At 37.4% G+C, this 72,089-nt stretch overlaps 1 protein-coding gene across 2 annotated transcripts; it reads left to right on the forward strand.

The window, feature by feature from the left end:
• Nucleotides 1-26,658: 26,658 nt before the first annotated feature.
• Nucleotides 26,659-51,135, forward strand: LOC110724163 (auxin transporter-like protein 4). Of its 2 annotated transcripts, none has more exons than XM_021903558.1 (10): nucleotides 26,659-26,912; nucleotides 27,140-27,231; nucleotides 27,344-27,572; nucleotides 27,660-27,845; nucleotides 28,120-28,232; nucleotides 28,404-28,587; nucleotides 29,189-29,286; nucleotides 43,164-43,371; nucleotides 48,347-48,604; nucleotides 50,446-51,135. In XM_021903558.1, exons 3-10 carry the CDS (start codon nucleotides 27,387-27,389, stop codon nucleotides 50,680-50,682), a joined length of 1,470 nt encoding a protein of 489 aa, XP_021759250.1. In that variant the 5' UTR covers nucleotides 26,659-26,912; nucleotides 27,140-27,231; nucleotides 27,344-27,386; the 3' UTR covers nucleotides 50,683-51,135. The 2 variants fall into 2 exon arrangements, with proteins under 2 accessions (XP_021759250.1, XP_021759251.1); XM_021903559.1 differs by having other exon boundaries at nucleotides 27,143-27,231.
• Nucleotides 51,136-72,089: the final 20,954 nt, after the last annotated feature.

Raw genomic sequence — 72,089 nt, forward strand, 5'->3', positions numbered from 1 at the left:
ACTTCTCTTGAAGATTCTTAATAAACATCCTCACAGACTCCTTTTCGGTGGGGACCTCAATCATCTTAGCGGAAGTTTTTATTAAAGAAAGAAGTAAAACCTTCATTCTCTTTTTGTCTTAGCATCTCAAGTTATATATGGTCGGTTTCAACTTGGATATTGCACTTGCACCTATCAACGAAAGCGTTTACTATCGATTCCCAGGTAGAGGTTTTCTCTCTGTCAAGGGAGAAGTACCATTGTTGGCAAACGGTTTCAAGAGATAGTGAGAACAGAGAGGGGAAAACCTTCTTATCGATACCCTTTATGTTCATTATAGTTTCGAAAGCTCTTAGATGAAAATAAGGGTTATCAGTTGCCTTGAATTTTGGGATGTCAGTGGCTTTGAACTTATGCGGAAGAAGTTCCTTGTCCAAAGAGACCCCTTGTGAACTCATGCCGTGAAATTTATAGTCACTAGATAGCTTGCTTAGACTCTCTTGCACGAGGTTCATCTGTTGTTGCTTCACGGGATCATCGATCTTGAGTGTGAGTAGCTTCAGTGTCTCAGTCACGGTAACCAATTGATTCCTAAGCTCATTGACTTCTTCTTGGGTTGCCATTATCTTCTTATCCTTCCTCTTTTGACGAATCGGTTTATCAAAAAGTGAGACTTGAATAAAGAGGTTGTCCTTAATTAATCGCCCTTCTCTCCTCGACCAAGTAATGTGGAAAAGGAATTTGGGGATATTCATTGTTAATTATGTAACTCAAGCTTTAGTCAACATGCAATGGATGGAGGAAGTGAAGAAAGATTGGAATGGAATGTGAAGGAAAATGATGTAGATGGAGGGATATGAAGAATTAGGAATAGAATGTACCCCCCAACTCAAATGACGGAAAAGACCAACTCATGCATGAACCGAAGACATAGTCACGGTGTGAAAAGAGTATGTACAAAGTGTGTGCTAAGACTAGTGAGTGTAGGTGACATGTTAAGAATCGTGTCACGACCATGTAGCTAGAGTATGTGACTAGACTCAAGCAAAGACTAAGTTAAGACTTCACGTATATGCATTAAACTTGACAAACTGTGGTATTTTAGTCATAACTTTTTATCTGTGACTCTGATTTGGATGAAACCAACTTCAAATTAAAGATAAAACTCGGGGCTACAGATCCATAAGTTGTAAGACTCGTAGTTTTTCCTAGAACTCCGGCTATGACCAAAACAAGTTGACGCTTGTGCAGTATGCGGGAATAAAAAATCCGGGTTGACTTAAAGGAACTATGCCTCGATTTTATGTTTATTTATTAGCTCAAATTAATTAATTAATTAATTAATTAAATTCCTTTAGTCATTAATCAGTTTATTTATTCTTAACACAAGTAAAACAAACGATTAAGAGAAACATAGAATATATATGCACAACAAATAATGCACAATTAGTCAAGTAGGCACAATATGATGCAACGCGTTTTCAACCTAACCATGGCTCTAGTTCTCTAAAGTTCGGGATATGGTTTAGTCAATAGAGGGTCCATGGTTAATTTTTCGAATGCACCGCGCGGAAGCCTAACCGTGAAGGGTTGACGCGAGTGGATGGGACACCGCGAGTTTTAGAAAAAACTCACTTCCATGGTTTGGTGAAATCAACAATCTCGGATGTACCCTTTGTTCCACGGAGCGTTCAATCAAGTAGATGGAGCATGAATTTCCATAGGGTTATGTCCATATGTAGAACACATATGGGTTTTAGAAAAGTGAGAAAAATTTCAATCAGTAAGTAGGATCGAGCGAACAATACGAAAAACCGGTCGAAATTAGAACGCATATTTCTGGCTCGGTATTGGGGGAAATTGGCGCCAGCAATCAGAGACTGGCGCCAGCTTTTAACTGTAGTGCCTGGCGCCAATATTGGCGTCTAGTGCTACGACTAAAATGTTGGCGCCAAGCTCTGGCCCCTGACGCTACTTCCCACATGTCTCAGCAGCTTTCTGTGCTTGATAAAATTTTCCAGTTTCGCGCGGTGTTATTTCAGTCCTAGTTGTGAAAGATATTTCTCAAATTTCCTACGTGTAAAAATCCTATGTTTTTAACTCATTACGAATGGTCATTCCAATGAGATCATTTTTATGCATATGACTGTAATGTTAATCACAATTACGCACATTAAATACTTAGAACTTTTCAAGTCTCATCCACTCATTCTAAATCATTGCCGAAACAAATTCAGGACTTAAAATAGAAATCCTCCCCAGTGAAGTCGCCAAAAACTATAGAGAATAAATTTCAAGCTTTAATCCCACTAGCTTGAACCCCACTGTGATCATACACTAAAATACGGTGGCGTCCAAAGGGAAAGAAGATAGAGCAAAAGAGCGCTAACAAGTTTTTTTTTTAGGAACTTGTAAACTGTTCACGAGGTGAAGGTTACACCCCTTAACGATCCAAGAGATCGTCAACTCCATAAGGTCTTGAACCAAATAAGGGTTTGGGGATGAAGGTACAAATCCAACCTAAAAGAGATTGAATCTACCCTAATAATAGGCCTCTACTTTATTCTGATCGTATTCATGTGCGCTTTTTAATTAACATGCAATCAATAGGATTAACCCTAAACCTTTTTATCTATGTTGGTTGAATATTAAATGCACAAATAAATCTATTATTGGCGATCACTTGAAATGATAATCAAATTAACCCTAACAAGATTATTAATATCTTATTAAGCGTGATTACAAGTACGAATTCCCTTTAAACATGCATAAAAGGTGTGATCAAGCAATAACAATAAATATCAAGCAACAAAATAAATAATCATAATAATAATCATCATCAAAAAAATAATAATATTAATATTCATAATCATTATAAATTATAGTCATTATAATCATAATCATGTTCATGTTAAAGCATAATAATAGCAAGATCCTAGGCATGATACTAACACGATTAATAACAAACCCTAGCATGTCACTAAGCAATAAAAATCAAATCTTTAACCCTATGATACTAACAATCATAAATATTAGGAAGAACATAGGAAGCATCGTAACAATCATATTTAATATTAAAATTACCCTAGACATGATACTAGGAATATCATAATAACAATGTAAACATGATTTCTACATCATAATATCAATTAAAACCATTAAAGTACTTACTTTGATGCCTCGTACCTCTTTCTTTCACGTCTAGGGCGAAGGCAACTTCGAATATGGCTAGGTGTTTCTAGATCTTGTGAATGCGGAATTTTGTATGTGAAAACAAAGTTTAGAGAAAGAAAGAAAGAAAAGAAACATTAAAGAATACTAATTAAAATTGATTGTAGGTGAATGTAGATGATTGATCGTGAGAATTGATGAATTAAAACGGAGTTTTTAATACGATATATATAGACAAAATCATCCAAAAAGATAAAATAAACAAAACAGAGTCTGACGCACAAAAAACAGAGTTGGCGCAAACCCTGGCTAACTGGCGCCAGGAACCAACACTAGCACCAGGCGCCAGGCCTGGTTTAAGGCGCCAAAGCCTGGGGTCAGGCGCCAAGCCTATTTTCAACGCGTTTTCGAAAATCAGATAAGTTTGTCGTACTGGAGGATAAAATCATATAATTTCCTCGAAAATGCTATTTGATTTTGATTAAAACTCTTAAAAGTCAACAAAAGTCAATTTATCAATGCTAATTGAATTAGGAGTGAAAAGAATCTTCTAGAAGATTCTAGAAGACTAAAACCATTCCTAATTGCATTAGGAATGATAAATCATATTAGGCCCTCCCCTAGATCATTGGGCCGCACATAAAGCTCAAACCGGGCCTGGTTTAGTAAATTGGCCATAATTTCCTCAATATTCATCGGAATTGGGCTTATAATATATCGTTGGAAAGGTCTTTGCAAGCCCCATCCAAATACACTACTATTAGACCCATATAATGGACCAACCTAACTGGATTGACTGTTTTCTTAAAATAAGTTTTCAACAACAGAGAGAAGAGAAAAGAAATTAAAACTATCCGCAACACTAGACTTTCCACACTTTCACTTCATTCGATTATGATTCGACGTGAAAGGTACTCATCACTGGGCTTGATTTTGGGGAGACACAAATGGGTGTCTACACATGGAAAATGACCTTAACCTGAAAAATAAAGGAAAACAAGAAAATAATAAAATAAACCAAGAAATGCATAAAGAAAGAAATCCAACTAAGAAAATGCAATCTAAAAGAAATAAAGAGTAAAATCAAGGAAAATCTAAGTAAAAGAGCTATAGAATAACATGAAATTCACCCTAAAAAGAACCAAATGAGTGTCATAAATGACACTCATCAAATTCCCCCAAGCTAAACTTTTTCTCGTCCTCGAGCAAAACAAAGCAAGAAAGAATAAGGATGAAAAACTTATTCAGAATGAAAGAAAAAGAAAGACATAAGACGGGAATATACACTAAGACTCACTATCGTAGGAATCACGGTTGGTTTTAGCTACAACAAGCCCTTTAAACCCCAAAGTTGCATATGAGGGTGAGTGAGGTCTCGTAAAGGTTTCCTAAGAGCTTAACCTATAACTCTCCACCAACATACATGAGGCAAAGCACAAAAAGAAAAGTAAAAGAAAGTAAAACAAATTTGAATCCTTTACGAATTGGACTTTACAAAGTGATCACATTTTTATTGAATAAACATCTTTCTTAAGCAAATAGGGGTATGCACAATTCAAGATATCCAAGGTTGATTGAAACATAGAGTACGCTAAGCATAGAGAACTAGCTTAGTTATCACAATTCACCTTCATCCCGTTCAATCTTACCGCGTTCTCCCTATAGTCTCAAATCTCCCTCTAATGAGCATCTCAATAGCTCCTCAAAGGAGCCGGAAAAGAAACACTTTTGGTATACACGACGTCTTGACTATGTATCCCTTCTCTTTAGGCTTTAACTCATAATGCCCTCCCTCGAAATTTGACTCAACCTCTAGGTCGAAAGGTCTTTCCCATGGTTGTAACGTAAGGCAAAAAAGGGTTAGGGGTAGGAAAAATTTTTAAAAATGTGGTGGTATCCCTAATACTGAAGCAAAGAACGAGCCCTTTCTTTGAATCACAATCAAGTAGTCACCAAACAAAAACAAACTAACTCCCCCAAGCTTATTCAAAGCCATAATCACAATCATATTTACAAAAAGCGTAAACGCTTCTCCCCCAATCTTAAAGGAAGCATTGTCCTCAATGCTTGAAAAGGGGAAAAGAATAACATCAAAATATTTTTGAATTTTCTCATTTTCAACTTTTTTTTTATTTTTTCTTTTTTTAATTTTTTTTTATGCATAAATTCAAAGCGATTGTCCTTGCCTCTCATAACTTTGGACGGTTTTTACAACTTTGCATTTATTATGTCCTTGCCTTTTTAACTTTGGACGGCTTTTTCTAACATACATTTTCCATTATTCACAAAATATATACAAAACACAAGCTTGCTTACAAAAGGAGCCAATGTCCATACTTATAAACCACAAACTCCAAAAACATGACCATTTGCTTCACAAAAACCAAAAATGGAACAAAAAGAAACAAAAGGGCTTAAAATTCTAAAGATGTGGCTTGAAAATAAGGGAAAAGGCTCAAATGGTTAGCAAGAGGGCAAATGTAAACCTAAAAAACTAAAATAAAGAAAATTAAACCTAGAAAAATAAAAATTACCACCCCGAAAAGATGCCTTTGTCCTTCCTAGATGGTTTAGTCTCGTGTTTGAGAATTATGAGTCAAGATACAAGATAAGGTTCGCAATAGTCAAGGATCCATGCCACTCATGCACGATATGTAGAAGGCTTGAAAATTGAACAACTTCACATGGATGTAGCAAAAACTCAATATAGGTGTCAAATTGACCATAGAAAGCAACTACCAACATGCCACAAACAAGTAGAATCCGGTTTCATGATCCTCCTAGTTCTAGAACATGCTACCTTCGCATACACCTATCCTAGAGTCAACCAATCATACTCTCAAACCGTGCATACCCATATCATTTAGGAAGATATTCATTCAAAAGAAAAGATCGGTTGTATATAGTCCAATGCAAAAAAAAAAAAAGGTGACAAATATAGCCTCAAAATATACCAAAAACCAAAAACAAAAAGAAAGAAAAATAAAAGAAAAGAAAAGAAAACCATAGATAAAGGAAAAGAAGGAAAATAGGAACGAATATGCAAGTAGAACATGTAATTCCCAATCGACAAACAAGTGATCAAATGACAACATCGTCAATGATCCCAAACACTCTAGGTGTTAAAAGCATCTATCCTCGAACCATTCAACTTTTCCTAAAACTAATCCTAAACTATGCATCCAAGAAAATAAAAGAGGATAAAGAAAAATAAGAAAGATCTCACCGGCTTCCAAGGAATGCTAAAATAGTAAGGTGAAGAATCAACCACCTCATGAAGCTCTAAAAATCAAAGCATCATCATCAAAGCCATGTGAGAACAAAAATGGAAAAGAGAACTATGGACAAAGAAAACGGTTAGTAACTTAAAAACAAAAGAAAAGAAAAGAAAACGAAAAGGAAAGAAAATAAAAAGCAAAAATAAGCAAAACTAAACTATCAAGAAAACAAAAATAAGAAAATAAGAACTAAAGAACTAACTAATCATCTAACTAAACAACAAAAAACTAAACTACAAAATTTGGATTCAAGGGGTTTGGATTCATGGGATTTGGATTTTAGGGGTTTGGATACAAGGGAGCAAACATACATCATCATCACAACAACAACAAGATAAAAAATGGGCAAACATCATCAAAGTAGGATCAAGAATGAGATCATCATGCAAAAAATCAAGAGAAGCAAGGTTAGTTTCAACAACAAATTGGCCACCAAGACAAAATCCCTAAGAAAAGGAAAAGTTCCCCCAAGCTAAACAAAGATACATCTCAACATCCCAACAATACAAAGCAAGCACACATAAGACAAGGGATGGATTCACATAGCACAAAAATGAGGGAACTAGCAACCACTACCACTCGGCCCGGAGCCATCATTGTTATCCCCATCATAGAAAAACCCGGATGGGGGACCATGAGGATCCCATCCCCCGATGTAACCAAGTAACCAACCATAATGCCCACTATAGTTATCTTGTTGCCAAGGAGCAAGGGGAGTGAATTTCTGGGGCAAGGCGAGCGGTAGTGGATGATCGGGGTGTACATAGGGGTAGTTAGGATCACCCCTATAGCCGCTCCCATCGGGAACACGATAATCGTAGTTATCGTGCTCATCGGGAAATAAGAGAGTCTCGGTGTTGGACCCCGGGGGTCCTTGCCAATATGGGTACGTAGGTACCCATCACCCCCAAAAGATGGTAGAGGACCATATTGGGGTGGAAAGTAAAGGTAGTTAACCGGGGGAGTGATTTCTCCCTGGTTAACACCCGCATCATACAAGTGTTGTTGTTGGAGAAACAAACTTTGTTGCATCTCCAAAATCCCTCTCATATGGGTACAGAGGGCCTCAAAATCTTGATCGTACATTCCCTCCAACCATATTTGCATGCCCTTCATTTGAGCACTAAGGGAATCCAAGTCGGAGCTAGCATATTGGTGGTGTTGCTCTTGATGTTGTTGTTGTTGTTGTTGTTGTTTTTGTTGTTGTTGTTGTTGTTGTTGTTGTTGTTTTTGTTGTTGTTATTGTTTTTGTTTTTGTTGTTGCGGCTCCTCTTCTTCTTCTTCTTCACCCACTTCTTCATCATCATCATGGTAGGGCGGGCGGTGAATAATGGGGATATGCCAAGTGTTTGCTACATTCTCTCGGTGGAGAGAAGTCAAGGAAGGGTTAGGGAGATAACATCAATGCTCATTTTCCCTTAGCCAATCAAATACCTCGGCGTCGTCATTCTTTTCCAGGAAATGGATTTGCTTTAATTACTTGACGTCGAGGTAGAGAGAATCAACATCCCCCACCGGAGTGCAAGATGGCAAATAATGCCCTAGCTCAAGGTTGGTCACTAGCCTAGTGACCCTGCTCCCACAAGGGATCTCGCCGAAATCCCGACCTTGCAACCCTTTGCAATATCTTGCAAAAGTGAACCCCAAGTTTAGGCGACCCCGGTGCTCCGCACGAGTAGCCACCCAAAAAATCCAAAGTTCCAATTGGGGACTTTCCCAATTCTTGCTTCGGGAACACCGAATATCCCAATAGCCTATGGAGAACCAAGAGACATGGTTGGTATACCTTACTAATCTTGGCATGCCGGGTCACAAAGTCACCACAACTAGAAATATCGTCCCACCACGAGTTCTGATCATACTCACCGTTGAAGAAGTGCTCGGGATCCAAAATATCAGAATTTTGATCAAAGTCTAGAGCCGCATTAAACTCTACCAAAAATTGATCTAATTGAATGTTGAAGAGTTGAAATCGGACACGGTAGGTATCGCCCTCGACCACCACAAGATCAAACGTTGCCAAGAACTCCAAATTTGGTTGAACATATGTAAGGAAGTTCAGGCTCACAAGGGGCTGAGTAATTCCCTCAAATCCACATCAATCCCCAATTTAATCATGTCCGCTTGATAGTAGTGACGGGAAGGCTTGAGGTAACGGTTTGCTTTGATCTTGGAGTGTCTAGCTTTTTGGATTGGGTCGGTAATTTTAAGTTTGGGTATAGGGGTAGGTTGATGTTGTTGTGAGGTAGAGGGAGAAGGAGCGGGTTCATCATTGGTTTTTCGTTTCATGAAAAGGCTTTTGATGTGTTTAGACATGATGATTTTCAAATGTAGCAACTCAATACACACAATCACCACAAGAAGCTCCAACCAACAATCTTGAATGCTTCAATCGAACTCCTTAACCAAAACCGACAAGCAACAACTCACTCCCAAAGATGAGCAATCCCAAATGCATCGCCAGCAGCTGCCTCATGTCTTCTCCTTGGTGCGTTCATGCGTGGGTACATCGATAACTATCATTCTGGGATTTTTGACCCCATCATAATGATCAGTTTCTAAATGTGAAAAATGTGGGTTCAACACCACAAATAATGGTAGCACCACGATGGACTCACCAAGTTCCAATTTCTTCAAACTTAAGCACAAATTTCCTAATTTACCTTTCTAACAATTCTTACCCCTTTTACCTCTAAATTTCAACAAAATTGAACATAAACACATTAAAAACAGCAAAACAGCATTCCATAGCTCGTTCCACTTGATGGAAACCAACTCCAAGAATTCAACCTATAAATCCAAAGTAAAAACAAGTGAAATAAAAGAAAAGAAACTAAAAGAAAGAAAATTAAGAAAAATTGAAATCAAAAGAAAAAGTTAGAAATCTCCGGGTTGCCTCCCGGGAAGCACTTGCTTAAGGTCATTAGCTTGACCCTTCCTCCAAATCACGGAGGGTCAAAGAACACCACCTTCTTCAAAGTGGAGGAAGAGAAAATTTCTCTTCAATTTCTAACAACTTCTCGTTGTTGCTTGATGAGACTTCATTCGATGATTCCTCAAAAGCAAGCTTCTCTTTCCATAATCTCATTCTCTTTCTCTTTTTCCTAGAATATCTTGCTTTCTTCTTGATTTTGTTTCTCTTTGTATATGGTTCCACGCCATCAACACTCTTAGGATCATCGTCCTCCTCTTGAGGGTAGAGCTCAAACCAATGAGGAATGTCAATCTCCTCCTCGTCCATGAGCTTAGGTAACTCCTTTTTCTCTTCACTAACCTTCTTGCAATCAAAACTCAAAAGCACATCATCACAATTCTCAAGAATATCGTTAGTTGAAGAATCAATCATGCATACATTATCAACAGAGCGAGGGGAATTAACACACATGATTCGTTTCACAAAGGACAAAGACTCATGCATCGGTTTTAGCTCAAAACTTTCCTCATTGTTACCAACTCTCAAAGTAATATGAAAGGTCTCTAACATCAATCAAAGAACTCGAGGTAGCTAAGAAAGGTCTCCCTAAAATGATAGGAATATGGTCATCTTCCGCGATCTCTAACACAATGAAATCAACGGGAATTGTTAATTCTCCTATCTTAAGGGGAACATCCTCAAATCTTCCCTTTGGGAACTTGATGGATCTATCGGCTAATTGAAGGGTCATATTGGATGGAAGGAGCTCACCTATCTAAAGTCTCTTGAAGACGGAATAAGGCATGATACTAACGCTAGCACCGAGATCACAAATGACATTTTGGAACAATTTTCCTTTGATTTTGCAAGCGGTGGAGAAATTCCAGGGGTCTTTCAACTTTTGGGGTAAGTCATTATGGATAAAGGCACTACAACACTCACCCAAATTCACCGGTTCCACCATATTGCAATCTCTTTTACCGCTCAAAATTGCCTTAAGAAACCTAGCATAGTTTGGCATTTGTTCCAAGACTTCGATGAAAGGAATAGAAAGATGAATTTTCTTAAGCATCTCAATGAATTGTCCAAATTTCTCATCCAATTTGTGCCTATTGAACTTTTGGGGGTACGGAAGTTTGGGCTTGTAAATCTCATCTTTCTTCTTCTCTTTCTCCTTTGGCTCTTCATTATATTTCTCACTCATCTTGCTGGACTCTTCATGCTTATTCTCTTTGCTTGAATCACTCTCCTCTTCGCCCTCCTTACTCTTCATAGGGACACTCTCTTCATGGACCTTACTACTCCTAGTGGTGATAGAACAAACCGGTTCCTTAGGATCAATTTCTTACGAGGGTAAAGAAGATGGGCGAGCATAATCTTTCAAAGGGTTAGCTAGTTGAATGATTTGGTTCTCAAGCATCTTTCCATGAGTTAATAGTCCATGAAACATTTTATCACTAGAGGATACGCAACCATCCAACTTCTTGGCTTGATCTACCATGAAATTCGATAGCCTACTCATAAATTGAATTTGTTGATCATAGGAATCATCACTTTGACATTGAGTTATTGGAGTAAATTGGGTGAAGAACCCCTTTGAGCATCATTTTGAAAATTTCCTCTACTTTGGTTACTCCAATTACCCTTATCAAGATTTTGGACGGAAATTTAACTATAATTACCATAACCTTGGTTATGATCCCCATATTCTTGGTCGTAGCTTTGATCATTACAACCAAAGTTGTTATGGTTACCACGAAACCCTTGGGTTACTTGGTTCCTATAACCACTATATTGGTTATAATTATCGTAGCTCCAATGGTTGTGATAGTTCCTATTTCCAACACTCTTTTGAGCATTAACTCTAGATCCTAAATCACTATTACCAACATAATTCACATGCAGATTTTCATTTTCATCGTATTCATCCCATCCATCACAAGGAACATTTGGACAATTAGAAGCAACATGATCATTTCTTCTTCATAAATCTTTAACCAAAAATTCTCTAATCATGAAACAAGAAGCAAAAAATGGGTTAGAGTAAGAGGATGTACCTCTCCCCTTAAATTGGGAGGGAAGATCTTGTGCTTGTGAAGATGAATTTTCAAGCTTAGCTTTGATAGAAGCCACCTCCTTCCCTATGTCCGAAAGTAGAGTAGACAATTTGTTGATGGCATTGACTTGATCAACCGACGCACACTCGTTTGTTGACTCTTCCTCAACCTCTTGCCAACTCATGTAGTTCCTCTCTACGTCATCTATCACATTAACAACCTCTTCCACCATCTTGTTCATTATTGGCCTCCGGCTCTGGCATCTAAACTCGACCTACCTTGAGGACTCAAACCACCATAAAAAATTTGAATTATTTGGTAAGTTGGAATTCTGTGGTAATGGCACTCTCTTTGATACTCTTTGTACCTCTCACATGCTTCATAGAGATTTTCATAAGGCCTTTGCTTGAAATTTTGGATCAAAATTCTAGCTTCCGCCGTTTTCATTTGAGGGTAGAAACGGGATAAGATTCCTTTGGTAACATCGTCCCATGTTCTTACAGAATTCGGCTTGACCTCCTTGTCCAACCATTCCAAAGCTCGCCCTATGAGGGAAAAAGGGAACAATTTGAGCCTTATAAACTCTTGTGCAACCCCACTCACCCTAATAGTGTTGCAATATTTCTCAAATTCCTTAAGGTGGTTGAGAGGACTTTCATTCGATGCACCATTATATTTTCGCCTCTCGATCAAAGTAATCATTGCCGGCTTGATTTCAAAATCACTATCCGGAATCAACAATGGAGCAATCCCGCTCTCATACTTATATGCACCCGGAGTACCCAATTCCTTCAATGTAAACCCTTTGAGCTTCTCCCATGTTCACTTGCACAAACAATCTCAAACAAAATTATTAGTAGCACGGCTACCAATGTAGCCTAAAGAAGAAAATATTTTTGTATTTTTTTTATATTGAGTGAAATAGACTCAACAACAATAGCAATCATCTACGCCACTCCCTGGCAACGGCGCCATTTTTTATCTAGGGCGAGACTAGGTCGTTGAAAACTAATCTACCCTTGGTCAAAACAAAATTTATAATCTCTCAACACACCCCTACATAAAGCATCGAGTAAGTCGAGGGTCGAACCACTAGGAATGGGAGGTGAATGCTAAAGTCAAAGCTAAACTATTTCGAACCAATGAAGTCAGGTGTGTCTATTCTACCAACCAAACAATCGAAATGAAAATCAAACTTATCAAGTACTAGGGTATGGATCCACATAAACTCGTAATTAATTCAACTAATTGGGATTGGAGATGACTAAGTCAAGCTTTGCTAGGGAAAATAGATTAAGCAATCAAGAGAATATGGTAGGCTAATCTCGTAGAGGTCAAACTAACGCCAACTACGAGAGACTCTAGCTAGGAAACTTGCAAACCTACTCAATCAACAAATGCAAGTCACAAATCAATTTTCCGTATCAATGTGAACCTACAATGAAATCTAGTATATGAAACTTAGGTTGATCACTCCTAAATTAAACACACACATGCACATAATCAATCAACCAATTTAATCACGACATCAACTCCATCAATTTCCCCCCAATTAGCATAAATCAATTACTCATATATGCTTCACCATTTCCCTAGCAAGAAAACTACTTACTATTCATGGAAATCATCATCAAAACTAAACTAAGCAACAAATTCATCATCATCATAATAATAAAAAATATACCAATTCAAAAATCAATCAACTTGAACAATTAACAAAGAAATTGAGATCAAAACAAAGATTGCATTAAAGTAAAGAAATCCTTACAAACTTTATTAAATTCAAATGGAGAAAAACACTTGGAATCATTAATCTACAATCATCAATCAAGAACTTCTCTCTCTACAAACTAGAGTTTCTCTCTCTAAAAATCTAACCTAATACTATTCTAATTACTGAAAAGTTGAACTCGAAAAAACTTCTTCTTTAAAAATAGAAAGAAAATCTATATATATTAAAACTAACTAAGAGAAGTTAGTTAGACCGTCCCCAAATAAACCCATACAAGCGCGGCCAACCATCAGGGGGAGTGCGGCCACGCAAAACTGGGTACGGAACAGGGATCCAAACAGGCGCGCCCATGCCACCAGGCTGCGCGGCCGCGCCATGATTGCGCGCGCCCGCGCCTAGGAGAAGGGAAGCCCTCTTCCCTATCATTCCGATGCTCCACGTGCATTCCACTTAATGCTCTTGATAAATACGGGACCTTGCAGTTTCTAAACTCCATGTTAGCGGGTTCAAGACTAGAAATCATGCCCCCATGGCTTGAATGCACAACTCAAGGACCTTAGGAACTTGCACTTCTCCATGCTTGAGCTTCAAATGGAGAACACTAGACATCCTAATCAATGTCAAACATGGTAAAAGGCCTCGGGAAACTTGGAAAACGACCTTAACCTGAAAAATAAAGGAAAACAAACAAATAAAAGAGAAAATAATAAAATAAACCAAGAAATGCATAAAGAAAGAAATCCAACTAAGAAAATGGAAACTAAAAGAAATAAAGAGTAAAATCAAGGAAAATCTAATTAAAAGAGCTATAGAATAACATGAAATTCACCCTAAAAAGAACCAATTGAGTGCCATAAATGACACTCATCAGAAGCATCGATTGTGATAGGGATTCCTCCAACTATGGCTTTTACCTCTTGGTGAAGGGATGAAGGGACGGCCTTGAGGTCATGAAGCCAAGGGCGTCCCAACAATAAATTGAATGAAGCCTTAATATCTACCACTTGGAAGGTAGTGGCATGTCTCATTAATCCCGTCGTTACATTCATAGTGATTTTTCCAAGAGCTTGGCATCAAGTATTGTCGTAGGCTCTTATTCCTTGTGTTAACGAGGTTAAGTCTTCATCCCTAATGCCTAACATTCTCGCAGTTCTGAGTGGAAAGACATTAATTGTCGATCCATTGTCTACAAGAGTCATTGGGACATTCATCCTCGTGCAGACTATTATGAGATTTAGTGCCTTGTAATGCTTGTCACCTTCTGGAGGTAAATCTTTGTCAGAAAAAGTGATCAAGTTGATAGGACTAGGGAGATCACTCGTAAGGAATTTATCCAACCCCTCAAGAGTGGTGTCGGAATTTATCCCTATCTTATCCAAGGCATTCATTACCGCCAACCTATGTTCTCGAGACGTAGCTAGAAATTTTCATACGTTCATTTCGACCTTGGTCTTCTTGAATTGTTTGACAATGTCATTATCTTCTATAATAGGTATGGGAACTTGTTGCACGGTAGGAATAGGTTGTTTAGAGATGGGAGGTTGCATTCTCCCGGATCTCGTGAGGACGTCTATGGGTGAATCCTCTTCATCCCAAAAATTCCCTATTGAATATGACATTGAAAGTGGAGGTTCTTCCATGTCTTTTAGGTAGAAGTCTTCATCATCGATGTCCCAAACCCTATTAATGCTTATGTCTTGTTCTTGTGGGATTTGAACTAGTTTCTTATCATCAATCATCTTCTAAATTAAATCCTTGAATTTAAAACAGTTTTCAATGGTATGTCCCCCAGATTGATGGTATGGACAGTAGAACCTGTCTGTCCTCTTTAGTGATTCAAATGGTCTCAGTTCGAGAGGTTTGACCATTCTCGGAGAGCATTTTGAAAATTTTAGCATAGGAAGTCCCAATTGGAGTATAGAGTTTATTACTCTTCTTGGGTGTGCCAATTACTTGGAGAGGAAATGCTTTCTTCGTCATGGGTGGAATCTTAGCATGCTTGCTCTGAAGTTCCTCTCCTTGTTTCTTTGCTAATTCAATAGCTTCATGTAGTTAATCTATTCCCTCCCACATTTACCATATAAGAATTCGCACTTCTTCCTTGGTTGCTAGTTCTGGAAAGTCATCCATGGCATCGAAAAAGGTTTCCTCCTCTTCTTCGATAGCATGAATTTCTTTGACAGGTTTGATGAGGGATGAGAGATCAACATGGTTTTCCTCATCAGAGATGGCGAAGGAATTGGAGAGAGGTGCATTATTGATGCTTGGCTTCTTACTTACAGGGGGCAATGGTAGTTTGTTGTTATCAATAAAATCTTGGATAGCTTCCTTAAGCTTCTAACAATTCTCAGTGAGATGTCCCCTACCTTGTTGATATTTGTAGTGTGCATTGGGGTTCCAATTAGCTGTCCTCTTTTCAACTGGTGGGTCCCCAAATGGTCCAATAGGAGTTATAAGACCTTTTGCATTCAGTCGATCAAATGTGGTGTCATAACTCATACCGATAGGAGTAAAGTTCCTCCTAAATGGTTTCTTTTGTCCTTGGTTGTTCATAGCAAGGACTCCACTTCAATTAAAGGTGCTAACATTATTTGAGTGGGTGGTTTTAGAAGAAGAAGGATTTTCGTTCTTCTTGCCTTTCCAGCCACTGTTGGAGTTATTTTTAGCAGCTTTTTGTTTAGCAAGGTCGTCTTCAATGTCAATCCCAATATCATAGACGGTCTTGAAGGTGTGTAAATTGTTTTGATATTTTAGATGCTTGGAGTATTTTTCCTGGAGGTTCTTGATAAACTATCTCACATATTCCTTTTCACTTGGTACTTCAATCATCCTAGCAGAGGTGTCTCTCCATTTATAAAAGAAAGAAGTGAAACCTTCAATCTCTTTCTGTTTAAGTATTTCAAGTTCCCTATGATCAGTTTCAACTTGAATATTGCATTTATACCTATCAATGAAAGCGTTTACAATTGATTCCTAAGTAGAGGTTTTCTCTTTTTCAAGAGAGAAGAACCATTGCTGGCAAACGGTTTCAAGAGATAAGGAAAATAAAGAATGAAATACTTTTCTATCAACGCCCTTTATATTCATTATTGTTTCAAAAGCTCTTAAATGAAAATAAGGGTTATCAGTTGCCTTGAATTTTGGGATCTCGTTGGCATTGAACTTCTATGGAAGAAGCTCCTTGTCCACCGAGACCCCTTGTGAACTAATGCCCTGGAACCTGTAATCATTAGATATCTTGCTCAAGCTTTCTTGCATGAGCTCCATTTATTTTTGCTTCACAGGGTCATTAATTTGGAGGGTTAAGGTCTTTAGCAGTTCGGTAACACCAGTCATTTGCTTCTTGAGCTCATTAACTTCTTCTTGACTCGCCATTATCTTCTTAGCTTTCCTTTTTCAAGTGATTGGTTTGTCAAAAATCTGTACTTGAACAAAAAGGTTGTCTCTGATTAAACGCCCTTCCTTTCTTGACCACGCACTGTAAATTAAACCATTTTTATTTTAATGACTTGACTCAAATTGACTTTGACTTTACGGGTTTATAAAGAAAAAGAAAAAAGAAAAAATAGGGTGTATATTTTTGGGAATCAAGTATATGGGTTCAAACAAGTGGTTTAATTGGAGGATTAATATTTGACTTACCCCCCTAAAAAAATGACAGAAAACACGCGCATACAAGACTCTCTAAACATGGTCAAAGTGTACATACATATTAGTGTGTGCTTTATTTGTGAGTGCAAGTGACATGCTTTGACTCTTGTGTAAGACCATGGGACTTAGTGTCTAGACTCAATTAAGGACTTTACAAAGATATTGTTAATAACAAAATAATCAAACTATTTAGCAAACTGTTTAATTAGACTCGTCGTGATGACTCGAGAAAAATGTTGAACTGTCCCCAAAGCAACAAGACTGTCGCCGCACACTACAGTGCAGCGCCATGTGACAGAGTTATCGATTGGCGTTGCACAGCAGCGTGTGGCGCTGTAGCCCAAATTTTTGCGCCATTACAGGACCATTAATCTGGGACTGCTTTCAGTATTTTTACTCTACGAGACTTGCCTAAAATCGTACTACGTCAATTCTGATTAAATTATTAGACTTTAATTGCTCAAATTAATTAATTAATTAATTAGGCAAAGTCCTTTTAGTCATTATTTAGTTTACTTAAGGCTTAAACACAAGTCAAACAAACGGTTAGGAAAAACATAGAGTATGCACAACAAATAATTCACAATTAGTCAAGTAGGCATAATATGATGCAATGAGTTTGCAACCTAACCATGGCTCTAGTTCTCTAAAGTTTGGGAAATGGGTTAGTCAAAGAAGGTCCATGTTTATGAGTCCGTATGCAACTCGCGGAAGCCTTACCTTTGGAAGGGTTGGCGCGAGTGGAAGGGACCACGCGAGTTAAAACTCGCTTCCATAGTTTGGTGAATTCAACACTCTCGGATGTACCCTTTGTTGCACAGAGCGTTCAATCAGGTAGATGGAGCATGAATTCCCATAGGGTTTGTCCATATGTAGAACACATATGGGTTTTAGAAAAGTGAGAAAAACTCAATCAGGAAGTAGAATCAAGCCAACAGTGCTAGAACTGGTCAAAATTAGAACTCATATTTTTGGCTCGGTATTGGAAGAACGCAGCGCTGGCCAACAGAGACCGTCGCCGCAATATAGCCCTGTCGCCTGGCGACAGAATTGTCGCTCTGCGATAGAGCCATATCATCGGCGACAGGCTTTGTTTACTAGACGCCAGTTCCTACATGCCTCAACAGCTTTCTGTGTTCGATAAAATTTTCCAGTTTTTCGCAGCATTATTTCAATTCTAGTTGTGAAAGATATTCCTCAAATTTCCTACGTATAAAAAATCCTATGTTTTTAACTCATTATGGATGGTCTTTCCAATGAGATCTTTTTTATGCATATGACAATAATGTTAATCAAAATTACGCACATGAAATACTTAGAAATTTTCGAGTCTCATCCACTCATTCTAAATTATTGCCGAAATAAATTCCAGGAATTAAAATAGAAATCCTCCCCAGTGGAGTTGCCAAAAACTGTAGGGAATATTTCAAGCATTACCCCAAACTTGAACCCCACTGTGATCATACATTTAAGCATGGTGGTGTCCAAAGGGAAGGAAGCTAGAACAAAAGATTCGCAAACAAGTTTTAGGAACTTGTAAACCGTTCATAGGGTGAAGGTTACACCCCGTAACGATTCATGAGATCCTCAACTCCAATAGGTCTGGAACCATGACTGGAAGTTCGGGGATGAAGGTACAGATTCAACCTAAAAGAGATTGAACCTGCCCTAATATTAGGCTTCTACTTTATTCTTCTCGTATTCATGTGTGCTTTCTGACTAACATACAATCAATAGGTTAACCCTAAACCTGTTTAATCTATGTTGGTTGAATATTAATGCACAAACAAAACTATTATTGGCGATCACTTGAATTATAATTATATTAACCCTAAACAAGATTATTTATTATCTTATTAAGCGTGATTACAAGTACAAATTCCCTTTAAACATGCATAAAAGGTGTGATTAAGCAATAACAATAAATATAATCAAGTAACATAATGAATAATAATCAAAATAATAACAATCATAATAATAATTAAAATAGTAATAATAATCATGTTATAAATAAAGCATGATAACATCAAGATCCTAGGCATGATACTAACAAGATTAATAACAAACCCTAGCATGTCACTGAACAATAAAAATCAAAGCTTTAACCCTAACATGATACTAACATGAATATTAGATATAAGGCATCATAGAAATCATTAATGACATTATATTCTTTACCCTAAACATGATACTAGGAACTTATTGTTGTCATCCTAAACATCAAACTAAGAAAAGCATCCCAACATGATACTAGGAATCAAACATCCTAACATGATACTAGGAATCAAAATAATAACTTAAACATGATTTCTATATAATATTAATAAAATAATTAAGCACTTAATTGGATGCCTCGTACCTCTTTTTAATAACAAAATACACACATTAGTAACTTCAAGGAAAATATAAAATTAAACAATTAAATTAAATAATTGAAACAGAGATTTGGGACCAAACCCTTAGAAATCAAACCTTTCACGTCTAGGGTGAAGGCAACTTCGAACTATGCTAGGTGTGTCTAGATCTTGTGAATGCTGAATTTTGTATTTGAGAAAAGGCTAGTTTAGAAAAGAGAGAGAATATCAAGAATTTCTGGATAAGAGTTGGTGATTGAAAATGGAGGTTTTAGGAGGCTTTTTATAACGAAAATCAGTCGGATTATGATAAAAAAGAATGAGAGTTTCGAAAAGAATAAAACACTACGCTGTCGCCAAACACGACCCTATTGCCAAACGACAGACATGTTGCCGCAACGCCAGGCAACAGCCTGTAGTGCGGCGCTGCAGTTAGTTTTTCCACGCGTTTTCATATTTTGATAAAATTTAAGCATACAAAGGGTAAAACTATAATTTCCTTAAAAACACTTCTTTTATTCTAAATAAAACTCTTAAAAACACTTTTGTAATTTCCTGCTCAAGATCATTTGGTTAATTCTGATGATGGGTGGAGATTGGTGGGGAAAAAGACTAAAGCTCAGACTGCCAGATAGACTCATCATGTTGTTACTAGGGGTGAATGCTTAAAATGCTTTAATGGCTGATGAGGAGGCTGCTAATCCTATCGGGGGTGATGGTAATCCCCCTCTGGTGCCATGATTATTACAACTTGGAATAGTAGGGGTCTGAATGATCCCAATAAAGTGACTGTTGTTAAGAAGTTACTCAGAGATCACTCTATTGATATTATAGCTATTTTAGAAACTAAAGTTAAACTGCATAAATCTGATTCTGTAAAAAAGAAGTTTGGCAAGGCTTGGGAGTGGATTTGCAATTATTCTTTCTCTCCCAAGGGTAGAATCTGATGCTGCTCCATTGGATGTTATAGCTGTTAATGAGCACTTTGTTCATATTGTTATCTCTACTAAGGATTTGCAGCATCAAATTACATGTACCTTTGTTTATGTGTTGCACTCTATTCAACATAAAGCTTCTATGTGGACTGATATCAAAGGTTTAGGTAATATTTAATTACCTTGGCTATGTATTGGTGATTTCAATTCTGTCTTGTCTTCTCAGGATAGGCTTAATGGGAATCCAGTTACTGACTATGAGGTTAAGGATTTCCAGCATTTTGTTCATGACTTGGACGTTGTTGAAATTAAGCGTAAAGGTTCCTTTTACTCTTGGAATAATAAGGGTCATGGAATGGATAGGATTGCTACCAGAATTGATAGAGGTTTGGTAAATGAAGCTTGGATAATGGCTTATGGTCAAACTGAGGTTGTCTTTCTCTCTCCTTCTTTGTCTGATCACTATCCTGTTTTGGTGGATTTGGTTCACTCTATTGCTGGGAAGGGCAAACCCTTTAGATTTCTGAATTGCCTTGCTTCTCACAAGGATTTTCAGGAGGTTGTGTCTTCTCATTGGAATGTCAATGTTACTGGTAACTCTATGTTGCAAGTCTGGAAGAAACTGAAATCTGTCAAGTCTTGTCTTCAAGATTTGAATACTAATCATTTTACTAAGATTACTGACAGATTGGAAGCTGTAGGGAATATTTATAGCATTATCCCCAAGCTTGAACCCCACTGTGATCATACACTTAAGTACGGTGGCGTCCAAAGGAAAAGAAGATAGAACAAAAGAGTCGCCAACAAGTTTTAGGAACTTGTAAACCGTTCACGAGGTGAAGGTTAAACCCCCTTAATGATCCAGGAGATCGTCAACTCCAATAGGTCTGGAACCATGACTGGTAGTTCGGGGATGAAGGTACAAATCCAACCTAAAAGAGATTGAACTTGCCCTAAAAATAGGCCTCTACTTTATTCTGATCATATTCATGTGCGCTTTCTAACTAACATGCAATCAATAGGTTTACCCTAAACCTGTTTATCTATGTTGGTTGAATATTAATGCACAAACAAAACTATTATTGGCGATCACTTGAATTATAATCAAGATTAACCCTAAACAAGATTATTAATTATCTTATTAAGCGTGATTACAAGTACCAATTCCCTTTAAACATGCATAAAAGGCGTGATTAATTAATAAATATATAATCAAGCAACATAATAATAATAATAAAAAATAATCATCATAATAATAATAATCATCATAAAATAATCATATTAAAGCATAATAATAGCAAGATCCTAGGCATGATACTAACAAGATTAATAACAAACCCTAGCCACTAAGCAATAAAAATCAAATCTTTAGCCCTACCATGATACTAACATGAATATTAGGAAAAGAATAGGAAGCATCACAGGAAACACAATTGTCATATTTGATATTATAAATTACCTTAAACATGATACTAGGAAGATCAAAACACCCTAACATGACACTAAGAATCATAACAACCTAGACATGATTTCTATATCATAATATCAATAAATCAATTACAGCACTTACTTGGATGTCTCGTATCTTTTTTTAATAACAAAATACACATGTTAGTAAATTCAAGGAAAATAATAAACAAATAATTAAATTAAATAATTGAAAGAAAGATTTGGGACTAAACCCTCAGAAATTAAAACCTTTCACGTCTAGGGTGAAGGCAACTTCAAACTTGGCTAGGTGTGTCTAGTGCTAATGTATGAGGAATTGTGTATGCAAAAGGCTAGTTTAGAAGAGAGAGAGAGAGAGAGAGAGAGTAATCAAGAGATTCTTGATGAGAGCTGGTGATGATTGAAAAAGGGGAGATATGGCCTCTATTTATAGAGAAAAAAGAGAGTCGAAGAATAAGAAGAGAATCCGAATTCGAATCGAAATAAAACTCGATGGACAACAGTTTTTGCGAATTTTGTTTTTATCATATCTTATGATCCAGAAGTCCAAATAAGGAAAATAATATGTCGTTGGAAACCTATTGAAGTCTACGTTTTAACTCAATTAGAAAAAAATTAAAACTTTTTTTAGATAAAAAGATATGGCTGAAATAGTGGAACGGTGTCAGTTTTGGATAGAGTTTTGTATCGCATTCATATCTTTTTCGTTATAGCTCAGATTTAGTATTATAATATATCATTGGAAAGATAATTTCAAGATCTATCCAACCATATAAAATTTGGATAAAGATTATGAGGCACAAAAATAAATTCTGACTGTCTTTGAACATCTTTAAATTCGAATAGAATTAGGATTTAAGAAAAAGGAAAGTTTTATTTAACTCAAATTCTTTAATCTTATCTTTTCAAAAAGGATAATTAAGATCATTTAGAAACTTATAGAAGCTTCTAATTAATCCTAATTAGTTTAGGAATAGGATTAGAACTTTGGACCCTCCACATGATCATTGGGTCGTATGTAAAATCCGGTTTGGGCCCAGTTTAGTATTTTGGCCATAACTTCCTCATTATTCATCGGAATTGGGCTTATAATATATTGTTGGAAAGGTCTTTCCAAGCCCCATCCAACTAAACCATTATTGGACTCATAACATGGAACAAACTAAACTGGAATGAACATTTTTCAAAAATAGGGTAAGAAAAGAAACATTTTCAAAAAACAGAAAGAAAAAATATTTTAATAAAAACATCCTCATCACTAGTCTTTTCACACTTTTGCTTTATTCGATAATCAAATGACATGAAAGGTATTCATCACTGGGTTTGGTTTTGGGGAGACACAAATGGGTGTCTACAAAAGCTGCTAAGTCTCATCTTGCTGATGTTCAATCTCAATTGGCTGAGGACTTTACTAATGTTTCTCTTCAGAATCAGGAGGCTGCTGGGATAGAAAAAGTGAAGTATTGGATGGATACTTATGAGAGTATCTTAAAGCAAAAGTCAAGAGTTAACTAGATCAAGCTTGGGGATTCTAACACTCATTATTTCTTTTCTGTTCTTAAACAAAGGCATAATAGGAATAGAATTGATTCCATTTATAATAGTGATGATGTTCTGCTGAAGGATCCAGATTTAGTTCAAGCTAAAATTATTAACTTCTATCAGTATCTTTTAGGTTCTGTTGCTAGTACTTTTCCAGCTGTTGATGTTGCTATTGTTAGGGCTGGGAAGCAGCTTTCCTCTGATGACATTGATATTCTTTCTGCTTCTATTTCTCATGCTGAAATTGACCAAGCTTTGGCTAATATTGTAGATGACAAAGCTCCTGGCATAGATGGGTTCAATGTTGTGTTCTTTGAACAAGCTTGACCCTTGTGAAAATTGATGTTTACAAGGCTATTCTGGGTTTCTTTGACACTGGTGTTTTTGAGAAATCCCGGAGTTGTACTACTCTGACTCTGGTTCCAAAGGTTCAGAATCCTTCATATGTTAAGGAATATAGACCTATTGCTTGTTGCACTCTAGTTTATAAGTTGATCTCTAAGGTCATAACTGCTAGATTATCAAGGGTGGTAGGTTCTGTTCTTAATGATGCTCAGGCTGGGTTCATCCCTGGGAAGCAAACTGGGGATAACATTCTGCTTGCTACAGATTTGATCAAAGGCTTTTCTCACAAATTTGTTACTCCTAGGTGAATGTTGAAAATTGATCTTAAGAAAGCCTATGACTCGTTTGAATGAGGTTTCCTTGAGACTATGCTTGGTGAATTGGGTTTTCCTAACAAGGTTATAACATGGACTATGAGCTGTATAACTTTTGTTTCTTACTCAGTTATGATCAATGGTTATCCTTCTGCTCCTTTTCAAGCAAAGAAAGGTTTGAGACAAGGTGATCCTATATCCCCTTTCCTTTTTTCTTTGTGTATGGAGTATTTATCTAGGTGTTTGCAGAATATGACTAAGGATCCAGATTTTGACTTTCATCCGAGGTGTGAGAGACTTGGGATTACTCATTTAATGTTTGCAAATGATCTATTGTTGTTCTCTAGGGCTAATTTGGGTTCTGTTAAGCTTCTCTTTAAGGCTTTTCAGAAGTTTCTGATGCTTCTGGCTTATCTGCAAACTTAGATAAAAGTGAAGCCTACTTTGGGGGTATCTTGGATCATGATAGATGTGAGCTTCAGCAGGTTCTGGGAATGGCTAATGGTACTCTCCCTTTTAAGTACTTAGGTGTTCCCCTGTCCTCTAAGAAACTCACTATTTATGAGTGCAGGCCTTTAATTGAAAGGATTACAGGAAGAGTTGACACTTGGGCTACTAAGCACTTATCCTATGCTGGCAGGTTACAATTAATTAAAAGTGTTCTTTTTGGTGTTCAAGCTTATTGGGCTCAGATTTTCATTTTACCAAAGAAAATCATTAGAGAAATGGAATCTAGATTCAGGTGTCTCTTATGGACTGGGAAAGGTAACCCTACAAAGAAAGCTCTTGTTGCCTGGAAGTATATGTGCCTTCCCAAGTCTTGTGGTGGTTGGAATTTGATTTCCTTGGAAGACTGGAACAAAGCAGCTATTACTAAAGTGCTTTGAGACCTTGCTAGCAAATCTGATACCCTTTGGGTTAAATGGGTTCACATTTACTATTTTGCAGGCAAGACTTTTTGTTTTATTCCTAACAAGGCTTCATGGATTTTGAAAAAGATCCTTGCTTGTAGAGTTTGTAAATGACATTGGTGGATGGGGTAATGCTACTGTCAATGGCAAGATGCAGATCAAGAAACTATACATTATCATTAAGCCTCAGGGCCCTAAAGTTCCTTGGAAGAGAATAACTTGCAACAAACAAGCTTCACCAAAGAGTATTTTTGTCACTTGGCTTTCTATTCTGGGAAGATTGGTCACTAAGGACAGACTGTTAGTCTGGCAGATCCTCTGTGATCCTTTTTGTTTCTTTTGTGCTGGTGCTAATGAAAATGTGAACCATTTGTTCTTTGATTGCAGCTATTCAAATGTGACCTGGTCTTCAATGTTACAAATTCTGGGTTTCACTAGGCATGTATTAAGCTTTGCTGATGAACTACACTGGATTGAAAAGTGCTACAAGAAAACTGATGCTAGGAGCAGACTCATTGTGATGTGCTTTTCTGAAATTGTCTACATTGTGTGGCTTCAACGAAATGCTTTAATGTTTACAGGAAACTGTAAATCAACTTCTGAGTTAATTAGGGAGATAATTTTTCTGGTTGCTTGCAGATGTAATAGCATTGATAGATATTTACTGTATTCTGCTTAGGTTTGTTGTTCAGGTCCTGGTTCTTAGTACCCTTCCTAGAAGGTGCCTAAGTTCCTGAGTCCAGTAGTTGGTTCTTGTTCTTCCTAGAACCCTTCCTAGAATCTGTTTTGGTATTTGGTTGGCCTGTTTGGTCTTTGGTGTTTGGGGTGTTACAGACTTACAGCTTAGCTTTACTGTAAGTTGTAACCTTTTTCTTTTGTAATAAAATCTCTATTTACCACAAAAAAAAACAAAAAAAAACCTCTTAAAACTCAATCATCAATGTTAATCACATTAGGAATCAAAAGAACCTTCTAGAAGATTCTAGAAAACCATAATCAATCCTAATTGCATTAGGAATGATAAATCATAATAGGTCCTCCTCTAGATCATTGGGCCGCATATAAAAATCAAACCGGGCCCATTTTAGTATTTTGGCTATAACTTCCTCATTATTCATCAGAATTGGGCTTATAATATATCGTTGGAAAACTCTTTTCGAATCCGATCCAACTACACCATTATTGAACCCTTTCCATGGACCAAACTAAACAGGATTGGCTATTTCATAAAATAGGTTTTCGAAAACAGAGAGAAAGAAAAGAATTAAAAACTAACCGCAACACTAGACTTTCAACACTTTCACTTATCACCGGGTTTGGTTTTGGGGAGACACAAACGGGTGTCTACAATATGTCCACCCAAAATTGGTACAAAAGAGGCCAATAGTAGCATGACACGTGTAATCCACAGTTAAGAGTAGGAATAGCGGTCTTCAAAGGCCCAATTCCCAAAAAGCCGCCAAAGCGGGGGCAGCCCACCAAATCCTGGTCAAATGACCTACGTAAGGGCACACTTTTCCCAATGACCCTATAAATAGGGAGATTTCCCCCATTTGTGGGACAAATACATTTATTACAATAGTCCTGACATTCTCTTACATTAGAGAAATCTCCTGATCATGGAATCCGAGAATATCTCACTTTTACCTTTTCCGCACTTTTTACTTTCTCCAGCACGTTCTAACTTGATCGTTGGAGGCGGAGCTCCAACCACACGGAGTTTCCGTTGTTTTGCAGGTACAGGCGCTACCCGATCAGTCTTCGAGTCGTAACTCTACCGAGAGACAAAAAACCCCAAAACAAGTATGAGAGTAACCCATGGCTGACCGAAACTAAGTAACCCTTGACCAACTGAGTAACTAACCTTGACAGACCGAGTAATGGTATTGAATGATATATCACTTTGAAAAAAAAAAACTAAGGGAGTAACGGTTGGTGTGAAGGGATGAATAACATATCCTTTAACGGTTGAATAAGATATACTATCCCTTTATGTAAGAAGTACTCCATCCAGGCAGTCCATGTTAAATAGAGTAGATTACATTTATTACTCCGTAGAAGCGTTATACAGCGAGTTGCTGTTAAAAGAAAGCATAAAGGCCCTTTTTATTTTCTCTCCACTCACTACTCGAGATCAATACACTACTGCATTCTCCAAGTGCACTGCAAAAACAAATTCAAGCGTAAACACGCAAATTAAATAATCCAAGCAAAACTGGTGAAGCGGCAGTGCGATTGATTGTGCTTCTCTTAAGGGTCGCTCCTCCAGCCGTATTCGTGGTTAACTTTCTGCAAAAATTTGTGGCGCATTTAATTTTTTTTTTTTGTGCTTGAAAAAGCAAGTTAGAATTCTTTGGTCTTCCGTAAACCCCGTTATATTTTTAATTCTTTTTTGTCAAACCATTTGGCCTTTTATTAAAGCTCTTTCGTTTTCTCCACTGCAATTTCAGCTGCTGTAATTATTGTCTATTAATTGTTCATCATCTTCTGTTCTCTTTTCAAATCAGAAGTTGCTTATATAAGGAGTTACAATACAAGATTTGATCTTAATTCTCCTGCATCAAATATTTAGCGTGAGATAGTGACATTTCACAACAAGGTAATGTATAATTCTTATTTCTCTATGTATATATTCTCTCATTTTGTCTTATTTCGTTCATTTAGATCTGTTTGGTTTGATTGATTATAATTCTGATTGTTGTATGATACAGATCTAGCCTAGGCATCAGCCCGTGAAAGACAAGGAAAATAAAAATGTTAACCGAAAAACAGGGTGAGGAATCAATCGTGTCGAACTTTAACGATAATGAGAGTAACATAAACAATAAGGAAGGTGGTGATGGCGGCAAAGAGGATGATCAGTCCATGTTTGGCATTAAGAGTTTCCTCTGGCACGGTGGTTCGGTTTGGGATGCCTGGTTTAGTTGTGCTTCGAATCAAGTAATCCTCCTATGATTTTTTAAATACAAGTACCTTTCAGTAATGGATTAGAGTTTGCTTAATTGATTGAACTAACTGTTTATGCAGGTGGCACAAGTGCTACTTACTCTTCCATACTCTTTTTCGCAATTAGGAATGCTTTCGGGAATACTACTTCAGATATTCTACGGCTTTTTGGGCAGCTGGACAGCGTATCTCATCAGTGTTCTATATGTTGAGTACCGGAGTCGGAAGGAGAAGGAAGGTGTCAACTTCAAAAACCATGTCATTCAGGTGTGTATGTCTGCATTTTTGCATCATTATTGCTTCTATGTTATACCCTACTGGCCTGGTCTCTTCGTCTTATTTTCACTTCAGTTTGGCTTTGATTAATTCAGTTCAATTTCTAATTTCATTCTATCATAAAATATTCAGTTTATTTAAGTTCATGACAATTTCAATCAGTTCAGTTCTATCCGGCTCAATTCATTAAATTAGAACATGCCTGTACATTTGATCAATTTTTTTCATTTACAAAAATAAAATGTGTTTGTATTTATTTTAATAGTGGTTTGAAGTTCTGGATGGATTATTGGGACCCTATTGGAAAGCTGTCGGTCTAGCCTTCAATGTAATTTTCCTTTGCTTCGGATCTGTTATTCAGCTCATTGCTTGTGCAAGGTTAGATCATATATACTCAAACTTATTTTAGTTAAACTTCAATAGTCAATAATTTGAACTTATTTTTTCCGATTTTTTTATTAAATTGGAAAAAAACATTGCCTTAAGTGATCATGATTACAAGGAACAAAATTTTTGGTTGATTCTTGAATTTTGGAAACATTGTAACAGTAACATATACTACATCAATGATCATTTGGACAAACGCACATGGACTTACATATTCGGAGCATGCTGTGCTACAACTGTGTTCATCCCCTCTTTCCATAACTACCGCCTTTGGTCTTTTCTTGGCCTTGGCATGACTACGTACACGGCTTGGTACATGGCCATTGCATCTCTCGTCCATGGACAGGTACAGTTAAATCAAAATTCGAGTATGAAAGACTAAACTAAATCGGTATTGTATTAATTGGTACCGTAAAATTTTTTCAATTTAATTGAGGTAGACAAATTTCGATTATTTAGTAATTTCAAAATCGATTCTTGTTTTGAAACTATTGACTAAATGATTTGACAAATAACTATTATTACACTCCTATTTTCAATGCAGTTAGAAATTAGATCTTATTACTTATTAGAATGATATTTTATCAACTGAAAGTAATGAAATTGAACAATTGTAATTTGTAAAATGAATATATCATTGGAGTATTCTTTTATAGTATAATATCATAGTCAAAATCATAACCTCAATAAGCACGATTATAGGTGAAACAAATTAATTTACACTTATTTTTAGGACAGTAACCACTTTGAAAAGTTGACGGATACTATAAATAGTATGAACATATAAGTCAAAATAAAATAGGCGAAAAAGATAATGTTAAATGGGAAAACATTTTTATTTTTTTCAAGCCTAAAAAATATAATAAAGGGGCTTTTACTATAGTTTAAGATTTTAAGTTAATATTAAAATATTTACATGTGTTGCATTTGTGCATTCGTGCGTGCAGGTTGAAGGGGTAACACATTCCGGGCCATCGAAGCTAGTGCTGTATTTTACGGGCGCCACTAACATATTGTATACGTTTGGTGGACATGCCGTCACTGTGTAAGACTTCTATCTTTTATTCGGCAAATTTTTTTACTCAAACAATTAATTACGGAGTAACAAAGACAAAATTTTTTTTTTTTTTTTTTTTTTTTTTTTTTTAACCAGTAACAAAGTAAAAAGTTAACTTAGGCCTTGTTCTATTCACCTTAAAAAAATAATATTAAGTAAAAATAATTTCAGTAAAAATAAGTTTATGTCAATAAAATTAATTTCAGTTCAGTAAAATTCTGTTTTCTTAAAGAAGAATTATAATAGATCTCAAAAAAAAAAAAAGAAATATAATAGAAAATCAGTAAAAATAATTTCAGTTCAGCAAAAATAATTTCAATTCAGTAAAATTAATTTAAGTTTAGTAAAAATAATTTAAGTTCAGTCAAAATAATTTCAGTTCAGTTAAAAAAATTTCAGTTCAGCAAAATTAAGGTGAAGAGAACAGGACCTTACTTGTTAGATTTTTTTTTTTTTTTTTTTTTTTTTTTTTTTTTTTTTTTGTAATATAGTGTAATTTGAAACATGTAGGGTGTCTTTTTTACAATATATAAATTGGTGTTTGTTAATTGAATAAATAAAGTTGTTTAGAAGATTATGCAGATTTAAAAAAATTAAACATTAAAATTTGAATTCTCTTGTCTAATACATAAGATATTACATTGTACTCCCTCCTTTTTTAAATACTTGTTCTGTTTCGGGGTTTTCTGATGTCCTGCGGGAGAGTTACAATTCCGAGACTGGAACCGGACGTCTGTACCTGCAAAATAACGGAGACTCCTGAGAGCTCCGCCTCCAACGGTCAAGTTAGTACCTGATTAAGGAGTAATCAATACAGAAAGTAAAGTAATGAGATCTCTCTAGGTGAGAGTGCTTAGTGTTGGTAATCTGCGTTGTTAGCGTGATTAGCCGGTTGTTAATAAGTCTGTTCTTCTCTGCTTGATCTCTTAATTATTCGGTTGTTTTTTTGTTCTCCTGATTAATGAGGATTAATCGAGTATTTATAGCCTTGGGAAGCGTGCAACTCTCTAGGCTTAAGGTAAACCTAGGGCTGATCGGGCCTCTAGACTGAAATGGGCCTTGATGGCCGGTTGTCCCACTTGGCATGGGTGGACACGTGGCGTGTCTTAAGTGGTCCGTGGAGGACGTATCTGTGACTGACACGTGGCAAGCTCCTGTTGGCCTTCGTGAAGGACACGTGGCGGAACCTGGTTGGTCCACTTGTCAGACGGTGATTGGTGGATAAAAATCCCCTAATCATTTGCCCCTCACAGGTGGCACGCGACTGGTCACGTGTCGCCTGTGACAGGTGTCGCACGGTGACAGGCGACGGCCCGTTACAGGTGTCACCTTGCAGACGGCCGAGAGATTTTCCCGCCCAAATTTGAATTTGGAAGCGACCCTTCGCCTTCTCATTTTGCCTATAAAAGGAAGTGCTGACTTCGGTCATTTTCACATTTGAGAAATTTTGCGAGAACATTCGGACCCCTGAACTTGCTCTGACATTTTCGGACTTTTTCTGCCTACCGCCTGTTCTGACAAGCCGACTGACCCGAACTTCCAGGACTTCATCAACCGTCACCCGTTCAGGTAACTCAGTTCTCTTACTCTTAATTTTCTTTTTATTTTTTGAAATGGCACCATGGAAGCACACGACACGCCCTAAGTTAGTGATCAGCCGGTCACCGGGGACGGCTGAATCTAGGACTAGGAGTGCCGCCTGCCCTTTTCTGGACCCATCTTTGCCCTTTATACAAAGTCCGACTGAATCTGTGTCTATGCAGAACGTGATGGCCAGAACAAAAAAGACTGCTATGATATCAAACTCAGACGGCTCCTCCCAAAGGGTGCTCCTTAGCGAAACATCTGACCAGGCGCCAGATGTAGAACGAGGCGACTGTCAAGCTGACAGTGCTGAGAGAGGGACCAAGGTGTTCCCTTCTCATCTAACCGTGGACATGTCTAATTTTCCTTCTGCTCCTTCTAAGGGAGAGGAGGCGGGCCCCTCTAGGAGAGGGGAGGAGTCGTCCTCTTCGGACTCGTCAGGGGACGAGTCCGAATCCAGCTCTTCTGACCATAGTTCTTCTGGCTCAGAAGAAAAACATAGCCGCCTACAAGAGGCGAGAAGTTCTCATGCAGTGGAGAAGGGGGATAATTGGGCAGAGCCGTCCGCCTCTTACAGAGAGGAAAACGCCCCCTACTACTGCAGGGTGCCCCGGGGCCGGATTGCAACCATGCGAGACAACGTGGCGAGCTTTATTGCTAACCACAAAATGGGCCCGGAGTATTTACTGTTTGTGCCGGATCCAGAAGATACTGTCGTCTGGCCGGCTGGTACCAGCTATGGTGACGGCTGCTTTGGCTGCTATGTGGCGGCCATCAAAGCTGGACTGCGCTTCCCATTACATCCGGCTGTTCAGCGGATTTTAGATGGGTATGATCTGGGGTTATGGCAGTTAGCCCCCAACTCTTGGGTAAACGTACTCGGCTATGTGGCCGGGTGCGAACTGAACGGGGTGGAGCCAAGTTTTGAGGCTTTCGCCCACATGAACTATCTCAGCCGGACCCCCAAGTCGGGAGGTACCGGCTGGTATCAATTGACAAGCCATAGGGGTTACCTCATGACGAGAGGTAAGGCAAACAAATGGAAGGATTGGCGGAATACCTTCCTTATTATCGAGAGTTCAGACACGGAGCTGAACAAACGTTTTAATAAGTGGAACAGGGATCCACCTCTTCTCGCAGGCGGCCGCAGCATGCCGCCTGTTCCCCCAAAGGCTAAAAAAGAGATCCTAGACAAAGGACTCTTCAAAGTAGAGACTAGGGTGAACTCTACTTCAGGGGTACGAGAGCAAGTACCCCTAAATTGCGTCCCGAGCTTCAAGTGGCTCTATGACGAGTACTTCTTGGCCGCCTGTGGCCTCGGCAGTCGGTGCTCTAGAGGTAGCCGGCCTGACGAATACTCTGTTTTTTCACGCCTTGTTTACTTGGAATTTTTACTAACTTTGCTGTTTATTTCTTTCAGCCGACGCCATGAGTAAAATAACAGCATCTAAGACTGCGGCGGCCATGCTGCGGGTCTCACTAATGAAGCAGTCGTATGTCGACTCCCCCAGCAAGGAGGCACCCTTGGTAGGCTTTGAAAACTCTTCTCCTTTTAGTTGTATTATGCATATACTAACTCTTTTTGTTTTCAGTCTGGCACTCCAAGGGCTTCTTCCTCGCAACAGCCGGACCCCAAGGCCCGGAGGACGACTGTTGCCAGCTCTCCTGGGTCTTCCAGGAAAACAGTGGCGGCTGAGAAGCAGCCGGCCACTTCTTCAAAAACCCAGGCGGGGCCGCCTAGATGTATGGACCCTCACTTGTAAAAAACTCACCCTTGCTTCTTTCTTGATTAAGTCTAACTTGTTTTATCCTTTTACTTAATGCAGCCGGCCCCCAGGGACTTGACTTGGTTGAGGTAGCCAAGTCAATGGTTAAAGTAGTTCCTCCCTCTGACAGGGAGGCGGTCAAGGGTGCCGGCACCCTAGACCTCGATGGAATTTCAGGGATCCTAGCTGAGGTATACTTAGCACCTTTTTGAGCTTTTGAGTTCCAGGACGCCTGTTAACTCTTTTGATTGGAAACTGACGCCTGTTTTTCTTTGTACTTAGGCCCTGCTCCGAGTCAACAGCCTTCGCAAGCCGATTGATCGGAAAAACAAAGAGGTAAAGGCCGCAAAGGCTATGGCCGCCTCCAGCTGTGATAAGGCAATGTTTCAAATTGCCCAAAATGAAGTACTGACCATTGATCTTCTTTATTATCAGGCGCAGGCGACCGCCGCTGTTCGGGCTCAGCTAGAGGCGGCCCAAAAGAAGGTTGACGAGCTGGAGGGGACCGTCACCAAACTTAAAGCCGAGCTGAAACCCCTTCGCCAAAAAATGCACTCTTACGAGGCCATGGAGAAATCTTTGGCTAACGTAAAAGAACGCCTGGTGACCCAGGAGAAGAGTCTTACCCAAGAGCTCTCGGACAAGGCCGAGCAAGAGAAACAAGAGCTCGTCCGGGAGATGGTGGAAGACTCCGCCCAAATCCAACGCATGACCTGGGAACGACTGTTCCCCAGTGCCGACTTTGCCTCATGGGAAAGAACGTACCGCCAGTGTTCGGAAATATATAATCAACAGATCCTGGCGGCTGCTGAAGAAGAGGCGATGGACGTTGCGTTGGAGGAGGAAGAGCCGGTTGTGGCGCTTGTGCCACTTGGGGGTAAGGCATCAAAAAATGATGCAGCTAAGGCCGAGTCCAGCAAGAAGAGTGCTGACCAGGCGGCTGCTGCTGATACTGAACTGCCCCCTTCTTAAGCTTTAAGTATATTTTTTTCTTTTCACGGCCTGCGTGCCGTTTGCTTTGTAATTACCCGGCCAGGGGGCCGGGGTTTTGAATATTCTGCTGGTCTTTTATGGCCGGCTCATTTTAATCAAATATTTTGTTTTTGTTCAAATTTGTCTAAGTATTTGAAGTTTGCTCACTTGACCGACTGTTGTGTATGGCCAAACGTTTAGACAGGTAAGTATGCCGCCTATGCCCCTGGACGACTGGTTGTCTGTTTCCAGGATAGATGATCAGTCGGCCATTTAATCAATCGGTATTCGAACTCTTTATTCAATTTGACCAAGTAAATAGAATTACCTAGTAGCCAAGGATTTTAAGTAGGAAAACAAGCGGCGGGTACCGGTTGTTTCCCTTTATTGCCAATGTTGGCTTTAAACTCGTTATTTTTTAACCTAGCAAGAGTATTGGTTGAGAGCCTTTGTTTATTAAAAACAAGTGGACGACTCATACCTTTTAGGCTTCATACTAAGTTTGAGTGACTATTAAGGTAACATAGGAGTTACTTAGTCTTTGTCACAATCTTGATTGAGTAGTAGAGGTATCAGGCGGCGTAGGCCGGCTAGACCCCTTGATTCACCAATGTAAGCTATTAACTTAATAGGTTATCCAGTAGGAATAGGGGTTCGAGTGCCCTTGTTTGTTTAAAACAGGCGGACGACTCAAACCTTTTAGGTTCCATACCAAATTTGAAGGAGTGACTATGAGTTAACTTTGGAGTTACTCAGTCGCCGTCACTTTGTTTGAGAAGTAGAGGTACCAGGCGGCGTAGGCCGGCTAGATCCCTTGATTCGCCAATGTTTGTTGGCTATTAACTCAATAGGTACCCCCTGCATTTATCCCAAGTAATACAGGCGGTCATCTGACTCAGATGTCAACTGCTACCACTGGTTTGGTTAGTGATAGAGTTATCCTTGTCTCAAAAACGGCTACGTGGTTGCCCTTTGGGACAGTCGTATAGGTGCCGTGTAATTAGTTTATAGAACAATGTTCCACCCAAAAGGGAGCTGCTCTCTGCGACGAATTTCATCCGGAGGGATGCCGTCGGACGCCTGCTATGATGTTGGGACAGGTCGAATTAGTTTTTTAGTTTTGATCAGGTGGATTGGCGCCTGGTCTGATCATTCGGCCGATGGCCTTGGTAAGTTCTTGGTGAACGTAGGTGCTAAGTAAAAGAAGGGTAGCCGCCTGTAAGGTACAGGATCGGCCAGGCCCTTATCTTTTTAGCTAAGTATTGTGAGTAAAATACTCGATGGAGAGTAGCCGACTGTAAAGGAACAGACGGCATGCCCCTCTAAAGATAGTGAAACTCAATGGAGAGTAGCCGACTGTAAAGGTACAGACGGCATGCCCCTCGTAATACAATATTGAATAGTAAGTGCAAACTTTATTAAGTAGCTCTTTACTTTACATCATTCAGAAGAAATATTTTTTAAGGTTATCTACATTCCAGGTTCGAGGCAACGGTTGTCCGTCTGGTGTTTCCAGACGGTAGGTACCGTCCCTGACTTCCGCATAGATTCGGTAGGGTCCTTCCCAGTTGGGAGTTAGTTTTCCAGACTCATTGGCCCTACCAACTGCTTCCATTTTTCTAAGTACAAAGTCCCCTACTTTGAGTGGACGCCTGTGTACTTTCTTGTTGTATGATCTAGTCATTCTTAGGCGATAGATCTCATGGCGCAAAACAGCATTGCCCCTTTTTTCAGGAAGTGAGTCTAATGCCAGGCGCATAGCTTCCCAGTTTGCCTCTTCATCATATAGCATTACTCGAAGAGTCGGCTCGTAGTGTTCTATTGGAAGAACAGCTTCTGCACCATAAGTTAGGAGGAAGGGAGTTTCTCCAGTCGCCCCTTTTTCAGTCGTCCTAATGGCCCAAAGAACATGTGGTAGTTCATCTGCCCATAGGCCGCCTGCTCGTTCAATCTTTTTCTTGAGACCGTCTGAGATGATTTTATTAAAGGCTTCTACCTGGCCGTTTGCTTGTGGACGGCCGACAGATGCAAAGTAATGTGCAATTCCTTGGTCTCCCAACCAGCTTTTGAGAACAGGCGTCTCAAATTGGGGGCCATTATCAAAAACCATAGACATGGGAACCCCGAACCGAGTGATGACGTTTTTCCAAATGAATGAAATTACATCTTTCGTCTTGATTCCCTTTACAGCCTCCGCCTCTACCCATTTAGTGAAGTAGTCAACGGCAACAAGTATGTACCTTCTGCCGCCTGTAGCAGGCGTATATGGCCCCAGAATGTCCATGCCCCACTTAGCAAACGGTAGTGGGCTGTGAATGGTAGTGAGGTCAGTAGCCGGACGGTGAATTAATTTGCCAAACCTTTGGCACTTGTCACATTTTTTCACCATCTCCATTGCATCTGCTTCCAAAGTAGGCCAAAAGTAACCCTGCCGCCTTGTCCTTTGAGCAAGCATCCTACCACCTATGTGGGAAGCACAGAAACCAGAGTGAAGATCATCTAGTATCTCTCGTCCCTTTTCAGGAGTAACACACTTTAAGAAGGGTTGAAGGTGCCCCCTCTTGTGAAGTTCTCCCTGTATAATTTCAAAACAGGAGGCTCGTTTTTTCAGTGCTGCCGCCTGTTGAGGATCATCCGGCAGTGTACCGTTTGTCAGATATGCCCTGATTGAATCCATCCAGGTTGAGCTTCTGTCTAGAATTCCAATAGGATTTTCCTCGATGCTTCTCTTCTCCATTACTTCCCAAAACACAGTCCGAGGAGTATCGGAGGAGGCGGATGATGCTAATTTCGAAAGTGCATCTGCCTGGTTGTTTTCTGATCTCGGCACTTGGATCAGATGGAAATCCTCAAGGGAGCCGACTGCTTGTCGGACCGCCTGTAAATACTTGATCATGGCCGGATGTGTTGCTTCGTATTCGCCATTGTACTGACTCACTATCAGTTGTGAATCAGAACAGGCGTCTATTTTCCTTGCCCCTGCCGCCTTACACATGCGGATCCCGGCTAGTAAAGCTTCATATTCTGCCTCATTGTTTGAAGCCTGGAAACTGAAGCGTAGAGCATACTCGAACCTGTCGCCCTCTGGAGATTGACATACGACGCCTGCTCCACAACCGTTTGAAGTAGAGCTTCCGTCCACATATACCTTCCAGACTTGGTCTGGAACTTGAGAGTCAGGAGGACGAGTCATCTCTACGATAAAGTCAGCAAAGGCTTGCCCCTTCACTGCTTTTCTAGGCTCGAAAGTAACTTCGAGACTCTGCATTTCTATGGCCCATTTGATCATTCGTCCGGAGGACTCCATGGTGGTAAGGGGCCGCTTGATCGGTTGGTCGGTATACACGACGACTGCATGTGCCAGAAAGTAGGGCTTCAATTTTTTAACAGCCATGAAGAGTGCAAGACCAAATTTCTCCACTAGGGGATACCTCAACTCGGCATTTTTCAGTACGTGACTGACAAAGTAGACCGGGAGTTGACAGCCGTCCCTTTCAGCAAGGAGCACTGCGCTTAACGCATGATCAGAGACGGCCAGGTACATGTAGAGATTTTCTTTGGGCAAAGGGCTAACCAGCCTCGGCAAGGAATGCAAGTGAACCTTTAATTTCTGGAAGGCGGCCTCAGCATCCGGCCCCCATTCAAACCTTGCCTTCTTCTTAATTGCCTGGAAAAAGTATAGGCATTTGTCGCCTGATCGGCTTAGGAATCTTCCCAAGGCCGCCAGACAACCTGTTAACTTCTGAACCTCTCGAACGGTACGAGGCGACTGCATGTCAATGACCGCCTGTACCTTCTCGGGGTTCGCCTCTATTCCTCTCTGGTTGATAAGGAATCCGAGAAATTTCCCAGACTCAACTCCAAATACACATTTCTTGGGATTGAGCATGACATGGTGCCGCCTGAGTGTGGCGAAAGTCTCTCGGAGGTCCGTCAGATGATCTTTCTGAAGTTTAGTCTTGACAATCATATCATCAATGTATGCCTCGACGTTTCTCCCAATCTGATCAAAGAACACTGTGTTTATCATTCGTTGGAAGGTAGCCGGAGCATTCTTAAGACCAAACGGCATGACCGTGTAACAGTATAATCCCTGATCAGTGACGAAGGCCGTCTTCTCCTGATCTTTCTTCCACAAAGGAATTTGATGAAAACCAGAATAGGCGTCCATAAAACTCATCAAGGCATGGCCGGCTGTTGAGTCGACCAGGTTATCAATTTTAGGCAGAGGGTAACTGTCTTTGGGGCACGCCTTGTTCAAGTCTGTGTAGTCTACACACATTCGCCAGGTGCCATTCGGCTTTTTAACAAGTACCACATTTGCAACCCAATCTGGGAAGTAACATTGCCGAATGAACCCTGCATCAAGTAATTTTTTGACTTCGGCGGCTGCCGCCTGACCTCTCTCTTCACCATGGTTCCGCTTCTTTTGCCGTACCGGCTTCTTTTTCGGATCCACAGCGAGCTTATGTACTGCCAGATCAGGACTAATGCCTGGCATTTCATGGACTTCAAATGCAAAGATGTCCTTGTATTCTTTCAACAAGTTGTGAAAGTCGGCACCAAGGTTTCTTAGAGCAGCCGTCCCTACTTTGACTGTTCGGTCAGGATGGGAGTCGTCTAATATCAGGTCCGCATGCTCACCAGCCGGCTGAGGGCGGAACTCATCCGGCCGGTCCTCTGCCAATGATTGCTATTTTCTTGCTTTTCTTGCGGACTCAGTCTGGAGTGCCTTTCTCTTTTTGTCGCCTGTTTCTTGAACAGGCGCACTTTCCTTGACATTGTCAAGGTCTGTTTTTTCTCCACTTGACCCAGTGGCCATAACAGTGGGCTTGACATCCGAGAGATAGCACTCTCGGGCCATCCTCTGATCTCCCCTAAGGGAGCCGACTGTTCCATTGTCCCTTTCAAACTTAAGCAGCATAAGTGACGGGATTATAACAGCCTTGGAATTATTCAGGGTTGGTCGACCCAGAATCATGTTGTAGGCAGAGAGTTCCTCTACCACTAGGAACCGGACTACCATGTGTCGTCCTTCCCCTTTTTCGCCCAGGCGGATGGGTAGATCTACTCGTCCCAGTGGGTGGACGACTCCTCCCCCAAACCCTATTAAAGGGTGGGAGGCTGGATGTATGCAGTCCGTCTGATATTTCAGTTTTGATAGACATTTGCTGCTGATGAGATCTGAAGAGCTCCCGGTATCTATGAGGATTCGACCAACTCTCAGGTTGGCCACTTTACATTCAATAACGAGAGGGTCGTCATGCGGCCCCCTTATTCCTCCTAGATCCTCTTCAGTGATGACAATCTCAGGAAATGTATATTTGGACGGTCGTTCTTGGTGAACGGAATTTACATCTAACCGCCTTATATTATCTTTGTTGCCCCTAATAGAGGGGCCGCCTCCTGAGAAGCCGCCTGCAATGGTGTAGACGACTGCATCATCTGTATCAGAACTGTCGGCCTGCTGATTCTTTTTGGCCGACTGCTTTTTTGAGGAAGTGTTTCCCGCAGATTTCTTGACATAAGTGTCAAGATCCCCTTGATCAGCCAATCGGTCTAGGTACCGCATGAGACTGATGCAGTCATTGGTGTGATGACCAATGTCATCATGATAAGCACAGATTTTGTCTTGGTTCCGGTTGCTCGCAGAACCCTTCATGGGGAGCGGCTTCTCAATTGAGAGCCGTCCCTTTATTTCTTTTAGGATAAACTGGTTATCCTTGTTAAACACATATTTTGGGGAGTATGGTTTGAATTCTTTTTTCTTTTTCTGGGCCGGCTGTTTAGAGGAATCAGCCGCCCAGACCCCTTTTCTTTTTTCATCCTTGTTGGACGACTGTTTCTGTCGTCCCTCTCTATTGTCGAACCTCTTCCCGTCCGACTGTTTCATCGTACACAGATCAGTCGCCTGTATATAGGCTTCTGCTTCAATCAAGGCCTCTTGAAGAGTCGCCACCCTTTTTCGAACTAAATCAAATTTGAAGGTAGACCCGTCTTTGAGACCTCTAAAAAAGTCAGTATAAGCTACCTCATCCGGTAACCCTTGAATCTGTATTCTCATCAGGTTGAACCGCCTGATGTAGGAACGAAGCCCCTCCTTTTCACCCTGCTGAATTGTTCCCAAATCAAGGGTCGTTTTCTTCGCAGGGATGTTCATTGCGAAGTTGGAGGCAAATAAGTAAGCAAGCGTCCTGAAGCTGTTTACACAACCAGTCGGCAGGTTGCCGAACCATTGCTGTGCAATTCCCTTGAGAGTCGCTGGGAAACACTTGCACCAAGTGGGATCATCCAACCCTTGAAGGTACATCAGGTTGGTGAATGCCATCAGATGGTCTTCCGGGTTAGTAGTGCCATCATAGGCGCCTACTAAAACATTTTTTACTTTGGCCGGCTGAGCGGCTTCAGTAATTTCCTTGGAGAAGGCCGACGGCTGTTCACCAAGTCTAAGCAGCCGTAGCTGCCAGTCCATAGGTTGGACGTTTTTTGCTGCAGGTCCACCAAATGGAGGTGGCTGCATAAAATACTGTTGTTGCGGCACAAATGGTAAGTTTGGTACCGCCTGGGCACTATGAAAGTCGGACTGACGGGAGGTGCCGCCTGACTGACTCTCATGGTACGACTGAGTTGGCCTCATCGAGGCGTTTCGCAAACTGTCCTGAAAATTTGAAGTAGAAGCCGACTCTGATAATCGGTCACTCTTCTTCTGCTCTAGCAGGTGCCGAGCATCTGTGAACGTTTGCTTTGACCCGTCCGCCTGAATATGACGAACCGGTTTCCTATTTCCCGTAGGGTAACGGAATTTTGTGAAATCAAGAGCAGACGGTTCCCGCTTCTTGGATTTAGGATGGGGAGTCGCCTCTCGCCCTTGAACTGGCTTCCTCCTCAGTGAAGTGGAAGGTTTCTTGGCCGACTGCTCTTTGACTGAAGCAGGCGGTTTTTTGTTGATCAACTCTTGGATCTCTCCCTTGAAGTCCCTCATGAAGGTCATGAGTTCGTTCCTTGTGATGGGAGCAGACCCATCAGTCGGCTGTTGCCGAGCAAGCGGTGCGCCTGCTGGCTCGCTTCCTGTTTGAAGATACTCCCGTTCCCTTATTTCAGTATGACGGGTACGGCGGGCCCTTAGGGTCCCGTCTGGAGCTGTATGAGTTTCAACTTCAAATTCACTTTCGGTATCATGGTCCGACTGAACTTGAGGGTCGTCTAGGGGACGCCTCTCTTCTGGAGTCGGTACAGACTTGGATGCCATCTCTGAAGTACTCTCCCCACAGACGGCGCCAAATGTTTCGGGGTTTTCTGATGTCCTGCGGGAGAGTTACAATTCCGAGACTGGAACCGGACGTCTGTACCTGCAAAATAACGGAGACTCCTGAGAGCTCCGCCTCCAACGGTCAAGTTAGTACCTGATTAAGGAGTAATCAATACAGAAAGTAAAGTAATGAGATCTCTCTAGGTGAGAGTGCTTAGTGTTGGTAATCTGCGTTGTTAGCGTGATTAGCCGGTTGTTAATAAGTCTGTTCTTCTCTGCTTGATCTCTTAATTATTCGGTTGTTTTTTTGTTCTCCTGATTAATGAGGATTAATCGAGTATTTATAGCCTTGGGAAGCGTGCAACTCTCTAGGCTTAAGGTAAACCTAGGGCTGATCGGGCCTCTAGACTGAAATGGGCCTTGATGGCCGGTTGTCCCACTTGGCATGGGTGGACACGTGGCGTGTCTTAAGTGGTCCGTGGAGGACGTATCTGTGACTGACACGTGGCAAGCTCCTGTTGGCCTTCGTGAAGGACACGTGGCGGAACCTGGTTGGTCCACTTGTCAGACGGTGATTGGTGGATAAAAATCCCCTAATCATGTTCCATTTCTATTTTTTGCACGATTCATTTTTTCTAATTTGACTAATGTTTGTGATTTATACATGAGAAAAAATATAGTCTTATGGGTACTTGTTGAAATCATCTCAATTAATAGATTATTAATTTTCAATTATTGGATTTTATACTTATTGATATATATAAAAAATTATTAGTGATAAAATATTAGCATCGGCATACGTATCCAAGAGAAATGGAGCAAGTATTTAAACGGAGGGAGTATAACACAAATAAATATTAAAAATATCAAGGACATTGTCCAATTGAACTCAACTTTTTCTGAAACCATAAATTTTAAAATATTTTCTCTACGGATTTCAAATTATCCCATCTTATTATTTTTATTTAATTAAGGTTTATAATAAGTGATAGATAAATTTGCTTATATTGTGTTGAGAACTAAATGATGTAGAATTGAATTCTGAATAAACTGATACGAGGCAATTTTGTTGGGAAGGTAAATGGGTTGATGAATTAGAAATAGAGTGGGTATATTTTATACAATACGGAGTGGCTTTGCTCGGCAATTTGGTGCCCCGCATCCTTCTCTTCTTCTATGTACGCGCCTTCGCTTTCCAGCTTTTGCCGCTGTTCTCGAATTCGATGGCTCTATTTTATTATTGTCAGTCCCTAGTAAATCCATTTTAGATATCTACCTAAAAATTAGTACCGATTTAGTACAATTTTTGAATGCTCTTAAACAAATTTCTTAGTGAATATTTTTTGTGGGATAGAGGAAATGTAGATCTCAAAAGGATTAGGATTTAGTGCTTTTGTAATATCCACATAATTTTTAAGTTGCAACATTTTGAATAAATTCTTTTTTCTTTAAGGAAAACTTTATTTAAGTTTGTAAAACAAAAAATCTACTCATCCCGTGTTTTAATAAGTGTTACAATTTGATCAAACACGCATGTCGAGACACGACTTTGAACATTAATTATCTAATTATATGGTTAGTAAAATTATATGAAATTTGATAACATAAAAGTATACATATAATGAATTTTACAATGTATAGTAACATTTGTGTTTTTATAAAATAGTAAATTAATCTAGTCAAAATTATTATGAAGTATATAATAGTGAGAAAAGTTAAAGTGTAATACTCAAGTAAAATAAGAAGGGGTTGCTCAAAAAAGTAAAATAAGGAGGGAGTATCAATTTAAGTTGGTAAAACTCAAGTTTTCTCTTTTAAGTAGATATTCTAGCTAAAATTAAAATTTTGCACAATATTTGTATTAGTTTTATATTTTATTGGATTTTTCTTTAACCGAATATAATTTTATCTCGGTATGGTTTACTAGTATCACGTTTGACGAGTAAACATAAGAAACCACATTTATACTACAATTGGTTTATGTTAACCCCAAATTAGGTCCACTTCCTATATTTAGTAAGGTAAATTTGAAATTTTCATATTACTTTTATTGATCCGAGCTAAGTCAAATTGTGTAAGAGAGGACGGCCCATCATATGCATAAATCTTGCTCCAAGAATCCGATGTACCAATGATGATTAATTTGGTCAATTGGCAGATAATAACATTGATTTAATGTGAGAATTATTTTTTTTTCAAAAAAAAAAAGTGAGAATTATTTAAAAAGCACTTAATTAGATTGATGCGAATTGTATTTATTATGTTAATGATTGAATTAATTAAAATTAAAACAGGGAAATAATGCATGCCATGTGGAAACCTCAAAAGTTCAAGTACATTTATCTGCTGGCCACACTCTATGTATTCACTCTAACACTTCCGTCTGCTGCGGCTGTCTACTGGGCCTTTGGTGATGAACTTCTCAACCATTCAAATGCTTTCTCTCTCTTACCTAAATCGGGTTTCCGTGATGCCGCCGTTATACTCATGCTTATCCATCAGGTTTAATTTTTTTTAATCTCTTTACATCTTTGTTTTTACGTTCAATATTGCAAGATTTGCAACAAATGATTTTCGTACACCTATTGTTAAAGCACGTTATGCTTTTTCAAAATATAATGATCTGTCAAAATTAATTTAAGGTATGCCAAAATTAGTTTATAGATAATTTGTTTGCGCCACCTTCTATAATATAAGTTTTACATTAGAGTCAAAGAAGTTCGTCAAACACAATATCTATTAATTATTAGTAAAACATAAGTTGCTGACATTACTATTGCGCACGTGTCGATTTCTCATTAAACACACATGGGAGGGTGTGTTTTTTTTTTGGTTGTTGTTGGGAAAGCTATCATGTTAAAAAAAATTAAAATTTAAATATTAGAAGTTTTTACATCTATTAACTATTATTAAAACAGAAGATGATGACATCATCACTGTCCACATGTCATTCTCTTAATAAAAAAAATTCCGCCTAAATGCAATTATGATGTCATTTTTTTTTTATGTTGGTAGAATTATCCTATTTAACATTTTTGAAATTTAAATATTAAAAGCTTCTATCTTACAACTAAAACCTATCAATTTGGATCTTTTGCCAAAATAGCTACTTTAGCCAAAATATTTACCAAAAAAATAGCTATTTTTAAAATGTAATTCCCAAACTAGCTATAACATTTTTTTTGAGGAAAAATCTAGCTATAACAATGTTTAATTATAGCATACTCTTTGAGTTTTTCCAAAAAAAAAAAAAAAAAAAAAACATGCTCTTTGAATTTGTTCATCATCTACAGTTACGTAAGCTACATATACATATGTAAAAAATAGTTTTTTATTCAATCAAATATGCAATTAAAAAATATAAACAAGACAGTATGCATAATTATAAATTACAGGATGATGAGAAGTATCTAGCTTTAATCAAAGATTAAAATGTGGGTATTGGATCAGTTGAAAACTTGTAACAAAGTGGGAAGGTTAAACCTAATTCCAAATAAAATTGATCGATTATATTCAATAGTGTTTTTTTGTTTTTGTTTTTTTTAAAAATCAAATAAATTTTCCTGCAAAACCAGTTCGAATGAAATGAGGAAAAAGAATAATGTTCCATATCTTTTGCATTTTTTAATCAATATTATAGCTAGTTTGGGAATTAATATTTTAAAATAGCCATTTTGGTAAATATTTTGGTTAAAGTAGCTATTTTGGTAAAAGATCCTATCAATTTATTGAAGGAAATTGAAACAATTTTTAATAACACACTAATAAACGATCTCCTTTATTGAACTATGAATTAGACGACGTCGAACAAATACTATCTATATCATAGTTTTGATGAAAATAAAAGATTTTAAATTGCAAAATGTACGTAATTCTTATTTATATTCATGTATAATAGCGATTTACTATTAAAATGTACAAATTAAAAATAGGTTTTATATAAACCATGCATCGCACAGGTTCTAACCAAGTTACAACTAAAATCTATCAATTTATCGTAAGAAATTGGAATAATTTTAAATAGCACACTAATAAATGATCTCCGTACTATGAATTAGACAATGTTAAACAGATACTATATCATAATTTTGATTAAAATAAAAAATTTTAAAATTTTAAAATTACAAAATATATATAATTCTTATTTATTCATGTATAATAGCAATTTATTTTTAAAATGTACAAATTAAAAATAGGCTTTATATAAACCGTGCATCGCACGGGTTCTAACCTAGTAATCATATAACTAATATATAAAGCTAAACTTTTAGCCAGGCGACGAGAAAGCGACACTTGGCGTTTCAACTTTTCGCCAAGTGTCGCGCCACGTAAGATAAAGTTATATAAAATTCAATTTGTAGTATAAAAAATTAGTTTATAATTCTATTTTCAGTTAAATTTGGATATAATTTTAGGATAAAATTGTTAATTTAGAGTTTTATTTTTGATAAAGTATCAATATTTCATAGGTACAAATTGAATTATTATTTTATTCAAAAAATAATAAGATTATAACTCTCATAAATTATCATATAAATTTATTTTGTGTATCATAATATTTTTTTCGAACGAAGGAATTAGTTCAAAATGCACCACATCCATTATTTATAATATATTCTAATCAATTTGAATAATATATACTTCATAATATAATATAATTTTATTACTAAGTGTAGAGCTGTCATTGTCAATCGAGTCTGGTCACCAGTCATTTCAAACAGGGTCATTATTTCAGGTTACGGGTTAAGAAATATTTTTCACCAATATTATTATTATTATTAGTCATTAATTACATGTCTACTACATAGTTTAAATTGTCACAAAAACACATCAATTCCTAACTAATTTTGTATCAGTGATATATTTTAAAAATTGACATATAGATTAAAAATTTATCTTAAAATTCAATAAATAACCCGGGCATCGCACAGGCACAAAACTAGAATTCAGAAGATAAAAAAATGGTTTGGAATTCTATTTGGATAGAATATTAGGATAAAATTGTTAGTTAAAAGTTTAATTTTCGATGAAATACCAATTTTTTAGATGTACAAATTGAATTATATTTTATTCAAAAAAAATTATTAGATTATAATTCTAAAAAATTATCATATAAATTTACTTTTTTATATCATAATATTTTTTGGAGCGAAGGAAGTACTTCAAGAAGTAAAACATACATTTATAATATATACTAACCGGTTAAAATAATATAGTTCACAATCTAATAGAATTTTATAACTATGTAGACCTATCAATTAGGGTCGGGTCATGAGTAATCTGGGATTGAGTCATTTCAGGTTACGAGTCAAAACTTTTCAACCCTTGCCCAAAGTTTTGGGTTCGAATCAACCCAATGAGATTTGAACATTTATTTAATTTAATTTATTTTTTGCTAATTTTTAATTTTTTTATGTATTAAATCGAACATTTCCACTAATATTAATAGGAATTACATGTCCACTAATCGTCACAAAAGCACATCAATTCCTAACTAATTTTATATCAATGATATATTTTAAAATTTGATATATATAGAATAAAAATTTATCTTAAAATTTAATAAACAACTCGGGCATCGCACGGGGCACGATACTAGTATGTTATAAAAAGATACTTCTTTTGTCCCCGAAAGAACGTTCTTTTGAGTTAAATTTCGCGGGAATTAAGAAAATTAAATAAAAAGAAGTGAAAGTGTATTGGAAAGATAATTTTACATGGAGTTTGTAAAAAAGTAGAGAGAGCAAAGATAATACATGAAAAAATAAAATTTTATATGAAAAAACTAATTTTAAACAAATATTATTGTAAATTGGTGAGTATTTTAATGCAAATAGTCCAATCGTTTTGAGATTAAAAATTAAGTCAAAAGGGTCAAAATGAGACGATGAGAGTAGTAATTATTTAAGAAAGTTCAAGTCATATCATAAGGACAACTAAAGTTAAGTAATTATAAAAAGTTGTATATTATGGGTGAAGAGAATAATAATTGTTTAATACTGTGAACTCATTTGTTCCCCAATTTCTGTTCTTTGTCTGATTATAAAAAAATATCATTTTTTTTTTTATAATAAATGTTGCATGTCATTTCGAAATAGCTAATCAATTATCAATTAAAAATAGCAAAGCAACTATTACTTTTTGTTACAATGTAATGATGAGCAACTATTGATTAAGAATGGGGACAAATGAAAGTAGTTAATTTGAAGATAAACTATAATATGATTAATATCGATAATAAAGTTTATCTAAGTTTGGAGAATGATTCACGTAGTACCATACAAACTATTATCATTCAAAAAAAAAAAAAAAAAAAAATTAAAAATTAAAAAAAATAAATTAAAAGATGTAATTAAATAGTTAAATTAAACTGTAATTACAAATACACACTTAAAAAGTATGAATGGGCTAATTAAAATCATTTAAGATTATATTGGAATCAATTTGCTACCTACAAGTGATTAGTGAAAAACTTAAATGTAATTTTATACATTTAGTTTAATAATTAAATTAACTTATTTGAAGAAAATAATTTAGAATTAGTTCAAGCTATAGTTTAATCATGCCTAATTAATTAATATTTCATTTGTTATTGTTCCATTACGATATATACCCTAATTTTTTTTTTTGATTTTCATATCATGATAAACTGCAACATTATACGGAAAAATTATCAGGAACTACCCGTCTAATAGGTCATTTTGTCAACAACTACTCTGTTAAAAATTTTATCAAAAAAACTAAAATTCGGCCACACTTGTCAGATTTTGTTGCCAGAAAACCAAAATGGGTAGTGCTACTCAAACTTTTTAAATTCAGTGTGTAGTTTATTTATAAAAACTTTGAGCGGGTAGTTGTTGATAAAATGACCTATTAGGTGGGTAGTTCTTGACAATTTTTCCGCATTATAATTTGGTTTCCTTATTCACTGGTCGAATGCTAACTAATGGATTGAGTGGTCCATGCATCTCTACCATTTTCCTAAATTTTCATTAATTTGTGTGATTACCAACACATATGTTGTTCTAAATGAAGCAACAAATAGTATAAAAGTAATTGATAAAAATTTTCCCTAGTTAAAACAATATTTTGTACTCCCCTTTATTTATTTTTTATTTTATTTTTTATTTTTTTTTACCGTTCTTGTTTTGACTTTCCATTGTCAGACTTTAAATTTTTTAACCAAAAATTCTCATTAATACATGTAAATTTAGATTTGTCAACATTTGTTTTTTTTTTCTTTTATAATTGTAGTTAATAATACTTCATTAAAAACATTATTGTAATAGTCAAATGTAAGCCTTATATACCGTACAAAGTCAAAACAAACACAACAAAAAGAAACAAGTTTACATTTGAAATACATCTTGTTTTAATTTTCGATCTTTTTTATCTTCAATTTATTTTATTAAACATTGAGCTATGTTTTCTATCAATTAACCTAATCTAAATTATCAAATTGTGCACACTTTTGCAGTTCATTACATTTGGGTTTGCATGTACACCATTATACTTCATATGGGAGAAAGTGATTGGAATGCATGACACAAAGAGTTTATGTTTGAGAGCTCTAGTAAGGCTTCCAGTGGTGATACCAATTTGGTTTTTAGCAATTATATTCCCTTTCTTTGGGCCCATTAATTCTGCTGTGGGTGCCCTCTTGGTTAGTTTCACTGTCTATATCATCCCAGCTCTTGCCCATATGCTCACTTATAAAGACGCCTCCGCAAGAAAGGTATTATCTCATTTTCTTTTCAAAGTATAGTTATGAATATCCTTCACTTTAATGCAACTAATTATTTCAACCAACAAGAGTATGCGTATAGCCTTGTAATAAAAGTAATCTTATGTTTTATTAAATATTTGAAGTTGGTGCATCATAATAATTATACTTTTAATTACTGATATCTATTTGAAGTAAATAATAGTTTACTAGAATGCACCCGTATAACCGTGTTAACCTAAGTAATGTATCATAATGCTTTATAAAAGTAATGTACCCGTGGTATAACATTATTGCTTATACAAGACATTTTTTTTAAAAAAAAACTTCCCCTTAGTTTTCTAAAATAATTAATCTATTTATTGACTGATGATAAAATATACTTGCTCTTTCCTAATTTAGTGTGTCCCTTTATCTTTTTTTTATTTGTCTTAATTTAATAGCTCCTTTTGGCAAGAGATTATTAATGTTTAAATATAAAAAATGATCTACTATTTTATAAGTATTTGAATTTCATAGAGAATAACAATGGTAACAACGTCACAATTTTATATCGCAAAAGAAAGGGACACACTTTAATCAGCTAGAACAAAGAGGATTAGAATTTGCTATATACACCCGAGTGTACCATATACCCGGGGTAATTTGCTCATGTAATCAACAAATAAGCATATAATATTCTTACTCATTTGTTAATTAAATGAGCAAATAACCCGGATGTATGATACACTCGGGTGGTGTAAATAACAACCTATCAAATTGTTTTTGGTGAAAGGGATATGTGCAATCTACAAGTAAGCAATTGATAAAATCATTCAAGAATGAGAAGTGGAATGAGCTGGTAAGCGACCCGCTTTAGTTGGGGATTCTTATTCTAATGTTCCCTAACCTCAACAGTAGTTTGATTGGGCATTTAATGACTGTGAAATTTATACAATTACAAAGTGATAGGAAAACATGTGAAAGTCAAAACTCAAAAAAGATATATGGAGTAGATCCAAGGAAAGAAAGGGCTGTCATCTTCATTTAGTAATTATTACTCCATTATCAGATATGGTATCTACATGATCAGATTGGTCTCATATCTTCTGTGAGCTGGCATTTTTCGACTTTTTCCTATTTACTAAGTACATATACTTTTTTTATTTTATTTTATTTTATTTTATTTTTTATTTTTTATTTTTAAATTTTTTTATAGTTGCCCATAAATCTCAATCGATTTATTACATGTCACCTCATAAATACCATATATCAATAAGATTTTGGCTCTTAATGAAAGAACTAAATCTTACTGCGTATCTTTAGAGATTTTGGAGTAACTACTAATTTCTTTTTTTTTTTTTTGTAAAATACTTTTAGAAAAAATTACAAGTTGATCATTTAAATTAATTTTAAGTCTTTATATTTCTATTTTTAGCTTCATAAAGCATGAAATTAGTTAATTTATAGTCATCTTTTACATGTATAGTAATATTTTTTTTATCACAAAATAATTTAATATTTGTATTTTTTTTTTTTTGAAAACAATTTAATGTTTGTATAAATCTAATATTTATAAATTAAACTTAATAATTTTTATATAAATAATGTAAAATTCAATGTGATGTGCTTATTTAACGTTATAGGAAACTGTGAAAGGGAAGTGTTACTTTCATTTGGAATTTGTTTTGCACCATTTTAAATAATGTAAGCACCAAAAATCAGCTTTTTGGGTCAAAAGTTTGACCAAGTCAGCCAGTTTTAGTTATCCTTGTCTCCTTCTCCATTTGTTCTTGTTTTGTTTCTTAACAAACTAGCAAGATACTTGCATAAAGAGCAAGAAAATAATTTTATAATTCTTTTTGTTGTTGCAGAATGCTGCAGAGAAACCTCCATCCTTCTTTCCAAGTTGGGCAGGAATGTACGCAGTGAATATGTTTATAGTTGTTTGGGTATTGATAGTAGGATTTGGTTTCGGAGGATGGGCTAGCATGACCAACTTTGTAAGGCAGATTGACACATTTGGACTCTTTGCTAAGTGTTACCAATGTAATCCTCCACCAACACATCCTTCCAGTGCTTCTCCGCCACCTCTTCCTCCACGGCACTGATCGATTCTCCTTCCTCAAATGCATGCATCGAGCGAGCACTCCCGTGGTAGACAACTACAAGACAAAAAAATTGGGTATTAAAAGACCAACTCAACCAAAAGTTTAAGTTGATGGTAAGACCCTGAAATATATTTTATACTTTATTATTGGGTTAAATCATTCTGCATTTTGTAACATACTGGGAAAAATGAAACTGTAGCTATATTTTGTCTATTATTATAGTAAACAATGCTTTGGTTTATACTTTTTTACTTGAATTTTATTTTTATTTTTATTTTTTTTAAGGATTTCTTATTTAATTTAAGGGATTAGAGATCAATCATGGAGTGTGTTGAAGAATATTTAGTTTGATAATTTATTCAAAGAAATAGAATTAGTGGTAAATGAAGTTTGAAGTGTAAACTATAACTTTTAATATTAGCAAGTGATGTTCGTTGTTTATTTGTCGTTGTATTTGATCAAATGTTATAAACTCTTAAAATTTTCATAATTACCAACCATGTTAGTAACAGATCTTCCATTATTAAATATCTTCCATGTCCTCATTATTATTTAATTTTCCTAAGTTTGGAAAATGTCTACTGAAAAAAAAAGTCTGTAAGAGTAACATGGTTTGATCTTAGAGTGAGGGGATGAACATGGAGTCTCTTAATGACCTTATTTGCCCTTTGATATTTAATTTTTTTTTCCAAAAACATAATATGGGCGAAGTGTCGAAGTGAAGTGCGGCGGGACCCTTGTTAGTCCATATCACATGGGTTGCACGTTGGCCATCCACTCTTCCTATAATCAATTGATCACATGTAATTCATAACTCCATGTTGTATATATGCTTAAGATTTAGGGAAGAAGATTTACGATTTTATCTTCTAGTTATGTGGCTTATGGAAACTAGTGCATTAACTTCATTTTATTACAACGTTCAAGTTTTATATTGTCAATAAAAGTATAGAAATTAACGAAGTATTCCCTCCATCCCTAAATTACATTTCTGTTTTTCTCTATTATGTGAGGAATAAATGCTAGAAACAGGAATGTAATTTAGGGACGGAAAGAGTAATATTTATCGCGCTTATAAATATTTTTAGCAAGTTATATATGCACCATGCGATTGATTGTATCTAACAACCGTAATAAAATTTTTATAATAATGCAAAATTTATATTCTACATGTTTTCTCTTTCCTTCATTTTCTTTGTAAAAACGAACGAAGACATGAATCTAGTCGATCTAATCATTTGATTGAACAATTAAAACCACATTATATACCATTCAACACCGTTGTGTAGTAGTTTATAAGTACTAAATGCATAAACACATGAATCATATTCATAAAACACCTATCCCAAAATCGCATGCATAACGCACAAGACATATAATCATAACTTTGAAATGTGATCTCCACGAAATTATTCAAGTGACAAATCAGGGAGAGAATAGAGCCCCAAGTGTTGCCCTTCTACTTAGTCCACGGAATTCGAACGAGCCATCCACAGGGGCGAAGCCAGGTTTTTAAACTTAAGGGGGCCGAAATTTATACTTTGTATTATTTAATAGTATTGTATTATTAATTATTATTTCATTGCATTATTTATGGTTGTGCACTATTATAACTTTATAAGTTACTTTTGATCGTATTTTAACTAATCCCTTTATATATTTTTTGAGTTGGAAAAACTAGTTATATGAAAGATGTTAGGATAAAAAGAAATATAGGGAATACTAATGAATCAAAGAAATGTACGTATAAAAAAATGGTGCAAAAAGAAATAAGTAGGATAAAAAAAAAATATAGGGGATGTTTCAAAAAAAAAAAAAAGAATGAAAGAAATATAGGGGAAACTAATGAATCAAAGAAAGGTATAAAAAAAAAGTGCAAAAAGAAGTAAGTAGGAGGAATCGAACTTAGGACCACTGCAGTAAAATGATAATCTCACAAAGTCCACAACCATTGAACTAGGACTAGCTTAAACCCCACTGTGATCATACACTAAAGTACAGTGGCGTTCAAAGGGAAAGAAGATAGAGCAAAAGAGTCACCAACAAGTTTTAGGAACTTGTAAACCGTTCACAGGGTGAAGGTTACACTCCTTAAAGAGATTGAACCTGCCCCAATATTAGGCCACTAATTTATTCTGATCGTATTCATGTGCGCTTTTTGACTAACATGCAATCAATAGGTTTACCCTAAACCTGTTTATCTATGTTGGTTGAATATTAATGCACAAATAAAACTATTACTGGCGATCACTTGAATTATAATGAAATTAATCCTAAATAAGATTATTAATTATCTTTTTAAGCGTGATTACAAGTACAAATTCCCTTTAAACATGCATAAAAGGCGTGATCAAGCAATAACAATAAAATATCAAGCAACATAATAATAATAACAATAACAATTATTATCATAATAATAAAAATAATCATGTTAAAGCATAAAAGCAAGATCCTAGGCATGATACTAACAAGATTAATAACAAACCCTAGCATGTCACTAAGTAATAAAGATCAAATATTTAACCCTAACATGATACTAACAATCATAAATATTAGGAAGAACATAGGAAGCATCATACTTTTAATCATACTTGATATTAAAGTTACCCTAAACATGATACTAGGAAGATCAAAACGCCCTAACATAACATTAGGAATCATAATAACAACCTAGACATGATTTCTACATCATAATATCAATAAAAACCATTAAAGCACTTACTTGGATGCCTCGTACCTCTTTCTAATAACAAAATACACGCTTTAGTAACTTCAAGGAAAATAATAAACAAAAATTAAATTAAATAATTGAAAGAGAGATTAGACTAGATTTGGGACCAAACCCTCAGAAATTAAAACCTTTCACGTCTAGGGCAAAGGCAACTTCGAACTTGGCTAGGTGTATTTAGGTCTTGTGAATGGGGAATTTTGTAAAAAAGGTAGGTTTAGAAAAGAGAGAGAAAAGCTTCTAGCTTTGAGAGAGAAAGAATTAGAAAGTTGATGATTCTAGATGAATGAAAACGGAGTTTTTAGGAGGCTATATATAGAGAAAATCAGCCAAAAAGATAGAAAATCGAACCAGAGTTCTGACGCGAAAAAACGAGGTTAGCGCCAGATGCTGACATTAGCGCCAGGCGCTAATGCTGGTGTTTGGCGCTAATTAAATTTTTGACGCGTTTTCTAAAATCAGATAGAATTTAACCGTACAGGAGGATAAAATCGTATTTTCCTCAAAAACATTCTTTTATTCTGATTAAAACTCTAAAAAGTCAACAAAGGTCAATTTATCAATGCTAATTGAATTAGGAATGAAAAAAACCTTCTACAAGAATCTAGAAGACTAAAACCATTCCTAATTGCATTAGGAATGATAAATCCATATTAGGCCCTCCCCTAGATCATTGGGCCGCATATAAGGCTCAAACCAAGCCAGTTTAGTAATTTCCTCAATATTCATCCAAATTGGGCTTATAATATATTGCTGGAAATCTCTTTTCAAACCATATCCAAATACAATATTATTGGACCCATATCATAGACCAACCAAACTGGATTGACTGTTTTCTTAAAATAGGTTTTCAAAAACAGAGAGAAGAGAAAAGAAACTAAAACTATCCGCAACATTAAACTTTCTACACTTTCACTTCATTCGATTATAATTTGACGTGAAAGGTACTCATCACCGGGTTTGGTTTTGGGGAGACACAAATGGGTGTCTACAGAAGATCCCACTTTGACTAAGTTTGGAGAAACGCAAGTTTCGAAAACAAAAGTCAAAGTATCGATAGGGACGGAGAATGATTCAGAACGTTCTGCGATCCTAAATAATTCTTGTAATGCCGATACCTGCAAACTAGCATTATTTAAACAGATAAAAGAGTTATGAAACGCATATCTTGCACCGTCGAGCACATGTCTCCGGAGGTAACCGATTTGTTGTGATGATCTTCCGCAAGCTAGAGAATACCGCCTGAAGACTGCTACGCCTGTAACTACCTCCTATTTCCGCTGTGATAGTCTTTAAAAAGATCACTGCCTGTTGATCCTTAATGCTGCTATGCCAGTACATTGGTGCTTTGCTGCTTGTGAACCAATATGTTGGTGCTTTTGCTGTGATGACAATCCTCTTTTCTTTGGGAATAGTTGCTAACACAACTCTTGTATGATGTATGACAATCCAATTTAGGGAAATTTATCAATGCTACGTAACAATCCATCCTTGGAAATGTTGCTACGATGAAGCGACAATCCGTATCTCGGAAAATTTGCCAAAATTAAATTTTGGGAAAAGTTGCCAATGCTTCGTAACAATCTATCATAAGAAATTTGCTACGATCGACAATCCACCTCTTGGAATATACCTCTTGAAAGAAATCCACCTTGGAAATTTGCCAATGCTAAGCGACAATCCTTTTAGGAAAATATTGCCACAATTGACAATCCGTGTCTTGGAACATTTGCAAAAAAAGAGTAAATCGACAATCCACTTCGGGAAAATTTGCCACTTGCTGAAATGAATGACAATCCACGTTGAAGAACCTTTGCCGAAATTTATGTTGAATAGAAACCTACAACAATCCTTTGGAAAATTTTGCCATAGGGAACTGGGTGTATGACAATCCAATCTCCGAAAACTTGCCAGCGATGACAATCCGAACTTGGAAAAAATTACCAAACAGAGAAGGAGCACGACAATCTACGCTTGGAAACTTTGCTAGAGATGACAACCCAATCTTGGAAAAATAATCGCTGAAGAAGATGCACGAAAATCCATTTTCGGAAATATTGTCAATTAGGGGTGACAATCCAATTTTGGAAAAATTGTCGTTCAAGAAGAATGCGCGACAATCCATATTTAGAAATATTGTCGTTTAATAAGAATGCGCGACAATCCGTATTTGGAAATATTGTCGTTTAAGTGCTTGCTTTTAAACCGATACGCTGGTGCTTGTAATGAACCAGTGTTTTAGGCGCTTAGGCTAAGTGAGACTATTTTTTGTCAGGTCAATCAATTACTATAATTGTAATCGAGCCGACTACTAATCATGCCAATTTGCTTATAGGGGCTAACTGGCGTACCAAGGAACCCAAAATTGCTGTATGAGGTCAAAATAACCATTCTAAGAGGCTTCGAGCTCTGTCGCTGCTGAAATATCTCTGGCTTCAAGAATTGGCTCTGTCACCAGACACTGGGATCTAGATTCAGGCGCTGAACTCTGTTTCAGATGCCATATGTTGTTGCTAGACGACAGCCTTGTCGTCTAGTGCTGGAGTCGGGTCTTCCCTATTCGGCTCTTGCTGCCGCTGTTGCTTGGTTTTGCTCCGAACTTTTAGCTTGGTCGTTTCCTTTCAACCAAATCCGCTCAAATATTTTGTAAATTAAAGCTCTTCATCTCTAATTTACTGATCCATGTAACTCCTCTTATCTTGGAGGAATCTCCTGTGTCATATTTGCGGTTCTTTTGAAAAAAATCCGGGAATGTTCTCGCTTGCTGGGATGCACCTGCATTTATATCTTTGACCATAGGACTTTTCTTATCTTTCTTTAGGGTTGACCTAAGACTTAGTGTTGACTCAATGTGATAACACGACATGACTCATTTGTGTCTCCCCAAAACCAAAAGCAAAAATTTTCCGTCATTTTTGTGGAGGGTACCGACTCTCTCTCGAAAAAGAAAGACGCGAAAAAAATCAAAGTTTTTGAAGGTGCATGCTGAATGAGCTTAATCTGTTAGCGTCATCTCTCACAGTACAAGGATTGTAACATCTTAGACTATCTTAGTTGACTCGATAATAAAAGTATTTAGGTATCTTAGGCACGGAGGCTAAACACTTCATAATTCGATGCAATGATGATTATTATTGATGAGTGATTTTGTTATGACGAAGTATGATTCAATGTTGTGTTAAGATTCCATGACAAAGGGTTCTTAAGGGGAGGTATATTTGGTTATGTATCTGTGATGTGTGTGAAAGTGATTCTAAAGTTAGGCCGCAAGAGCTAAGTGTGTGGAAAGATATTATTTTTAGAAGAGTCAAATAATGGTGACTCTTAGGCTGGGTAGGCTAATGATGTAAGGATCAAGCCCGCAATTCTAGATCTAAATGAATAGGGATGAGCACAGGGGATCCCTTGATATGATCATGGTGTGAGAATGTTAATATGAATGCATTTTTATTAAGGTCGCACCTCGATGTGAGGTTTCCTACGTAACCATTAGGAATCAGGCCGAACGTAGCTCTAGCCGAACCTCGCACAAGTATGTATACCTCAAAAAGGTTCTTTGAAGGGTTGTAACGTGGTTAGGCTAAAGGTTATAGAAGAAGGAGATAAAACGCTCAAAACCCTAGATAAGCCCCCAAGGTGTGCAACTTTGCTTTTGAATATTTGTATTTTTATGCTTGAGTTTCTACTCTTTTTTAGCTCTCTTTCTTTTGCTTTAGCATTTATTTTATTTTTATAAGTGTGGGCAATCCCGATCATGCGGTCTCTCACTCACTTGGCATTCATGTTTCTCAGGCACGGTACCGAGCACTCGATAAGAGACGCAATCTGAGACGTGTTCATATCAAAGACATGTTCATGTAAAAGACATTGGAATACTTGCCCTTTTGTACACTTTTATTTATTTTTTCTATTGCTTTTTTATTTAATTTGATCTTTTGAAGTCACTCAAGCTTTTTAAAATTGCATAAGTGGTACACCATCCCATCCCAAAGTTAGGTAGATATAGGTTGAAAAATGAAAGGTCTATCGTTAGACAAGGCTCAAAGTGGTTTATGAAGAAAGGATTGTAAATTAGAAAGGTGAAAGACAATATGATGTGGTGATGTGGCTACAAGGGGTGCCTCAAATCATTGATATACCTTGTGCTTAATTCGACAATGATTTTTTTTTTTTTTTTTTTTTTTTGCAATGTAATGAAATGATCTTATGCAAGAAAATAAAAGCTCATTTTATTTAAGGAAAATAAATAACGTTCCTACAAAATTAATCTAAGGGAAAAGAAAGAATCTATAAAATTTATCTAAGGGAAGAGAAAGGTGCATATGCTAGACTTATTGGGGAAAGGAAAAAATGAAAAAGAAATAGAAAAAGAGGTCATGAAATCTTGTCGTTGAAGCTCGCCTCTTATCTTGTGTCGTTTGCTCCGACATCATCCAGTCTTCTCGCTAGCTAGAGGCAATGGGATCTTGTTTGCTTCTATGAGATCTTGAATGAGATTTTGAAACCTGTAGCATTCATCAGTGGTATGACCGTTTCCTCGATGGTACTTGCAATAGGAGTTGGGATTCCATCTAGAAGATCGATTTTTAGGCGTTGGATCCTCGGTAGGGCCAATAGGTTTGATTAATCCTCGATCGTAAAGACGGTCGAAAGCAGCATCGTAGGTCATTCCAATGGGTTTGTGTTCTCTCCTGGGTTTCTTTTTATATCCTTAATTGTCCATGGCTAAGACACCCTTATGGTCAAAGGTACTAACATTATTATTAGAGTGGGCGTTTTCGAAAGAAGAAGGATTGGCGTTCTTCTTTCCTTTCCAGCCACCGCAGTTACTATTGTTAGTAGCTTTTTGCTTTGCGAGGTCATCTTTTATTTCAATTCCGATGTCATAAACGGCTTTGAAAGTATTCAAATTATGTTAATATTTTAAATGCTTCGAATACTTCTCTTGGAGATTCTTGATAAACATCCTCACATATTCTTTTTCGGAGGGCACCTCAATCATCTTAGCGGAAGTTTCCCTCCACTTATTAAAGAAAGAAGTAAAGCCTTCATTTTCTTTTTATCTTAGCATCTCAATTTGTCCATAATCGGTTTTAACTTGAATATTGTACTTGTACCTATCAATGAAAGCGTTCACTATTGACTCCCAAGTAGAGGTTCTCTCTTTGTCAAGGGAGAAGAACCATTGTTGGCAAACGGTTTCAAGAGATAGAGAAAATATGGAGGGAAACACTTTCTTATCAATATCCTTAATACTCATTATTGTTTAAAAAACTCTTAGATGAAAATAAGGGTTATTAGTTGCCTTGAATTTCGGGATGTCGTTGGCATTGAACTTCTACGGAAGAAGCTCCTTGTCCAGCAAGACCCCTTGTGAACTAATGCCTTGGAATTTTTAGTCACTAGATAGCTTGCTCAAGCTCTCTTGCATGAGCTCCATTTGTTGTTTCTTCATAGGGTCATTGATTTTGAGGGTTAAAGCCTTAAACGCCTCAATCACGGTGGTCAATTGATTCTTAAGTTCGTTGATTTCTTTTTGAGTTGCCATTATCTTTTTAGCTTTCCTCTTTTGACGAATCGGTTTATAAAAAAGTTGAACTTGAATAAAGGTGTGGTCCTTGATTAATCGCCCTTCTCTCCTTGACCAAGTACTGTGGAAAGGGAAATTAGGGATATCGACTATTAATTATTTGACTCAAACTCCATTCAACATGCAGTGGATAGAAGGTAGAAAAATGAGGGTGGTGATATGGAGAAAGCCTGTAGATGGAGAGATGTGGAAAATTAGGAATAGAATGTACCCCCAACTCAAATGACGGAAAAAAACCGACTCATGCATGAACCTAATACATGGTGTAGGGAATATTTCAAGCATTATCCCAAGCTTGAACCCCACTATGATCATACACTAAAGTACGATGGCGTCCAAAGGGAAAAAAGATAGAGCAAAAGAGTAGCCAACAAGTTTTAGGAACTTGTAAACCGTTCACGAGGTGAAGGTTACACCCCTTAACGATCCAGGAGATCGTCAACTCCAATAGGTCTTGAACCATGACTGGTACTTCGAGGATGAAGGTACAAATCCAACCTAAAAGAAATTGAACCTGCCCTAATAATAGGCCTCTACTTTATTCTGATCGTATTCATGTGTGCTTTCTGACTAACATGCAATCAATAGGTTTAACCCTAAACCTGTTTATCTATGTTGATTGAATATTAATGCACAAATAAAACTATTATTGGCGATCACTTGAATTATAATCATATTAACCCTAACAAGATTATTAATTATCTTATTAAGCGTGATTACAAGTACAAATTCCCTTTAAATATGCATAAAAGTCGTGATCAAGCAATAACAATAAATATTTAGCAACATAATAACAATAAATTATAATTATAATCATAATCATAATTATAATAATCATGTTAAAGCATAATATTAATAACAAGATCCTAGGCATGATACTAAACAACAAAGATCAAAACTTTAACCCTAACATGATATTAACAATCATAAATATTAAGAAGAATATAAAAGTCATCATACTTTTAATCATACTTGGTATTAAAGTTACCCTAGACATGATACTAGAAATTTATTGATGTCACCCTAAACATCAAATTAAGGAAAACATCCTAACATGATAGTAGGAATCAAAATAACAATCTAAGCATGATTTCCATATCATAATATCAATTAAACCATTAAAGTACTTACTTGGATGCCTCATACCTCTTTCTAATAACAAAATACACACGTTAGTAACTTCAAGGAAAATAATAAAATCAACAATTAAATTAATAATTGAAATAGAGATTAATAAAGTTAAGACTAGATTTGGGACCAAACCCTCAGAAATTAAAACCTTTCACGCCTAGGGCGAAGTCAACTTCGAACAATGCTAGGTGTGTCTAGTGCTAATGTATGAGGAATTGTGTTTGTAAAAAGCTAGGCTTAGAAAGAGAGAGAGAATTAAGAATTTCTTGATGAGAGTTGGTTATATTTGAAAATATTTGATGATTAAAAAAAGGGAGATATTACCTTTATTTATAGAGAAAAAAGAGAGTCGAAGAATAAGAAAAGAATCCGAATTCGAATCGAAATAGAACTCGATGGACAACAGTTTTTACAGATTTTGTTTTTATCATGTCTTTTGATCTAGAAATCCAAATAAGACATATGATATGTCGTTGGAAAGCTATTGAAGTATACTTTCCAAACCATTAAAATCACATAAAAATATTTTTTAGATAAAAAGATATGGTCAAAATAGTGGGACGGTGTCGGTTTTGGATAGAGTTTCATATCTAATCTTTTTCGTTATAACTCAGATTTAATATTATAATATATCATTGGAAAGATAATTTCAATATCTATTCAACCATATAAAATTTGTATAAAGATTACGAGGCACGAAAATGAAATCTAACTGTCTTTGAACATCTTTAAATTCGAATAGAATTAGGATTTAAGAAAAAGGAAAGTTTTAAAAAAGGAAAGTTTTTATTTAACTCAAATTCTTTAATCTTATCTTTTCAAAAAGGATAATTAAGATCTTTTAGAAACTTATAGTAGCTTCTAATTAATCCTAATTAGTTTAGGAATAAGATTAAACCTTTGGACCGTCCACATGATCATTAAGTCGTAGGTAAAATCCGGTTTGAGCCTAGTTTAGTATTTTTGCCATAACTTCCTCATTATTCATCGGAATTGGGCATATATTATATCGTTGGAAAGGTCTTTTCAAGCTCCATCCAAATACACCATTATTGGACTCATATCATGGACCAAAATAAATTGTAATTCATGTTTTTCAAAAATAGGGTAAGAAAAGAAATATTTTCAAAAACAGAAAGAAGAGATATTTTAATAAAAACATCTTCATCACTAGACTTTTCACACTTTCGCTTTATTATTCGATAATCAAATGACGTGAAAAGTATTCATCACTGGGTTTGGTTTTGGGGAGACACATTTGGGTGTCTACACATGGTCATGGTGATATATACTCAAAGTGGGGGGTGCATTATGGTGAGTGCAAGTGACATGTTAAGACTCGTGTCGTGACCATGTGGCTATACTATGTGACTAGACTTGAACAAAGATTAAGTTAAGACCTCACGTATCTGCATTAAACTGGACATACTATGGTATTTTAGTCATAACTTTTTATCTGTGATTTTGATTTTGATGCAACCAACGCCAAATTAAAGATAAAACTCAGGGCTATAGATCCATACATTGTAGGACTCGTAGTTCTTCCTAGAACTCCAGCTATGAGCAAAACAAGTTGACGCTTGTGCATTATACGAGAATAAAAATCCGGGTTGGCTTAAAGGAACTATGACTTGATTTTATGTTTATTTATTAGCTCAATTAATTAATTAAACAAATTCCTTTAGTCATTAATCAGTTTATTAAGACTTATTTACAAACACAAGTCAAGCCGAACGGTTAGTTTAGTCACATAATAAGTATGCACAAGTAAGAGATGCACAAGTAGTCAAGTAGTCACAACATGATGCAATGAGTTTGCAACCTGACCATGGCTCTAGTTCTCTAAAGTTCGGGATATTGGTCAGTCAATAGAGGGTCCATGGTTAATTGTCCAGATGCACCGCGCGGAAGCCCAACCGTGAAGGGTTGGCGCGAGTGGATGGGACACCGCGAATTTAGAAAAACTCGCTTCTATGGTTTAGTGAATTCAACATTCTCGGATGTACCTTTTGTTGCTCAGAGCGTTTAATCAGGTAGATGGAGCATGAATTCCCAGAGAGTTATGTCCATATGTAGAACACATATGATGGGTTTCAGAAAAGTGAGAAAAACTCAATCAAGAAGTAGAATCGAGAAAACAATGCTAAAAACTGTTAAAATTAGAACGCATAGTTCTGGCTCGGTATTGGAAGAACTTGGCGCCAGCAAACAGAGGCCAGCGCCACAATTTGGATTTAGCGCCTGGAGACAGAAGCTGTCGCCTGGCGCTAAAGTCAAATAAGTGGCGCTAGACTTTGTTTCCTGACGCTAGTTCCTACATGCCTCAGCAGCTTTCTGTGCTCGATAAAATTTTCCAGTTTCGCGCAACATTATTTCGATCCTAATTGTGAAATATATTCCTCAAATTTCCTACGTGTAAAAATCCTATGTTTTAACTCATTACGGATGGTCTTTCCAATGAGATCTTTTTTTTTATGCATATGACAATAATGTTAATCAAAATTACGTACATGAAATACTTAGAACTTTTCGAGTCTCATCCACTCATTCTGAATCATTGCCGAAATAAATTTTAGGAATTGAAATAGAAATCCTCCCTAGTGGAGTCGCCAAAAAACTGTAGGGAATATTTCAAGCGTTACCCCTAGCTTGAACCCCACTGTGATCATACACTAAAGTACGGTGGCATCCAAAGGGAAAGAAGATAGAGCAAAAGAGTCGCCAACAAGTTTTAGGAACTTGTAAACCGTTCACAGGGTGAAGGTTTACCCTAAACCTGTTTATCTATGTTGGTTGAATATTAATGCACAAATAAAACTATTATTGGCGATCACTTGAATTATAATCAAATTAATCCTAAATAAGATTATTAATTATCTTATTAAGCGTGATTACAAGTACAAATTCCCTTTAAACATGCATAAAAGGCGTGATCAAGCAATACCAATAAAATATCAAGCAACATAATAATATTAACAATAACAATTATTATCATAATAATAAAAATAATCATGTCAAAGCATAAAAGCAAGATCCTAGGCATGATACTAACAAGATTAATAACAAACCCTAGCATGTCACTAAGTAATAAATATAAAATATTGATATGTCTATTTTATATAGTATTTTACCCCTGTCCCTTGGTCGTAATTAGTAATGTTTTTGGATCTTTAGAGCCATTTTTATTACTAATTGGTGTTTTCTAGTGTTTTCGTGAATTTGGTTGACTTTTTCAGAGATTTATGCTTTTGGAGTATTTTCCCGAGATATTTTGGAGCAATCACGAACGTTGGAGAAGCACGACCAGATTTTATAGCCCAGGGCCAGTTAGAGCCATCGAACCGGTGATTAAGGGCTTGGTATAGGTGATATCGGGGTATTTGGACCGAGTATTCAAGACCGGAAGAGGAAACCCAGATCTGCCCGAAAAATTGAAGCCTAATCGTAGTCCAAATAGTGGCCCAAGTGAGCCGCCCGGCCAAAGAGGCTGACGCCGGAGGCGCGCCCGGCCGGGCGGTAGAAGCTAAGGTGGTCGCCCGGTGACGCGCCTGGTTGGGCGCGAGATTAGTACAAGGAGAAAAAAGGCGCGCCCGATCGGGCGGTGCCTCGCCCGATCGGGCGCGTGTATTTCTTAGGAGACGATTAGCGTCGTTTTAATTTGTTTTAGTTTAGGAATTTGTACGGAGTATAAATACTTCTTCGTAATACGATTTTAGTCTTCTTCTTCTCCCTACTTACTCTTCCTTTACTCTCTTAATTGTTCTCTTAGATTTTCTTTCTCAAAAACCTTTGTTCTTAATCTACTCTTGATTCCAGATTTGTTTGGTAACGATTTCTCTTCTCTTAATCTTAGTTGTTTATTTTATTCCTTTCATCATGACCTGTTTTATTGCATTGATTCGAGAAGATGGATGAGAATTAATGTTTAGGTCTAGTTTCAATAGGCAGGTTAATTTATAAATGGTTAATTCGAGATTCGGAAGATGAGATTTAATACCGGTAAATTAATTGTGTGATTATAATACGTAGCGAAAGCCCTTTATGATCTGATTAATTATGCATTGATGAATGATTTTTATATTCAACCCTGGAATATTATTTATTGGTAAACCTATGCCCTAGATCCTTTTATATATTGTTTTTCCCCTGTTCTCAATCTCCGTAGTTTAGTTTATTATTCAATCATAAATATTGGTTACTTCATAATCTAGATTATATTAGTTAATTAGGAATAGAAAGATCCGTTTCTTTGTGGATTCGACCCTACTTCCCTATCTACCTTAGTTAGAGGACTTAGGAATTATTTTTGATTAGGGGATACGACTTTACCCTGTCAAAATTTTGGCGCCGTTGCCGGGGAAACGATTTTATTTTTATTTATGATTGTTTTTGTAGTCCAGATTATTTTCCTTTTGTATCAGAGAGCGTTAGTTCTCTGAGGCAAATCTCACATTTGCTTCTAGTTTTTGTTTATGCCCAGGTGTTCCAGATCAGGGTACATCCCATTCAATCCTGAGATTGAACGTTCCTTCCATAGACAGAAAAATTTCTACAAGCAAATCCTGGCGGATTCTGGTGATAATAATAATAATCACCGCGATCCTCCAACTGGTTCTAGCGATTCAGAGGCATCATCAGACGTAGAATCAGAGATGGCGGTACCAAAGAATCTTAGTGATTACTCACAACCAAAGCTTACAGATTTTCCACATCTCACCCCTACTCCAGCTCTTGATGGTGTTCAATTCGAAATTAAACCTCAGTTTATAACGATGATAGAGAGGAAGCAATTTAGTGGAGCCAAGGGTGAATACCCAAATCTTCACATTGCTGACTATTGTCAATATTGTAATACCATCAGGCAAGCCGGGGTCAGTCAAGACCAAATCAGGGAGATCTCTTTCCCTTCTCTTTAACTGGAAAAGCTAAATTGTGGTTTAATGGCTTAAATAGAATTGCACTTGGTATAACTGACTGGGAAACTCTTGATTTGAATTTTTATAACAAGTATTATCCTGTAGAGAGAATAGCCGTACTACGGAGTGCGATTTACAATTTTGCCCAAGAAGCCGATGAATCTTTATATGAGGCTTGGGAGAGGTTCAAGGATTTACAAAGAGATTGCCCCCACCATAATTTAGCACAATGGCAGTTAATCCAAGCCTTTTATAATGGCCTTGGAAATTCTTCTCGAATAATTTTAGATTCTGCAGCTAGTGGGAGATTTATGAATCTTGATGTTGAGGATGCAGGTCAGGTTATTGAAGACATGGCAATACACAATTCCCAATATGGGAATCCTAGAGGATTTGCTAACAAGGGGAAGCATAGTGTTGACTCTGTATCCTTTTTGCAAGCTTAGCTGACCTCTATTTGCCAAAAATTAGATAATCTTAGCTCTGCCAATGTAGCTAATGTTTATGCAAATAATAATAATTCTAATGAGGTTTTATGTGAATATTGTGGTATTATAGGTCATTGGGAGCAAGATTGCAGGAGTTCCGTGGAGCAAGCTAATGCCTTTCAAGCTTATAGGCAGAATAACCCATACTCCAACACCTACAATCCTGGGTATCGGAACCATCCGTACCTTTCCTACCAGAGTACTAATGTTCAAAATCCACCACAATAAGAACCACAGGCAGCATAGCAACAACAGCAGAAATATTTTCATCCCAATGCTAGCTAGAAGAACCAACCACAACAACCCTCCCCATCTTCCGACCCTTCTTTGGTGGAAATTAGAGCAATGTTAGTTAATATGCAAAAGCACATGGAGAGTAGAGATGCGACAATTGATCAAATTCTAGCACATAATAAAATTGTAGATAATCAAATTGCGCAACTCTATGCTACTCTACAGGCCCGCCAACAAGGAGCTCTGCCGGCACAGTCGACCAGGCCTACGGATCAAGCATTTGCAATTACTCTAAGGAGTGATTTGAACTATGAAGGGCCCCCTATGCCCAGAGTTGATGAACCTGTTTTATTAAATAATGCTAATCTTGATTCCGTTAAACCAAACAATGTAGTTGATAGCCCTGCAGGGCTAAAGGATAATACTAATATATCTAATTCTACATTGCAGGGTACGACTCCAGAGAAGGTGGCTACTCCAAATAAGAGCAATAATGTTCCAAAGCCAATTATCAAACTTCCATTCCCCAATCGTCAATTGAAGACAAACTTGGATAAGTAGTTTGGTCCTGGAGGTGGTAAAAGATTTGAAGGTAACAGTTCCCTTCACTGAATTAATCACACAAATCCCCTCGTATGCAAAATTTATGAAAGATATATTGACAAGGAAAAGGTCTATTAGTGAGGTAGAGACAATAGCTTTCACTGCAGAGTGTATTGCCGTACTTCAAAATAAGTCTCCACCTAAATTAAAAGATCCGGGTAGTTTTTCTATCCCTTGTCATATTGGAAATTTCTTGATTGATAATGCATTATGTGATTTGGGTGCTTGTGTTAGCGTCATGCCATTATCTGTGTGTTCTAAGTTGAATATGGGTAAATTAAAAGCTACCAATATAACTCTACAAATGGCCGACCGTTCTTTCAAATACCCCTTAGGTGTTTTAGAGGATGTCCCCGTCAGAGTAGGTAAAATATTTATACCTGTTGATTTTGTTGTTCTTGATATGGCTGAGGATGTGCAAACCCCAATTATTTTGGGTAGACCATTCCTTAGTACTGCAGGAGAAATCATAGTGAGAAGTGGTAATTTAACACTATCAGTAGGGGATGATAAAGTTATTTTTAATCTTAATAATACCCCTAAAAGCTCCATGACTGAGGAGAAATGTTTTAGTGTTGATGTGGTTGAGAATTATTCTAACAAGCCCCAAGCTCTTGAAAAAGATCCCTTGGAGGCGGTATCTTGTGTTGCATCCCTTTCAGATGAGATAGAGAAATGGCAAAAGGAAGTCGATGCAATAGAAAGAGCACTCTACACTGTTGGTCTTGATTTCGAGGATGAGAAGGTGGAACCGATCAAGCAAGTTGTGCAAACCGGGCCTACGGTAAGTGTTCCGCCAGATCGAGTTACAAGTGTTGCATGCAAGGACAATTTGAAGCAATCCTCGATCAAAGAAGGATCTTTAATGCGTAGCATTGAAGATCTCCCATTCCAAGTCAAGGAGGATCCACCAGATAAGGTGATTTGGCGTCCCACAGGGTATGTCAGGAAGCCGCATCGCAGCCTAAACACTGCTACACTGGGTGAGAAACCACCCGATCAAGCGTTAGGCCATAGGTCCTAGTTATTGTACTTGGTAATAAGGTCGTGCGGGACCTAGATAAACCAGCGCTTTGCGGGAGGCAACCCGTATTTTTAATGTTTTTAGACTAGTTTTTCTTTCTCTTTTTTTATTCTTATGAGAGGAGAGATGAGGGAATTTAATGAGTTTTATGAGTGTTTGTACAGGTTCGAAGGAAAAGATTTAGCCAAAATTTGGATTAAGAAGAAAATAAGACATTTAGTCTCGGGCCCGACCTGGCAAAGCTCGCCCGATCGGGCGGGAGAGCAAGTCTCCAAAATTGCGTAATTTCGCCTGACTGAGCGATGGGCGCCTGACCGGGCGCGATATACGTCGTATACATACTAAATTTTCCGCCCGATCGGGCGACTCTCGCCTGACCGGGCGCGAGAAGAGGCAAAAATATGAACGTCAGATCGCCCGACCGGGCGAAGGGCGCCTGACCGGGCGCGAGAATTGATAAAAATTCGGCCTTAGATCGCCCGGCCGGGCAAAATACCGCCTGACCGGGCGCGAGAATTTTATGGATAAATGGCCTAGATCGCCCGACCGGGCGCGAGAGGAGTCCGACTCTTCTTCTTCTTTCTTTTCTTCTTTCTTCTTTCTTCCTCCATTTCTTCTTTCCTCCATTACTTTCTCTCTCTAAAACTCAAATTCTCTCTACCTTCTCTCTAAGATTTCTTTTTCATCCCTTAACCAAATTCAAAACTTTTTACATTTTTGTGATCCTCTATTCATCCTCTACATTTCCATATAAAATTTTTTCAGATTTAATTCAATAAATTTTCAAACCCATTTCTTAACATGGCTTCAAAGAGGGCTAGGTCCATTTTCGGTAGGAGCTACAGTTCGAGGGAGGAATACGACCCAGACTTGCAACTTCCATATTAGCCGACGATCCGGATTGCAAGCCGAGAGCAAAAGGAGCGGCTAGAACACTTAATCGGTCGTGAGGTAATTCCTTCTCGGTGGTTACACGGCCCTACTCTAAAATCTTTCGGTTTGTATGATTTGGTAAAACGATTTTTAAATGACATTGGCATGAGAAAATTTGTTGATATGCACTATCCTACTTTCCGAGAACTTACTTGTGAATTCCTGTCTTCTTTACATGTTGTTAGTAGTAGAAATCGGCCAAATTTATTTTTTAGGTTGAAAAATAAGAATATTAGTTTAACTTTTGTAGAATTTTGTAAATTATTTGAATTAAATTCTGAACTATCTCACCAATGACATGCGGACTATAAAATGGGTGATATATATCAAGCTTTGACTGGTTTGCTTACCCCTGAACCCCAACATGCTAGTACCAAACCTATTCACCACCCTGTCCCAAAAATCTAGCAAAGATTTGCGGGTTTGTGTTTTTTAGGTAGGTACGAACCCCATAATGCCCAATCTAACGAATTAGCTATCATAGGACACTATGTGTATGGGTATGGGAAATTGAACATAGGTAGGTTTATTTTTCACCATTTGAGTAGGCATTCCACGGCTAGCACCACATCAAAGACCCCCATCCGTTTAGGAGGCCTTATCACTCGGATAGCAGTGAAATAGCCGGTTTTGTAGTGGATGGACCCCACTAACTGACCAACTGTGGACCAGATACCTATATGACTGCTAGGTATTTCAAGGAGTTGGGGTGGGTTCGACCGGATAGCGAGCAGACACCCTTTTTGTGTATTAGGACTGGGAGCGAGCAACCTTTGCCCATTTTTCCCTTACCCAGTCCTGACTTGACCGCCTTTCCCCAAGGCCAACCTTCTTACACATACGATGTTTTAGTTGCCAACGCTAGGGGGCAGGCACCACCACCACCACCACCAGTTCCACCACCGCAGCCTCAGCCCGAGGTTGCTTTCTCTCCACTTCGTATGTCTCACTTCGTCCCTCATGTTGACTCTGACCCAGTTTGGGATCTTCAGAGTATAGGTCAGGCCCTGGGACGTATCGAGCATTCCCATACTGACCTTAGAAGGATGGTAGGCTCCATTGACCATAGGTTAGGGTACCTAGAGAGGAACCAGGGTAGAGCTCTCTACCCTATGTATGATGACTATGCTTGTCGGGGGAACATTCCCGACGACGCAACTCACCATGACTGGTTTCAGCCTCCGCCCCAGGGATACGATAGGGATCCCACTATCCGTGGTATTGACACTGACTATTCTTCCTTCTACGGGTACGGCCAGGACATTCCTTTCGGGGGACTGGCGGGGGAGGGGGGGAGTTTTCATGCTGATTATTTTGGTGGTAGCTCTTCTGGTGCAGGTGGTGCAGGTGGCAGTGGAGGTGCGGGTTTCGGCTCGATGGATGAGGATGATCAGGACTAGCTATGCTGGGCTAGTTCCCGAGCCAATGAGGACATTGCCTAATTCTAGCTTGGGGGAGATTTTGGTTTTGGTATTTTTCTTTTCCTCTTTTCTTTTATTTTTGGTGTGTTTTCTTAGGTAAGATTTATTGCTTTCTAGGTTAGTTTTATTGATTTCTTATATATAAAAAAATAAAAAAAAAATTGAAAAATAAAAAATTCAAAAATAGGTTCCAATGAATTGTAAATTATGCTTCCCTGTGCCCTTTACTTGAGAAAATTGTTTTGATTCTTGGTATTTGACGATAGGCATTGTGGATTAGTTGATCATGATTTGATGTTTGATTGCCTTGAAACCTTAACATGCGTCAATTTTGTCTAACTACGTACTTGTGAATATAGTGCTTGACTAGTTGATTTGGTAAGGAATGTGTGATAGTTCCATAGTTCCTGGTATGTCAATGAATTTGAGTATTGGTTTGCAACTATTAGTAATATTTATATAATTCATTATTATGCACATTGTGGAGGACGAAGGCATTTGTTCTTTTAGGTAGCCTCCACATATTGTAGATACATTTGTTCCCTTCTTGCTACCCATGTTGTTGCCTTGACTTTTTGTTGTTTATTAGCCACATTACAAGCCTATTTTTCCCCATTGGTTACTAGTCCCAAGCTTGGCTTGGGGGAGCTATTAGTGAGTGAGGTGAGGGAGTTTGTAGTGTGCTTATTATTTGCACAATTTGGGTGGGTTTTGAGAAGTTATTTTGTTCTTGATCATAGTTTATTTTTGATGAGTTTGAAATTTGAATTTTCTTGAAAAAATAAAGTATGATGTTATGAAAAGAAAAAAAGAGAAGTTCAAGAAAAAAAAGAGTGAAAAAATAAGAAGTGAACTTCAAAAGAAAAAAAAGTGTTCAATATTCAAATGTTCTAGTCGGAGGTTGATAAAAAAAAAATAATAGAGCTTCAATGAAAAAAAATAAATATTCAAGTTTGGAAATAAAGTTTGTTTATTCACTCCAATTCTTCATTATTATATCTTATGAGTGAAAATGTAAGAGTTGGAATTGTTTATTATGATTGGAGTATATTTGGTTGATGTTTGAGTTGGTTATGTTGTTGGAGATGTATGATCATTATTTATTTTGATCATGGATTTTACTAAGATTTGCTCCCTTAAGCATAGCTTTTCTCTCACTTGTTCCCAAATGATTCCTACCCTTTACCCTAGCCTTACATTACAAGCTTTAAAGACTTCCGACCTTTGTGCATAGAATTGTATGAATGTGAAAGTGTTGTTTATCAATGCAAGTTATGATTTGGCATATTTCGAGTCGACTAGTAGGATCGAGCGTTCATTGTTTTATACACACGAGAGTGTGAGATGGGTGGGCATTATTCACATAAAGGGGTTGGATGGAGAGCGATCGAGTACATTTTTTTTACTCGCCACAAAAATGAGGGTTGAGTGCGTGAGCACTAGTCTTGAATTCTATATGCTCTTGTGGTTTGCTCTATTTGAAAATTGTTAGGGAAGATTGGTAGTTAGATGGATTTGATTGGTTGATTTTGAAGCATGTTTATTTGATTTACCCTGGATCGTTTGTGCTTGATTTTTACTTTTTGGGGTGAATCATATTTATTGATTCATTGATGAGATCATTGCTTAGGGACAAGCAAAGGTTTGGCTTGGGGGAGTTTGATATGTCTATTTTATATAGTATTTTACCCCCGTCCCTTGGTCGTAATTAGTAGTGTTTTTGGCTCTTTAGAGCCATTTTTATTACTAATTGGTGTTTTCTAGTGTTTTCGTGGATTTGGTTGACTTTTGCAGGGATTTATGCTTTTGGAGTATTTTCCCGAGTATTTTGGAGAAATCACGAACATTGGAGAAGCACGACCAGATTTTATAGCCCAAGGCCGGTTAGAGCCATCGAACCGGTGATTAAGGGCTTAGTATAGGTGATACCGGGGCATTTGGACCGAGTATTCAAGACCGGAAGAGGAAACCCAAACTGACCCGAAGAATTGGAGCCTAATCGTAATCCAAATAGTGGCCCAAGTGAGCCGCCCGGCCAAAGAGGCTGGTGGCCGGAGGTGCGCCCGGCCGGGCGGGAGAAGCTAAGGTGGTTGCCCGGTGACGCGCCTGGCCGGGCGCGAGATTAGTACAAGGAGCAAAAAGGCGCGCCCGATCGGGCGGTGCCTCGCCCGACCGGGCGCGTGTATTTCTTAGGAGACGATTAGCGTCGTTTTAATTTGTTTTAGTTTAGGAATTTGTACGGAGTATAAATACTCCTCCGTAATAAGATTTTAGTCTTCTTCTTCTCCCTACTTACTCTTCCTTTACTCTCTTAATTGTTCCCTTAGATTTTCTTTCTC

This window comes from Chenopodium quinoa, unplaced genomic scaffold (assembly GCF_001683475.1).
Source record: "Chenopodium quinoa cultivar QQ74 unplaced genomic scaffold, ASM168347v1, whole genome shotgun sequence".
Taxonomy (NCBI): domain Eukaryota; kingdom Viridiplantae; phylum Streptophyta; class Magnoliopsida; order Caryophyllales; family Amaranthaceae; genus Chenopodium; species Chenopodium quinoa.

Coding starts and splice junctions, on each gene's coding strand:
- LOC110724163 (XM_021903558.1), top strand. CDS start 27,387: ATGTTAACCGAAAAACAGGGTGAGGAATCAATCGTGTCGAACTTTAAC. Junction 27,573..27,659: donor TTAGTTGTGCTTCGAATCAA/GTAATCCTCCTA, acceptor CTGTTTATGCAG/GTGGCACAAGTGCTACTTAC. Junction 43,372..48,346: donor TACTCATGCTTATCCATCAG/GTTTAATTTTTT, acceptor ACACTTTTGCAG/TTCATTACATTTGGGTTTGC.